Source organism: Osmerus mordax, chromosome 3 (assembly GCF_038355195.1).
Source record: "Osmerus mordax isolate fOsmMor3 chromosome 3, fOsmMor3.pri, whole genome shotgun sequence".
In the NCBI taxonomy this organism is placed as follows: Eukaryota; Metazoa; Chordata; class Actinopteri; order Osmeriformes; family Osmeridae; genus Osmerus; species Osmerus mordax.
Genome location: NC_090052.1, coordinates 3,432,570 through 3,495,069, shown reverse-complemented (window position 1 = coordinate 3,495,069; position 62,500 = coordinate 3,432,570). Strand labels below are relative to the sequence as shown.

The following is a 62,500-nucleotide window of genomic DNA, read 5'->3' as shown; positions in this document are numbered from 1 at the left end:
GGGTCAAAAAGACAGCACATGAAGGAAGAAATGAAATATAGACGTGCATGTATAAGCAGCTGCATGGAAAGGTGAACCCAGATAACTGGTCAAACTTAAAGGGACATTTCACTAAAAAAGAAAAATGGCAAAACAATTTCCATCAATGCACCATGCATATGATGGAAAGATATTTGTTGGTTTGAAATATTTTGTAGAATTGTGCCCTATAATATATACTAATGATTTACTGACCCTTTTATAACAGTTCCCTAACCATTTTTAATTAGTTCATAAATGGCTAATAAAGGATTTTCATCTTTAATTGTAAGTGTTACCAGACCATATTATTATTATAACTCCCTCTGTCCTATATAGAGAGGAATTCAGCTGTAAATTTCATGTTTAGAATCCTAAAAAAGAAGGAACTGGGGATAATGAGTGAGAACGAGAGGCTAAAAGCGAAGAGAACAGAAATGTCTTACTGGGGCGTGACACGGAAGGAAGGGAGAGAGAGAGAGAAAGAGAGAAAGATTGAGAGGGCATTATTTTTAGATGAGTAGACTGCTGCAGTTAGTGTGTGTGTGTGTGTGTGTGTGTGTGTGTGTGTGTGTGTGTGTGTGTGTGTGTGTGTGTGTGTGTGTGTGTGTGTGTGTGTGTGTGTGTGTGTGTGTGTGTGTGTGTGTTAGTGGCCACAACAATCCGTGTGGGGATTTGGGTTTGGATAAATGCCTCCACAACAGACGAGGTAGGGTACACAATTCCCTACATTGCTCTGCTTATATCAATGCACTCAGTGCCCCTTTCATGAAAGAAACGTGTGAGTCTGTATTTGGGTAGTTGTGTGTGTGTGTGTATGTGTGAGTGTGTGTTTGTACATGTCTGTGTACATGAAGACCACACTCAATTAAAAAAATTATGAAAGCAGTGTACGTGTGTTTGTTCGTTTGTGTACATTAAGACCATACTTTATTTCAGGTGTTTGCCCTCTCCCATGTGTGTGTGTGTGTGTGTGTGTGTGTGTGTGTGTGTGTGTGTGTGTCTGTCTGTCTGTCTGTGAAGCAGGGAGCACATAGACCTGGCTTTGAAGCCATGTGTTTTTGATAAGTGGGACTCTTTGTGCTGTGTGTGTTTGTGTGCGTGTGTGTGTATTTCTCAGTCTGCTGACAAGGTGGACTGCAGTGAGTGTTGGCAGTGTGGAGTAGACTGTGTTGTCCTTGGCACCAGGGAGGGGCAGGGGGGCACAGTGGCATGAGGAGCCAAGACGACTGAAGGGAAAAAACGTTGGAGATGGGAGAGACGGAGAAACGTAGACGGAGTCTGAAGTAGGAGCGTAGAACGGCCCAAGACACACACACACATTGATTGACCACACTGTAATGCAATAGACTGTTCAATTAACTCCAACCTTGAATGAACCCTTCTGCTAATGGCTTATAAATGCCTAGCATGGACACAAACACGAAGTATACACACTCTGGCAATCTCATCAAAGACCAGATGTTTGGCCAGGAAAGCCAAATTCCAGATGAGACATAAACATTGACACACAAATGTACACGAAGGCCGGCAATCAACCAAGCTTTCACAGATTTAAAACCCTATTTTTCTGAAGGAAATTTGGTAGTCAGAACCAAATTACTGTGTAATGAGCATGTTAAATAAAGAATTGATTCACATCTTAATGATTTCCTGGAAAAAGAAATGATCAGTTGATTTACATTTTTATTCACGTAGATTAGGTTTTTAGGCTTTGCAGAACCAGAAAGTAACAGACTATCAGACTACAGTGGAAACCAAACCCAGAAGTACATGGGGAATATTATATGCAAAATGCATACGGTTCAAATCAGTGTGTGATGCATCTCAGAGAGAATAGCTAACTCAAGATCTGTTTCCAAATCCGACATGATTCAGCAAAGGTCTGATAATTGGACTTTGAGAGAGGACTTGGGTGAACTTCAAAGAAAAGAAAAGCAGGGAGTAGGAAAAACATAGAGGGAATGGGAGAGAGAGGGAGAGAGACAGAGAGAGAAAGAGAGAGGGAGAGGGAGAGAGACAGAGAGAGAAAGAGAGAGGGAGAGGGAGAGAGAAAGAGAGAGGGAGAGAGACAGAGTGAGAAAGAGAGAGGGAGAGAGACAGAGAGAGAAAAAGAGAAACAGAGAGAAAGAAAGAGAGGAAGAGAGGGAAAAAGAGAGAGAGAGAGAGTGAGAGCAAGGAACAGAGGAGAGAGATGTTTGTATTTGTAGATGTTTGTCTTTCGCGATCTCCCCTCTCGTTGACAGTTGTGGGTGAGGTGTTGTTGCTAAGTTGTGGTGTGAGAACAGACACACTGTTCTGTCAGAGCCAGAGGTGAGGTGAAGGGCTAATACTGTGAAAGAATGTGAATTTGGTGAGAAACACTGCAATGTGGTTTAGCACAAGTACATATGAATAGAAGAGAAAATATAAGATTGTATTCATCCTGCTGTATCCACGTGTATGCTATCGTTAGATATGTACAGCTGTATTGTATTGTGTTTGAAGTATTAAAGAACATTCCACAAAATAGTCAACGTCACAATGCCTGGGATGCAAATATCTCCTCTCTCTTTTTGACGTTTTCACTGGTGCTCTACATGCTGTTGATTTTAAAGCTTTAAATGACTGAGACTTGAGGAAGGGCCTGATCTCTCATGCTCCATGGTAATTTTGAACTAGAGAGTCGAGGAGTTAAGGCCCAGAGCATGCAGCCCTTTAGTAGGATTGAATGTGGTTGAGTTGGGGTTTTGGAACCCAAGAACGGAAGAGGACGAGTCAACATATTGTCGTGTTGGGGTTTTGGTCAGCCATGGTCATAATTGGACAACTGGTGTGTTTTGGTGCTGTTCCAACGGTTCCCTCAGGAAGAGGAGCTTCACAAGAAGCAGAGGCAGGGACAGAGGCAGGGACCGAGTCAGAGACAAGGACAGGGACAGGGTCAGAGTCAGGGACAGAGGCAGGGACCGAGTCAGAGACAAGGACAGGGTCAGGGACAGGGTCAGAGTCAGGGACAGAGGCAGGGACCGAGTCAGAGACAAGGACAGGGTCAGAGTCAGGGACAGGGTCAGAGTCAGGGACAGAGGCAGGGACCGAGTCAGAGACAAGGACAGGGTCAGAGTCAGGGACAGGGTCAGAGTTAGGGACAGAGGCAGGGACCGAGTCAGAGACAAGGACAGGGTCAGAGTCAGGGACAGGGTCAGAGTCAGAGACAAGGACAGGGTCAGAGTCAGGGACAGGGTCAGAGTCAGGGACAGAGGCAGGGACCGAGTCAGAGACAAGGACAGGGTCAGAGTCAGGGACAGGGTCAGAGTCAGGGACAGAGACAGGGACGAGTCAGAGACAAGGACAGGGTCAGAGTCAGGGACAGGGACAGGGACAGGGTCAGAGTCAGGGACAGGGACAGAAACAGACAGAGACAGGGACAGACAGGGAAATATAGTGCAATATAGTGACGAACCAGGTATTGAGTAATGTCTGTTGCCATACAGTCTCGTCAGCCTCGTTAGGTCACCCGGTGGCAAACATATTGATGGGAGTGACAGAATTACATCATACCCATCACTTCAGTTTCACCTCAAAATAAAGTCAACGGCTAAATGTGACCACTGTCCTAATAGCCTCAACATAAGTGAATCATGGCAACTACTATTATGAAAATATTCCGTAAAAATAGCTGGGAAAAACACCAGTCCTGGCCAACATGGGACCAAGCACTGCTTCTGGCTGTCCTGAAGCTGCTGTTACCAAAGGTATGTCTGTGGCTTCTCTCCTCAACCCTCTGGGAGGCCCACAGTGTGCCCTGAAGTCAACCTGATACCTTTATAAACTGGATCTGAGGGAGGGCCCAACCATTCGGATGTTGTTGTGAGCGTTATTTGCACCAGCGACAAATGCGTGGTCAGCTGTAAAAGTTGGATGGCGATTTTTACAATCCCTTTCTCCACCGACTGCTTCTCTCTCTAGCTTTCTCTCTGTCTCTCTTACTCCAACATGAATCCACTTTTTATATCGTGCTCCTTTATTGCACTTTATTAGTCAGTTTTACCATTCTACCCCCTAAATTCTCCTCTGCATTCATCACTCTCTCTCTCTCTCTCTCTCTCTCTCTCTCTCTATGTCTCTCTCTCTCTCTCTCTCTATGTCTCTATGTCTCTCTCCTCTCTTCAGCATCCCACATTTACTTTCCCTCCTACTGTCTATAGACATGCAGGTTAAGTGTATTAGTCACAACCCATTCTTTCATGGCTTCTTTCCTCTCTTCCTGTTTTGAAATTCTGTTTTAATTTTTCATTGAACATTTGTATCTCAAAAATACAAACCAAAACCCCAAGCTATAATCAGAACATTTCTCTCATGAAAATATTTATAATGGGTACAAATGGATGAGAATGGAGCAAACAACTTTCACCAGAAATAGAAAGAGCGAGAGAGAGGGGGGGTGAGTGCAAGAAGGAGTTGTACATGACCTGAAAGATGAACGGAACATCGAGGAGAGAGAAAAAATACACAATAAAGAGAGAGGGAGAGAGAGAGAGGCTGAAAAGATGGACACTTTGGTCAACATTTCCATGCTCTCACTTTCTCCATGTTTAGTAGCCTGGTGTCTCCCTTCTCCTCTCTGCTTCTCTATCTCTGTATGTCCCAGTTTTGCGAACGGGGAAATCCTTAATTACACAAGACTCCATTTAGTCACCATAAACTACTTAAATACAGGCAGGCATATGTTAACATCTCCGTTGTTGCATTATAATTTCCCCTGTCTTTCTTTCAACCACTTCTTCCTGTTGATGTTTAGTCTAGAAAACAGAATAGTTAATATCTACTTTATAGACCCCACCTCGTTTGGAGAGACTTTGCGCGTGAGCGGGGGCGCTGGAACACTAACTGACCACATCACTAATCCAGTCTCCCCGTGCCAACCGCCAGAGTGGAGACAGTTTGACAACATGTGCGCCATTTCTTTTCCCACTTCGCTCTTTTCTCTTTTAAAGACATATTCCTTCTCTCCGTCAATGAACCCCTTTTTCTTTTCAGACGAGTTGCTTAGTCGAGCAAGGGGCTATCTACGTACAGACCCTTCAAGGTGTTTATCTGTCTGGCGCTTTGCGGCGCTTGACTTATTCCCGGTCTGTTTACCTTTGGCCAGCTCTGGTTTCACACAGTTAAGCCTATTCCACGACAAAATACAATTTGAACGAGGTCTGAGGCAGCGAACGTTCCTAAAACGAACCTCGTAACATAACGATAAATTAGAGCAGGTAGACTAGGTCTAATCAAACAGGTTATTGTTCGCAATTGGTCTGACCAAATGTAGACTACTGTTGAAAAAAGGCCTTCATAACAGTTGATTGCGCCGAATGGCCCTCCAGTCCCCTAAGATTTACAGTAGTAAGAGTGCTGGATATGTAGGCTACTAGCTATATTTTATTTGTTGAAACAAATAACTAGAAACAAATTACTATCATTTTCGGGGACAACGTAGCCTAATGTAGCTAATGCGTAACTCGTAGTCTGCGCTTCAGTTGTCTTCAAAATGCAAGGCTAGCAGTCTACAGGTACAGGATCCCAGCGGAAGGTTTCTGCGTGCACCACCTGTGGAGTCAGCTGGTCATGTGGAGTTTATATGTTACTCTCTCTCCCTCCATAACAGGCTGCCATGTTGGCAAAAAGCAGTGAATATTTTCATCTACCTGTCATCCATTAGGTAGACCTCCTGTCTCTCCCTCTACACCTCCATCCTTCCATCCACCTCATCCCTCTCTCTTTCTCTCTCACTCTCCTTCTTCTTCTCTGTTTACTAAGTCTGTTTTTCTGCATTCCTCCACACATCGCCTTCATCTGTTTCTCAGTGAGTGTGTTTATAGAAGAGAGAGGTAGAGAGTGAGCTAATAGTTTGGTCTGATTGGAAGGGTGGAAAGGGCTGATAGAGGAAGGGAGGAGAGAGAGAGAAAGAGAGAGAGAGTGGGGGGGGAACGGATGAGTGGGTGGGTGGGTGGGGGACGTAGGTATAAAAGCCTAAACAGAATTAAGACATGAGACACTGAGAGTAAAAGAGTGTCAGAGAGACTGAGATATTTACCAGGACACATATCACCTATTCTCCTCAGGTAAGTTCTACATGTCTGTGTGACTGATGCATATGTGTGGATTATGGATAATAATAATGTATGTGATACTGTTGACTGGGTTTAAAACAATACCCACACTAGACTAATACTGTATACATTGTAATAACATCTACTTGTAGGACAGAATATTCCGTTTATAAAACAATCTATAACCAACACATAATCGACAGTAGATAGCAGAAGTTGGTGGTAAAAATGCATGAGCAATGGGCGAAATCGACTCTGCAAGTTTCCTACTTCACATTCAGTGTGATTATTAGGAGTTATTTGTATGCTATGGGGCTGGGTGTTAGTGTGTGTGTGTGCATTGGTTGTGTGTGTGTTGCAGACATATTAACTAAGGTTTTTTTTTTCCAATGAGGTGGGTATATTCTGACAGGGGGGAGGGGTGGTAAAATCTGCAGCAGACAGCACCTCTGCAACACACACACAAAAAGACACACACACATGCAGAGACAGACAGATGCATACACACAGACAGACAAACATACACATCCCCCAATCCATGTACATACAAACATACACAGGCTCCTAGCTGTCTGGTCTTAAGAGTGGTACTGTCCCCTCTCCATACTGTGTGTGCTAGCTAGAGCCAACCATAGCTAGGGGCTGACATGTGTTGTTGACTGTTGTGCGAGTCCTAGCACGATACCAGAACCTTCCAAATCCTACAAACACCAGATGAGGGCGAAGTCTTTTGCCATGACGGATCGTGTGTGTGTGCTTTGGATGACGTGTGTTTGCAAACGTTTGGGGTCTTGAGTACATCTGGGTGGCTGGCTGTTTGTCTAGGTGTGAAACATCTGTTGAGAGGACTCAACGATGTGTGTGTGTGTGTGTGTGTGTGCGCGTTTCTTTGCATGCGTCCATGTGCCAGTCTGCGAATCTGTGCATGCATCTCTCTCCCTCCCTCTCTTTTTGCATCTCTCCTCCCTCTCACCTCTGCCCAGGAACCTCACACACACGGCCCATTCCACACTGTCCAGATATGTCAGTCTGAGGATATGTTTATCACATCAAACCGACCCCTTCAGCCCAGTTCTTCCAAAATACGTCTGGCTTTGTCATTTGGTTTGTTTGCCCTCGCCTCCACAGCCACAGCGCTGCCGGTGTAGATACGTATCTGGGTGTTGACACAGCGAAGTCGTGTGTGGACAGTAGATACTGTATGTGTCTGGGTTCACATGTTTGGCTTACGCCGGCCCACAGACTCATTTAGAAACCAGGCTAACAGTTCCCTCATTCTAACTGAAATCACAAGCCATTTCACCTTCCTTCTTTCCTGATTTCCTCTCTATCTCTCTCCCCTCTCTATCTCGCTCCCCTCTCTTCCTGTCTCGCTGTATTTTTACCTCTCTGCACTTTTCTATTTTCTGTGTTATCTGTCGTGCTCTTTCTGTTTCGTGAAGGTGTGGAGAGGGCACATAATGAGACCTGTCTTGTTGTTTTGTATCCTGACAGACAGACAGACAGACAGACAGACAGACAGACAGACGGGATGAGGACCCTTCTGGAGTGTGTGGCTCTCTGCGCCCTAGTATCCCTCTGTGTCTGCCATGGTTAGTCTCTACACTTCCCTCTCTCCTCTCTCTCTCTCTCTCTCTCTCTCTCTCTCTCTCTCTCTCTCTCTCTCTCTCTCTCTCTCTCTCTCTCTCTCTCTCTCTCTCTCTCTCTCTCTCTCACACACACACACACTGTCTCACTCTCTCTCTCTCTCTCTCTCTCACACACACACTCTGTCTCACTCTCGCTCTGTGTCTTACTCACTCTGTTCTGTCTCTCTCTCTAATCTGTTTAATTCATTCATTCATTTTAACATGTTGGCTGTTGGGTGGGAGGTTTCTTCCACTCCTGTACCTTAAAGTGACAGTGGCAGGCATTCTGATTAACTTTCCCCTCATGTTTTTCCAATAGATTCACAGGAAAGCACAGAATCCTTTGAAGGTGATTCAAACCCACTTTTTTATTTTAATCGGAAAAACATGCATGACTCCCTATAGCTAATCTAACCCCACTTTAGCCTTACTTTACTATAGCAATGAAATACTCTCACATAATAATACATAATCAATATGCTGTCATGAGAAGGTTTTGAACCAGTTGTGCTGGAGTATGTTCATGTTGTGGACAGTGGTCTAATAATGGCTGCTTCTATCTTGCACGCCGGTTCCAGATGTGTTTGTGAGTCCATCGCGGGCCAATACCTTCATCAATCAACAGAGACCACAGAGGGTGAACACGTACAACAGCCCTGCCCGAGGCACCTCCTACAACAACTACAACTACATGAGGTAACACACACACACTAGTATGCCACACACACACGAGTGTGCCACACACACACACTAGTATGCCACACACACACGAGTGTGCCACACACACACACACTAGTATGCCACACACACACGAGTGTGCCACACACACACTAGTGTGCCACACACACACCAACTAGTGTGCCACACACACACGAGTGTGCCACACACACACTAGTGTGCCACACACACACCAACTAGTGTGCCACACACACACGAGTGTGCCACACACACACTAGTGTGCCACACACACAAGCGTGCCATACACATACAAAGTGCACGCACACAGGATCATGAGCAAACACACACAGAAGGATAAGGATGGGCACAAACACTCACACTACATTGCAACATACCAGCTTGACCATTATACAGCTACCACCTTTGTCATTAAGGGCAATAAAAAGACTGCCTCTAGCTAGATGCACACCTGTTTCTGGTAAACACCACAGAGGAAGAAAATAGTAATGAAATGCAAGTTTAGAACCCAATGTGCCTTTCTCTTTCTGTCCACCACTGCCGTCTGGCCGACAATACCGAGGGATCCTGTCACGGACCTGCAGACTCGCTTACAGTTTTTCCCTCCAAAACCGTTGGGCTTCTGAGCCAACATAGTTGTTGCTTTCCATGTTACAGGTTGATGAAATAAGAATGTCTTTGTCCAGAATGAACTTGTGTTGTACTGAGCACACGACATTTGACTTTGACCTACCTCCACCAATGAAGGTTTAGCAAGAAGCCAGCGAAAAGACTTGACACTCTCTCTCCTTTCTCTTTGCTCTGTCTCTCTCGCTCTCTCCCTCTCTCTTTCTCTCCCTCCATCTCTCTCTCTCTCTGTCTCTCTCTCTCCTTTCTCTCCAGGACGGTCAAGTCCCCAGCAGAGAGGCGCTCTGAGATCTGTGAGGACTACGTACCTTGCAGATTCTTCGCCCATAGCTATGGTTACCAGCTGGCCTACCAGAGATACTTTGGAGGCCGGGACCCAGTCAGTCGTCGGTTCTAAGCCCCTGAGTCTGTTTACTGTCTGTGTTAGAACCGCTTTGACTTGAGGCTCATTTAACACACACTGATAGAGAATAGCACTAGCTATTCTCATATTCATATACAAGCATGACACAACACAGCACATCATATACGATAGCATAGATCATGTAACACACACATCATGTATACTGTATATAAGGATTCATGTACATTCAAATCTGTTGTATTAAAATGGTAGCGTTACAATTCATGTCACAATTCCACTTCTAGATACCGTAGATAGATAAAGATGGATATTATGATGGTTAGTAGATATTATAATGCACACATGGGAACCTGCTCTTTCTACAACGTTAAGATACAGACGTTTTCCACTGTCATTATCACTCCGTTGCACCATTAAGAAGCTGTAAGGGATTCGTATGAATGAAACCCTAGAATTGCACATGGTTTATGTCTCGATCCAAGTCTCTTTCTCCGTCTGTGTCTTATGTTTCTTTTTGTCTGAATAATTCAAATGTACTTTTGGTAGAATTCAAATGTAACTTTGGTAGAATCAACATGTTCTTTTCGAAGAATTAAACTGGTTTGTTTTTGGAACCGTTTATTTGCTTGATCTCTCTGTTCCACACATTGCGTCTGAGGTGCTAGGAGTCCAGCTCCTTCGGTTGCTCAGGTAACCAGTGTGGTCCCCTCAAGGAGAATATGGGGCTTACGTGAAATTGCCCATCATCGTATCGCCGTCACAAGCCATTGAAGTCCATTACCCAAAGTACAGTATGTTGGCAATGGAGAGATCCATGAGGTAGGATTTTCTGAGGACAAGGAGCTTGGCAAATGTGTTTAAAAAGTGAATCTGCCCAATCTAAATATGTGTCTATGTGGGTCCATGCATAAAATGACAGACTGACAGAGAGGACAGTGCAGTACAGTCTGGTTTGTATACACATGGCACCAACCCATCCAAGAGATCGTATGGATGGATGTTTTTCAAATGTTGCCACAAGACAAAGAATGTCTGTAATGAAGGCTGTCTGTACTGGGCTGTAACGCTGAGGCTTGCGCCTGGACAGGACATGACACGGGGGCCGACCCAGACGGGGAAATTACATCCCAGAGAGCCAAGGGCACGGTGGTGTCTGACGAACCCTGTACAGTCTTGGAAACTCATAGAGGGAAAGATGGAGAGACAGAGAGGAGAGAGAGAGAGAGTGTGGTAGAGAGAGTGTGTGACAGAGAGAGAGAGAGAGAGAGAGAGAGAGAGAGAGAGAGAGAGAGAGAGAGAGAGAGAGAGAGAGAGGAGAGAGTGTGGTAGAGAGAGTGTGTGACAGAGAGAGAGAGAGAGAGAGAGAGAGAGAGAGAGAGAGAGAGAGAGAGAGAGAGAGAGAGGAGAGAGTGTGTGAGAGAGAGAGAGAGAGAGAGAGAGAGAGAGAGAGAGAGAGAGAGAGAGAGAGAGAGAGAGAGAGAGAGAGAGAGAGAGAGAGAGGAGAGAGAGAGAGAGAGAGAGAGAGAGAGAGAGAGAGAGAGAGAGAATGGTGACCTCTTGAAATAACTTAACTAACAGTATCGATGACCCCTTGACAAGACTAGTTGAACTCTTACTCTTACATTGCCATACTCCTTAATGACCGAACAATATAGTAGGAATTATTAGTCCATTAGTTGATATGGGTTAGTGGAGACAATTGGGCTACACATTCCCTTATTATATTCATCCCGTAGTTAAGACGGGTCTGAACCATCTGGGTATACCAGACAAAACATGTATGTTAAACTAAAAATACGAACCACAGTGGCTTTAAGACTTTGTTTAGCTGGTCTTCTGTTTCTGCTCCTATAGGAAATCAATGCGGTCTATCATAAAAGAGAATAAACCTGTGATTAAAAGTGTGTGCCACTGCGAGGGACAGCGGTTTCTCTTATAAGTCAATTAGTATGCTCTGGTTCTCTCTCAACTCGTAATTTGAGGCTTCAGCAGGGGTGTTGCGTGGGAGTTCTGTGGACGTCTGACCTCTAGAGGTTGTGTGGCGGTACTGCACTTACAGAAAACCTCTATATCTCATTTCTAACAAATGCTAGACTTTTTCTTAGTCTCGCATTTATGTAGATAATATATATATATATATATATATATATATATATATATATTTTTTTTTTTTAAGAAATCTGATTTGGTTTCTAAATAATCAACAGATGTTTTGCTCAACACTATGTGAGGTGTGCACCAAAAGCTGACTGGAAAGAGGTGGTAGGTTATTTTAGCATTTTTTGGGGGGGGGATGTCCTCAATGATAGATGCACTGTACAGAAATGACAAACATATGTGCAGAGTAAAGCTTGTGTGTAACACTTGTTTGTTATGTGAGAGAATTCCCACGTGTGTGTCTCATTCTCTCTCCATCCATTCCCACTTTGTATGATTCTGTGTGAGTGAGTTTATGTGGGTGTGTGTGTGTGTGTGTATTCTGCATGTTTGTGTGTTCTGTTTATATGTGTGTACATTTATTGTTGCTCTGATGGGTGTATGACATATGATTCCCTGACCAATCAAATACTCAAACCAAAAAGAGGGCCAGAACTGCAATATAAACCCAGTGTTTATGTAGATGTGCGAGAGAGAATCAGAAGTCTCAGGCCATACTTGATCATCGTCCACGTCTTGAAGCAGAAGCAGGGAGAAAGATGAAGACTTTGTCCATCCTCGTCCTGTGTGTCTTGGCCTCTGTGTGTCTGTACGCAGGTAGGAGCACGGTCATGAAGGTTTTTATCTACAGCTGGAATGCATCTAGAGTCAATTTACAAAATGTGTTCAGAAGTTTCTTACAAAAACATTACAAATATTGCATCTAAAATGTACCATCAAGAGGACCCAGAATGTAAAAGGAAATGTAGGAGGCTGAATGTGAACTAAATGTTTAGAAAATAGGCATTAAATATACAATTATACAAGATAGGTAATAAATATCCAACACCAACGGAACTGGAATTCCAAATATATTTTAATGTAGCTAGAAGCTGAAATTAACCACAGTGAATGTATGTTTTCCTGTCTCTTTAGAAGCTTCAACCTCTGCTGCCTCAGATTCTGATTCTCCTGCAGGTGAGGACAAGTGCAGACTCTCTGTGTCTCGTACTTTTAGACATTGTTGCCGTGTCACCTGCGTTTACCTCCCAGACAGCTGTCACACCAGCGAGTCAATATAAGGATAAGGCTTCATGTAGTCATAATACCTAATGCGTGTGTTTAAATGCTGCAAGGATTTCATACGAATGATTTCATACGAGCTATTAGCATATGTTCATGTTCAAATCATGACTTGTCGCGTTTTAGGATCACATGGTTGCGTTGGTGGTGTTACTCGTATGTGTGCGTGTGTGTGTAGGTGTGTTTGTGGAGAAGGACCAGGCATCCACTGTGGTGAGGCAGAAGAGAGCTGGTACTGCCCCTGGAGACCTGACTTTGACTCAGCTGGAAAGGTAGCTGTGGTGCACTCCGGCATGCTAACTGGAGTTTAACAGATACATTTTAGATTGAAGATATATTTTGTGTATAGACATTTTTTACATGTTTTTTCGCTGTACCTTCGAAGATAGCCTCTAAGATTAACACCTGGTCTTCCTCCTCCTCTTGTCTTCTCCTTTTACACCATGCTCACATCTCCTCCCTCTCTACGCCTAATTTACTCCTTCCTTTTCTACTTTTCTCCCTGGTCTCCTCCACCTCTTTTTCTCTTGCTCCTTGCACTGTGTTACCCTGCCTCCTCTTCCTTTCCCCCTCTCGTCACCTCCTCTCCTCTTCTACCCTGCCTCCTCTTCCTTTCCCCCTCTCGTCACCTCCTCTTCTCTTCTACCCTGCCTCCTCTTCCTTTCCCCCTCTCGTCACCTCCTCTCCTCTTCTACCCTGCCTCCTCTTCCTTTCCCCCTCTCGTCACCTCCTCTCCTCTTCTACCCTGCCTCCTCTTCCTTTCCCCCTCTCGTCACCTCCTCTCCTCTTCTACCCTGCCTCCTCTTCCTTTCCCCCTCTCGTCACCTCCTCTCCTCTTCTACCCTGCCTCCTCTTCCTTTCCCCCTCTCGTCACCTCCTCTCCTCTTCTACCCTGCCTCCTCTTCCTTTCCCCCTCTCGTCACCTCCTCTCCTCTTCTACCCTGCCTCCTCTTCCTTTCCCCCTCTCGTCACCTCCTCTCCTCTTCTACCCTGCCTCCTCTTCCTTTCCCCCTCTCGACACCTCCTCTCCTCTTCTACCCTGCCTCCTCTTCCTTTCCCCCTCTCGTCACCTCCTCTCCTCTTCTACCCTGCCTCCTCTTCCTTTCCCCCTCTCGTCACCTCCTCTCCTCTTCTACCCTGCCTCCTCTTCCTTTCCCCCTCTCGTCACCTCCTCTCCTCTTCTACCCTGCCTCCTCTTCCTTTCCCCCTCTCGTCACCTCCTCTCCTCTTCTACCCTGCCTCCTCTTCCTTTCCCCCTCTCGACACCTCCTCTCCTCTTCTACCCTGCCTCCTCTTCCTTTCCCCCTCTCGTCACCTCCTCTCCTCTTCTACCCTGCCTCTTCTTCCTTTCCCCCTCTCGTCACCTCCTCTCCTCTTCTACCCTGCCTCCTCTTCCTTTCCCCCTCTCGTCACCTCCTCTCCTCTTCTACCCTGCCTCCTCTTCCTTTCCCCCTCTCGTCACCTCCTCTCCTCTTCTAACCTGCCTCCCAGCCTGAGAGAGGTGTGTGAGCTCAACGAGGCCTGTGACGACATGATGGACACCAATGGAATCATCGCTGCCTATACTGCCTACTATGGACCAATCCCCTACTAGACCACACACCATCATGTTTTAGTTGTACAATTTACCAATGCTTTCCCACCACCATTTATGGGAGATTTAGAGCCTGAGTAAATCAACATGAACAAAGTCATATTTGAGGTTAGGAAAGCAGAGAGAGAGAAAAGGTTAAGGAATGGGAGGGGGGGAGTATAATCAGATGGGTAGTTACTGCTTCTGCAAACATAGAAAAGTAGGTTGTTCAACTAAGCCTTGATCATCTTTTCTGTTTCTATTCAAATAAATAAAGATATCAAATACATATTAGTTATCTTCAATTGTCTGTGTTTCATTTAACACTGCTTCATTCTGTAGATAAGTTACAAGACCTAAGAGATGTAATTCATTCAAGATAATGGAGTCATGCTATAGGAGAAATATGATTGTGAGGTCCAGACTGCATGTTGAACAGGTAGCAAGCCAAGGTCCAATTTCACACAATTGAAAACATTAGAGGATACGTGGCAATGCGAAAATGTCACTGAAAATATGTGTAGCCTACCTTTTAGCTAAAAGACAAAAATAAAATACTAGGCCTAAGCGTGCAGTCACAACTGTGTGACCAACCTTTAATGAATAAACCCAAAGAACATCAATATATCACAGGGAACTGAACCCATGTATGGCTAAATTCAACACTTGAACATATAGCCCATATCTGCGTCCTGGGTTTCAATGGACACATTGAACAGCCTAATAAGGGTTGCCACCTCCAATGTGATTAAATAAGGGACACCTTAGCAGTGGCCCCCATGTAGGCGGAAAATAATTAAGCGGGGGTCTGGGGGTCGTCCCCCATGAGATTTTGAGTGTTAAATACTTAATTTCCTGCATTCTGGTGATTTTTTTTTTTTTTTTACCAATTTGTGCTTTTAATGCAAGCCAATCTCAACATAAGAGTAAAGCAGAGCTGTATCAATGATATTAAAGATGCCCCAAAGCAAAACCTTTTTTTTTTTTACATTTATGTGCCATAAAATGTTTGATCTTGGCTAAACATAACTAAACTGGCATCTGTACAACGTTTTTTCAATCCTATATTGAATTTGGAAGTCTGCTGTTAAACAAAATAAGAGTCACAGCAAAGTATTTTTTTAATTTAAAAACAATCACCGTAGGGACTTTAAGGATCAGATCCTGGACAAAATGTTTGGTCTGTCGAAATTAACTATTTGGTGTATTTGGAAGAAGCAAGAAACCATTGATAAACGCAAAAATAGCAAATTACCTGGTAGACCAACAAAGACCACTATGGTGCATATTTAAACAATAGGCCTACATTTATTGGTGAAATAAAATTTACATTTATTTAGTTTCGTGAAACTCTTGGTTTTATTATTTCTCATGTAGGCCTAATTCCAAGCATGTGAAAATGTAACGTAAGCATTAGAGTAGGGTGAGCACAAAAATACAGGACATATTGCGTCCTGTATTGACTCAGTAAGGGACGGTGAATTTTATTGTTCAATACGGGACAGTCCTAGCCTGATGTTGTCATACTCATAATTCTTGTCAGAATATGAGTCTGATACCGCTCCGTTGGGCTGTGAGTATGGGGCGTGTTTCAACCGAACCCGGAATAAAATGTCTCTTCACTTAATTGGATAGACCTACAACCAATCAGAGCAACGTAGTATGTTGTTTGTTGAAAACGAATTTCAACCCAAGCGCTCTTTGGTGATGTGGTTGATTACGTTACTGTTGATCATCTGTCCATCATCGTATAAAGCCCGCCCTGACAATTTGATTGGTCCAAACAGCTCTTGTTCGGACATAGTTTTTCCCCAACCGAGCGACCCCAGACCTAGCCTGGTCCTAACCAGACTCTCGTACATTTCATTTGTACAGAGAGTCTGGCCTCGCTCCATTGACAAGCGTGTAGGCGGGTACTCTGTTGAAGTTTAAAACAATTGGATTTGCCCAGAACCACTCTGATCTGCCATAACCAATCGCTAGCGTTCGCCTGAGCCAATTCCTTCACCACTACTGTAACAGAGCTAGCTGCCATAGCTGGAAAATCAAACTGTTCCCGAACCCCGTGGGGAGGAGGGCCACAACATCATGGCCACCAACAAAACTCAGCAAAACTTGTTCTTGCTCCGGCTTTATTTTATAGATATTCGGCAGTGTTGCCACAACAGACCGAATGGCTTCGCTCGCATCTTTCTCCGCTGCCATTACGGAACTACAACACAAACTAGCGCACGACATCAACGTCATCGTTGTCAGCCACTCCCTCTGTTCGCTGATTTGCCGGTAGAAAATCTACCGGAGACATCTGACTTACGTACCTCATGGCCAGACCTAGTACAGAAGCAAAATCTAAATTGAGCGGAAGTACGTAGGAGGGCAGAGGCAGGCTACCCCAGACCCAACTTCCCGACCAAATTTTTTTGTGGGCGGGTTAAGTTTGGCTGGCACCCAGGCTAGGACGGTCCCGTTATTTTACCAACAGGTGGCAGTGTTAGCTTACAAGGATGAGGCCTACTGACACTGTTTATAGGCTATACAGTATGTTGAGAGACTTCTTCAATAAAATATTGACAATATCCATTTGATGTCAAAGTTCTACATGAACCTAGGTTTTTGATTCCATAGTAATATTATGCAGGACCACGTATGCTCAATAGCAGTCCATTTATGGTGTTATTGGCTATGTGGATGAGCTTTATCTGCAAGCAAGTCATTCAGGTGTAAAGGGCCAAATGATTTGCATGCACTGACTGAGTTAGGGAGGTTAAATTGGTGGATTTAATCGAAGAAGCGGGAGGAAGGCGGTGGGAAATCAATTAACCAATTGGTGTAGCATCTCACCATAGTGGTGTTCTCTGCTACAAATAGACATATCCAGTGAGTTGTTAGGAATACCGGTCGGAAAAAAACATTTTCTGACCGATCTTTTTCTTCTTTGTATCTGTCCAACACGGACCGTACCGTCTTGGAACCAACAATGCTGTTCTTCGCTTTAGTAATGGCTTGTGCGCTTTTGCAAAATGCGACGTCGCGCATGTTCAATGAATCGTAAGTACACTTTGCCTACTGCCATAACAACATTTGAAATGTGTAATTCTGTGTCCTAGATAATGAGATGAGAAAACTACACTGTAATTTGTTGTGCACATATTGCCTACTTGACAACTCGGCTCCGTGCATGAGGCTAAAATGGGCGCACCTGCTTCATCCACCTGGTGCCTTGGTGTGTTAACACAATGCAGTCATGAAATCCATTAACTTGGGGACTCCTGCCGGAGTCGAGACAAGCCTAGATGAGTTGTATACTTTGGCAGCCAACTGATCCATGTGTTGTCCTCTGTAGCATCTACTTGGTGACGATGAGCTCCCAGGTGGTGGGTGGGAGCATGGAGACCCTGTGTGTCCATGTTCACAAGCCCACGGAGCCCATTTCACTCATGGTGACGCTACAGCTGGAGCAGGGACAGTTAGCCAGGCTACTGGAGACCATAGTCAACTGGGGCTTTCATTACTGTCTCCCATTCGAGGTATTTGTTAAGTTTTCCCCTTCTGTCTGTCCCCCTCCCTCTTGCTATATGGTTCAAGTGTAAAAACGTAGCTTGTTGACCTAAACTGTTCTGTAAATGTCAAGTTGTGTAGAACCACTGGCTCCAACAAGTCCTGTAGCTAAGGTATAACCTTTTTATGTGCTAAGCCAAGTCTCCACCATGCTTAACTAGATCTTCATGCATACATGGCTGTTTCTGGCTTTGGAGGTGTGAACTCCTTGGATTTGTTTTCATACCCAATGCTGAGATCTGTATTCCATGCCTTTTGCCTGCCAAGATGCCCATATCTAGATGTTTTTCAGGTACCCTCTGTGTTGCTTGACACTGTGGCCACCCTCGGTGTCTCTCTGACTGGATATAAGGACTCGATGAGCAAGGAGACAAAGATCCTCATTACACCCTCTAACTTCATCACCATCATCCAGACAGACAAGCCCATCTACAAACCTGGCCAGAAGGGTAGGTGGTATTCCTGTTGGAGACCCTTCTGATCGTCTCTCCCGCTTTGCTTGGCATGGAATACAACATTGAGTTGACTTGCGCATGGCTAGTCTGTGCCACGCTTGCAGGTCTACAAACAATCCAAGCCTACTGGCTGGATGGCATTGTTCCTGTATGTGACGTTTTCTGACCATTTTCCAGTTCAGTTCCGAGTCGTCTCTCTGACTTCCAGTTTTGGGACTTACAACCAGAAGGTGAGCTACCTCCTGAGACTGCTCCAAGTTTAATCCTTACCTTCCTCCAGTAGCTCCATGATCATTCAGTCGACTTTGCTTTACACTGTTTCTCTTCCCCCCCCCCCCAGTATCAAACTGTGGAGATTCAGGTACGACTACTTGGTATTTGATGGACTAACCCCAGACATGCAAGCCGTATTCTGGAGATGCCCCTCCCCTCTGACGCTAACCACACTTTCTGCATTTCTGATGGGTGCCCAGGATCCCAACTCCAACCGCATCGCTCAGTGGCTGGACCTTTCAACGGTCAGTGGCATGCTGGACCTCTCCCACGCCACCACAGCAGAGGCCCCTCTGGGCCGATACATTATCACCGTCTGGAACGAGGGGGGCAAGCAGACCTCCACTGGCTTCAACCTCAAAGAATATGGTCAGAATGGGCCCTACATGTGTGTTCAAGCCCCTGGTGATGGTTGGTTTTGCTCTAACACTGTCTCAATTCCAGTTCTGCCCAAGTTCGAGGTCACGGTGTCTCTGCCCAACATCACCATCCTGGACACTGAGGTCACACTGAGGGTGTGCGGAAAGTAAGTTCTACAGAAACCTTGGTCACGTGACTCCCTTAGACCAGTTTTCCATTGGTACTAAGCTGTGTGTGCTGGTCCTCAGGTACACATATGGGAAGCCTGTCCTGGGCTCGTTGAGGGCTGAGGTCTGCAGGAAAGACTATTATAATTGGGGTCACCCAGACGGAGACTCCAGAATCTGCGGGAAGTATAACCTGGGTGTGACTGACCCAAGTGGCTGTGCAACACAAGTGGTGGACGTGACTCTGTTCAGACTGGACCAATATGGGTATCAGGATCTCTTTGATGTGCAGGTGGAACTAGAGGAGAGTGGGACAGGTAAGGGGAGGAGACTGGGTCAGTGAAGTGGAAAAGGGAGATGCTGACAATGTTGGAGCCTATTCATGGTGTGCAAACGGATGTCATCTTCCCTTGTCTGTCTTTCCACCAGGGGTTGTCATGAAGGGCAGTGGCAGTGCCGTGTTCACCAGCATTATCAGAGATGTCACGTTTGAGGGTGTCCCCTCATACTTCAAACCTGGCATCCTTTTCCAGGGCAAGGTGACCACTCGACCGTCAGCCGTAGTAGAACTATGCGGCACACTATCAATTTCACAATTTGAAATGGTCACTGCTCCAAGCTATGTATATTGTTAGATATGCGGTATTGGTTTCTAATGAAGAACTTGAAGCCAACAGCTTTGGTGTTGTGCTGCAGTCATGTGTCCTGTGATTTCCAGATCAAGGTGGTGGGCCCAGACCTCTCCCCCGCTGCTAACGAGTTGGTCTACCTGATCCTGAATGCAGATGGGCAGTCAGAGAACTGGACCCTTACCACAGACAGCAGTGGCATGGTCCCTTTCTCTCTGGTCACCACCACCACCACCTGGAAGAATGGTGCATCTCTGGAGGTCTGCCTTCCATCCTCCATTAAAAGGGTGACCTTGTTTAGCATGTGAGGGGTGAGTTCCACCCCTGGTTTTCTTGTGTTGTCTTCAGGCTCGCTCAAAGTTGGAAGCGTTTTCGTTTTCTGGACCGCAACGCATGCCAGGATGCACCTCGGCCTACCGCTACATCACAGCCTTCTACTCCAAGAGCAGGAGCTCTGTATCTCTCCAGTATACCAGCCAGAGCTTATCCTGTGACACTGACGCCGTCTTACTCGCCTCCTACACTGTCAAGGGGCAGGAACTCGATAAGGGCCAGAAGACTCTGGACTTCTTTTTTATGGTGAGATGCTAGATGTGAACGTAGTCTTGACATGGCACCAAAAAGGGAATGGTCTCAAACTGAAATTTAAGATGGGGTAACATGCTTTATGTAAGCAAGCAGAGCTACACTAGGTTTACACTAAAGTCTGACCTGGATGGGGAGTGGTTGTTTGCACAGATTTCATTGGCAAAGCATAAACTTGGTCTGGTATTGTGTGTCCTGTAGGTGATGTCCAGAGGCAGTGTGGTGAGAAGTGGGCGTCTCCCCGTGTCTGTGAAGAAGTCAGGTACAGTCAAGGAGTGTTGTCTTGTCACATCTACTGTAACTTTTCCTGTAGGTTGATCATACTTTAAACTGTCGCTAGAAAACCGAGGGACTTTGCGTGTGCCACTTGAGCATGTTGATGAGCTTGCCCCAGTGGCACAAGTGGTTGTGTATACAATCATGCCCAATGGAGTGATTGTGGCCGACAGCATGGACTTCCCTGTCGAGCTCTGCCTCAAGAACAAGGTATGATTGTCTCCACAGCCTGTGTAGTACCCATCATGACTGTATGGTCCCCACTAGGGTTCAGTTTGACCAGTAAACTTTAGTTGTCAGATTGTACAGGATTCCACTTGGATGTCTGATCAGACCCCAGACAGTAAATACTACTCTTGAAGCCCTTTGAACAGGAATGTGTAGTGGGGGGGGGTTGAGGGTACGCAGATGTGGTCAGCACAGCCAGAATTGTACATTAAGAGGGCTTCCTAATCTCAATCCTAACACTTTCCATACATGTATATTTGATCCCTTTGTTCATATGCCATGTGTTCCTGTGAATTGTTTATGCTGTGTGTGCAGGTGTCTCTGCAGTTCGCCTCGCTCCAGGCACTACCTGGAGGGACTGTGTCCCTGATGCTGAAGGCTCAGCCAGGCTCCCTCTGTTCCGTCAGGTCCATCGACCAGTCAGTCCTGCTGCTACAGCCTGGAGAGGAGCTCAGCAGCCAATCGGTACCCTGCCGCTCTTATCTGACCACATGCTCTGGAACCATCTTGACAAGTTCCTGCTCACTGCTCATATACTGCTTGCGTTTGATCGTTGCAGTGACCCTTTGTGTCTGTGAATGCAGGTGTATAACCTACTACCGGTCTACAAGTTGTCAGACTACAATTACAATATCGAAGATCCTGAATCCAACCCATGCACACCTGTGGGACCATTGAACCTGCTTCCCTTGCCAGTGGACAGACCATCTATGCCATTAGGCCGCCACTGGATTTTTAACAACAGGATCGATGTTTACAAAGTCTTCAGAGTAAGTGCCATCAAGGGATGGTATTTGTTTTCAAGCAAACATTTGATACCAATGTTGTAATGACAGTACTATAATAGGTTAAAGTGGCTTTTTTTTTTTTTTTTTTTTTTTTTTTACAATTTCTTTTTTTCAGGATATAGGTATGAAGATCATGACCAACTCTGATGTGCAGATGCCTTTTGACTGTACATCATACCCTTACCCTGGTATGTTCATGCAGAATAATTTCAACCCTGCACATCACATTTAGGGATTCAGGTTTCATAAGTTAACCGTAAGCATTCTATGAACGGTGGGATTTTTCCCAGACATGTTGGGACTGACCATGAGCCCCAAACATTCTCTCCCAGTGTTAAATGCCCCCATCAGTGGTTCATCTGATGTCATCCGACAAGACACACTGCGAACATACTTCCCAGAGACCTGGATCTGGGACCTGGTGCCTGTTGGGTAAACCACCTGCCGATATAAGCATTCCATAGACGTGTTGTAGTTTTGGCATAAAGTACAGCGTCAATTACAATGCTTGGACCAACCTTGAATTGTGACATGTTGAACGTGTCAACTACTCTTGAGGCGCTGTTAGATTCTTCAGACTAACCCAGCATGTTCTCCCCCTCCAGAGACTCTGGCGCCATGACGGTTGAGAAGACCGTCCCTGACACCATTACCACATGGGCTTCTGGAGCTTTCTGCACGTCCCCTGGGGGTCTGGGTCTGGCGCCCAGTACGACCCTCACAGCCTTCCAGCCTTTCTTCGTCAGCCTCACCCTACCGTTTTCAGTCATCCGCGGCGAGGTGTTTGCCCTCCGGGCCACCGTCTTCAACTACCTCTCCACGTGCATCATGGTAAATGAGGAGCTCCTTGTCTTGCGGCAGCTTGAAGGAGGCAGGGCTCGATTATACTGGTGCCACAAACGACTGGTTCCATGTATTGAGGATGACGTGTTCTGTCTTTGCTCCTCAGGTGAAGGTGACCGTGTCACAATCAGACCAGTTCAGCATCACATCCTGTGTTGGCTGCCAGTACCTGCTGTGTCTGTGTGCCAATGAGAGCAGAACTTTCCAGTGGCTCATCACCCCCACCGCTCTAGGTGAGGAGGAGGGGGGGAATATGAGCTTTGTAGGCACTCAATCATGCAAGACTTGACCCTTGATGGTGTTTCTGACTGTAGGGGAGGTGAGTGTGAAGGTGAGTGCAGAGGCCATAAAGACCATTGTTCGCTGTGGCAAAGGCCTGCCTACTGTTCCCAAGATGGGCCGCATTGACACGGTGGTCCAGACATTCTTGGTGGAGGTGAGTTGGTGCATTAATGTTGTGGGTTCAAGCTCATATGACCTCGGATGTTAAGATTATGTCTACCTGTAGGCTGAGGGGATCCATGAGACCGTCAGCTACAACGCTCTCCTCTGCCCTGCAGGTGAGCCTGCTACTAACACTGGTATAATATCAACACTGGTGGCTTGCACATGTTGACGCTTCTAATGGGTAATGCTCTTGTCCACTTGCTGTCTCCAGCGGGTCCAGTAGAGGAGATGATCTCTCTGCAGCTGCCGGCTGAGTTTGTGATTGGATCAGCCAAGGCCTCGCTCTCTGTCCTGGGTAAGAACCTCAGTACTATACCCTTCAGCACTGCTGCCACTTGGCAGTATCGGTCACAATTTAATTGGCTCCAATAAAGACCACCTGGTGCCTCCTCCCAGGTGACCTGATGGGCAGAGCCTTGAGGAATGTGGGCAGCCTGCTGGCCATGCCCTCTGGTTGTGGAGAGCAGAACATGCTTCAGTTTGCCCCCAACGTCTACATCCTGGAGTACCTGCAGAGCACCTATCAACTGACCACTGAGATCGGGGACAAGGCTGTCGTCTTCCTGAAGGGTGGTGAGTCAGAGGCACAAGCCGGTGGGAAGGCTTGAATGACTGGCTTTCAGTGGTGACGTGTTTTCACCTGTTGGGTTTGAATTCTCTTTTCAGGTTATCAGAATGAGCTCAACTACAGACATACTGATGGATCGTACAGCGCCTTTGGCCAGAGTGATGAGTCTGGCAACACCTGGTGGGTCTGCTTGGTCAATATATGCTGTGAGCAAAATGAATCCCATTTCCCAACTGGCTGTACCACATGTTTGGCTGGCTGCCGCCATCTGAGTTTCATTTGTGGCCACAGGTTGACCACCTTCGTAATGAAGTCTTTCGGAGGGGCGCACCGTTTCATTTTTATTGACCCCGTCCACATCACCATGGCGAAGTCCTGGTTGGCCGGTCTGCAGCAGCCTAATGGCTGCATCACCTCTGTGGGGAAGCTCTTCCACAATGACATGCAGGTGAAGGCAGAAGGAGCAGGTTGATTATTCACTACCTAGCCCTGATTTGTACAGTTAATGTCATGACCTGACAAACATTGTCACCAAAAGCTTTAATCCTTCGACCAGATGAGGGTCATCTAGGACCCCTTTGGACCCTGAAGGTGGACACTGCATGCAATCAAACATTTAACCCCACATACCTGGCCACATTGGTGATTTTGCAGGGGGTGCATTTTCTGTAGGGATAAATGTTTACATTTTCTAATTTAAATCGATTTTAAGTAGTCAGTTGTATGTTCTATCATGGTTTGTTCTCTACTGATTGATGATTAAAAAAAAAAAGATCTACTTTTGGCATATTTTTTGGAAGCATAAATACATTTACTACCCTTTGCACCCCCAGTTTTAAAACCTAGAATCGCCTATGCCTGGCCATGTTTTGCCAGACCTGAGAACCAGTGGCTGCACTGAAACAAAGCAGTTCTGTCGTAGCCCTGTTGGCTAACTGTTTCCGTTTTGTCTTGTGACTTTCAGGGAGGCGTGAGTGACGACGTGTCCCTGACTGCCTATGTCACTGCAGCTCTGCTGGAGTTGGGCCATGACACCACTGTAGGTGGAAACGACTGTCCAGTATTGCTGTAGCCTGCCTGTAACCACACCCCTTAGCCTGACTGCCTGTCTGTGTCCCCAGGACCCCATGGTGGTGACCTGTCTGGGCTGCTTATGGACTGCGATGGCCAACCCAGTGGATAACCTCTACACTGTAGCCCTGCTCTCCTACACCTTCACCCTGGCAGGAGACCAGGACAAACGGAGCATGCTGATCACCCACCTGGACCAGGCTGCCCAGATCACAGGTACCTGGCTAGACTGGCCTGGCTGGTTGGTGCCCATGGGTTAGGACCATGGAACAACTAGTGACGATTCAGAGGGGCCCTGATGAGCAAAGGTTGGGTCGTGTGAACTGTTCCTGATGCTGAGAACGCGCCCTCCAGATGGTGCTCGTCACTGGGAGAGAACAGCCACTCCTGAGACTGGCCTGAACTCCATCGCCGTGGAGATGACCTCGTATGTGTTGCTCGCGCTTCTCTCCGGACCGGTAATGCAAGGTTTCGGGCTGGACTACGCATCCAGCATCGTCCGCTGGCTGGTCAGGCAACAGGACCTCAATGGAGGCTTCTCTTCTACACAAGTAGGGATGCCTACATTCCACTTAAACTAATTTAAGACAAACTTGTATACTGTAACATTGTCTATTGACCTTTTTCACCAGGACACAGTGGTGGCACTGCAGGCCCTGGCAAAATACGGTGCTGCCACCTACAGTCCAGGAGGTGCTACTACAGTGGTGGTGACCTCTGGTGGCTGGAGGCAGGACTTCAGGGTGGACCAGCAGAACCGCCTGCTGTACCAGGAACAGCCACTAGAGCAGGTTCCTGGAGAGTACCAGATCAGGGCTGAAGGGGAGAGCTGTGTGTTTGTCCAGGTCAGACTGTACCCCCCCCCCCCTAATTAACATCCCTGACCTTACTGCAGTTGTCTAACCTCCAACCTGCTCCAGATCGCTCTGCATTACAACACCCCCCCTCGTCCAGACGTCTCTGCCTTTGCTGTGACAGTTGAGGTGGTCGATAGGTGTGAACCCAAACCCTCACTCATCTTGGTGGTTAAAGTCAGGTACTGGCCCTCTTAGACCAAGCGAACTGGAATAACATCCTTAAAGTTAGAGTTAAAGCAGGACTGACATGTGACTTCTATTGTTTTTTGTAGGTACAGTGGTCACCGGGATGAGACCAACATGGTTATTATTGACGTCAAACTTCTTTCCGGCTTCATCCTAGACAAGACCTCAGTGAACCCTGTGAGTTCAGATGTTTTGTGTTCACTTGAAGTGGTTCGATACCGCTACACTACCATACTACTGTAACTTCATATTGTGTTCTTTCAGATGAAGACTTCAAAGCGTGTTGATGAAAAGGATGGACATGTGATCATCTATGTAGAACAGGTAGGTGACAAACCCTAGGCTGAACTGGAACTACTGGTCCAACCATCTACAAATACACAGCTGTAACCGTTCATTTCAAATGGGTGCATTGCCAGTATTGATTGAATTGCAGTCTAATGCAAGGCCTTGTTTTCCAGCTGAAGCAGATGGAGACCATGTCCTACACGCTCGTCATGGTGGAAGACTTTCCTGTCAAGAACCTCCAACCTGCTGTGGTCAAAGTCTACGACTATTACCAGAAAAGTATGAATGTGCACCACATGCACACAATGGGGGTATATAATGTGCTCTTTGCTCAATTTCCATGCATCTTTCCTCAGGTGACGAGGCGGTTAGTGAGTACAGCTCTACCTGTGCAGAGTAAGTTGATCATCTCTGCTTCACAGCAGTTCCTGCCCCCCACTGTGTACATAACTTTGCCTTTTGATTACTTTTTACTGGAGAATGTTATTGAAATGGGACAGGATGTCTCACTGTAGCAACAAGCATTTTGAGGTGTCCATGTGCAACTACTGACCCAGTTATTTCCACAGGCGATATGTAAAATGACGGACATCTGCATTACATTTCCTGTATCTGACCAATAAAAGCTTTTACAAAATCTGCTCTACTGTGTTGTGTCTAGCTACACCCACTTATTTCTATTGGTTGAAAACTTGTTTCAATATAATTTGTCTCTCGGTTATCTTTTTTGCTTCAGTTTGACGCTGCTGGGCTGGCAGCTTAATTCAAAGAACTCTCACTTTAGAAAAAGGAATTGAAGAGGGACTCGATGGGTGAAACCGTGACATCTTTCTGCCACTCGCATGAGGGTGTGCTGTACTATTTCGTTTGGGCTCATGGTCACTCACTGAAGTTTCAAGCTATATATCGCAGTGGGCAGACAAACTGGTGGACGGTAGAGTACATGAGGGCTTTCAGCTACCACACTTGCAGAGGGCATGGATTACATAAAGCCAGTGGGTCCATTGTTAAATTAAAGTTATGACATGAATCTACACCCGCTGAGCATTTCTATATGGCTCATTTTCCTCAACAGCATGAACTTGGAATCATAAGAGCAGATGGCCATCACTGAGTATCGCTTTGACATTTACTTTTAGTCATTTAGCAGACGCTCTTCTCCAGAGCGACTTACAGCAAGTACAGGAACATTCCCCTAGCGGCAAGTAGGGTGAAGTGCCTTGCCCAAGGACGCAACGTCATTTGCATGGCCGGGAATTGAACCAGCAACCTTAACATTAATACCCAATTTCCTAACCGCTCAGCCCTCTGACCCCTCCCATAAGGGATTGTTCATTGAGCATTTATCATTACGCACAAAGTTGACATTTATGAAAGCGTAAACTACATATTTTTCAGGTGTCGGCTTGTGACAGAGGTCGTTGACGGTGCTCGGCAAGGAATTTAAGTCACCAGTATTCAATCACCAAAATTAACACATTGTAGTTGCAAAATTTAGCCAGGCAGGACCTTACTCGACCGTACTGTTCTGTTCTCCGTCTGCCACTTATTTCTGTATTTTGACAGACTCGCTTTACAGGACTTGAGCCAAAGGTAGTTGTTATTGGCCGGCATTTTTAAAAGCCGCGCGCCTTATAAGTCTACGTAACCAGGGTAACAATGACGTTGAGTGATGGTGACAGACAGCTTGCCTGGTATTCTGATACGTCTATGTCTCGTGAAACTATTGGTTTTATTATTTCTCATGTAATTCCAAGCATGTGAACGTAATGTAAGCAGAGTAGGGTGAGCACGAAAATACGGGACATATTGCGTCCTGTATTGACTCAGCAAGGGACGGTGAATGTTATTGTTCAATACAGGACGGGTGGCAACCCTAAGCCTTAATGTATATTTTTAGGAACATCTGAACTTGACTTTAGAGCTGGGAGAGCTATAAAACACAGTGTACTGGCAATTGACGCTATTTGCTCTGCCTAGTTCAGCAAATGGTCGACCCCTGGTCACAGTTTTCGAGAGTCAAAAGAAGTTTTTGAGAGGTCACCGATTTCGGTACAACACCTGGGTGGTGCGAGGAGCTAGAGCCTGTTGCGCCCTCAGCCAGCCACATGGCTGTGCGAGTCTGCTTGACTTTGGTTTTCTTTCGTCGCGTTTCCGCTTGATTCACCACCATTTCCGCCCTGGCCCGCGGGAGTGTAAACATGGCCGACTGCTACATCAACTAGTATTGTAATGTGTTGTGCTCGTTTAGACTCATCGATGCACACAGTTTTCACATTTGTGATTTGAATTCAAATTCATATATCACCTCTTAGGAAGAGGTACGATCACACCGTTTTCTCGTGGGCTGAAGGTCAGTTATGTTTATTTTCCAAGCGTTCAATAAGCTATGTAGCTAGTTTAGACTCTAGGCAGCTAGCGCCGTTACAGTAACGTCGTCGTTAGCTAGCTTAACCTGCTGCTGCTTCGTGTACTACTGTATTAGTGCTATTGATCTGAACTTCACAATTCGACAATACCCTTTAACTAACTTATCTTCTGAATAAGGTATGTATATAAATGTGCGAATATGGGTCCCAGTTGCTTGCTACCACCTGTCTTATTGACAGTCTCACTGACAAACAAGTGCATGTAGCCTACAGTCACCGGTTGGTAGCTACCTTAACGCTGCACTAGCTAACACCACTAGTTAGCTAGAGCTAGTTAGCTCAGCTGTGTAGTGTAGACTGACCGTTGATACTAATCATGGAGACACTTGTATTCAAGTATAATACAATATTCACCGGGATTTAGATATTGATAATGATTGAGTATATTGACTACTCGCATATGTCTTAGTCATTGGTAGTGATAAGTTCGATGAGTACAGTGTTTTTCACGTGTCTTTTGTGCCAGGTGAAGAAGTATCGTCACCATGGGGCGACGTTCGACCTCCTCCACCAAGAGTGGAAAGTTCATGAACCCCACGGACCAAGCCAGTAAGTAACTTATGCACACCATAACACGCAAAAAAAAGAAAATACACTACACCATGGACCCTATATTAAAACGTCTAGGGATGGCCTTCCATGTTTATGTCACCAGACAGATGCAATCATAGTCCCTGTGATGAAAGCAACATCATGCTATTAGTGATTTTTCTTTGACTTGACTGGTTCTTTTTGAGTTCATATGTTGTGGTGCTCCTCTGATCACGGTGTCTGTCCTCACTCCCCTATAGGGAAGGAGGCCAGGAAGAGGGAGCTGAAAAAGGTATGGTGCTGACTGACTCATGTCTGTGCCAGTATTCAAAATAGTTCAACCTATTTGAACGTGCATGATGGTCTTGAAACCCCACAGTAGAGATGTCTGGTCACTGTTCCATTGTAACCGTGGCTCCTGTCTGGTTCCCAGAACAAGAAGCAGAGGATGATGGTAAGGGCTGCTGTTCTGAAGATGAAGGACCCCAGACAGATCATCAAGGACATGGAGAAGCTGGATGAAATGGGTGAGGAGTGAGCATGTCTCTCTCCCCCTCTCTCTCTCTCCCTCTCTTTCCCCTCTCTTTCCCCCTCCCTCTTTCTCTCTCTTCCCCTCTCTCTCTCTCTCTCTCTCTCTCTCTCTCTCTCTCTCTCTCTCTCTCTCTCACCCCTCCACATTTCTCTCTCTCACTCCCACCCACTCTTACTCTCTCTCCCCCCCCTCTCTCTCTCACTCCCACCCACACACTCTTACTCTCTCTCCCCCCCCTCTCTCTCTCACTCCCACCCACACACTCTTACTCTCTCCCCCCCTCTCTCTCTCACTCCCACTCCCCCCCTCTTACTCACTCTCTCCCCCCATGCTTGTCCTCCTCCCAGAGTTCAACCCGGTGCAGCAGCAGCCCCTGCTGAACGAGAAGGTCCTGAGGGACAAGAGGAAGAAGCTGCGGGAGACCTTCGAGCGCATCGTCCGCCTGTACGAGCGGGAGAACCCCGAGACCTACAAGGAGCTCCGCAAGCTGGAGCTGGACTATGAGACCAAGCGCGGCCAGCTGTCGCTCTACTTCGACTCTGTCAAGGTGTGTGTGTGTGTCGCAGTGCTGCGAGCACACCTTTTCCAGAGACATTCTCCCTCACATGTCCTTTCATTCTCAGTATTCCGTCCAGTTTTTTCTCCCGTCGGTCTATTGGCCTGAGGTAGAGGGTGTACTGTGAGCGGTGTCCCCCTCTACATCTCCGTCCCTCTCCTCCCTTGACATTTCATTGCTTCCTTTTCCACCGTGTGCGTGGCAGAACGCAGAGCTGGTGGAGGTGGACAGTATCCCACTGCCGGAGATGCCCCACGCCCCCTCCAGCATCCTGATCCAGGACATCCCCCTGCCTGGCGCTCAGCCGCCCTCCATCCTGAAGAAGGGTACCCCTTTCAGGTGGGCACCAACCAGCCCCCGCTGCCCTCTTAGAGGCAGGACTGTTGTAAAAAGGGGACAACACAGATTCTTTTTTCGTTGCACCCTGCTAATACTTACTTCTCTCCTTCTTCTCCCGGTCTTTCCTTTCTCAATGGCTTCTCCTTTTGGACAACCCCCACTTCTCTCTCTCTCTCTCTCTCTCTCTCTCTCTCTCCCTTTCTGTCCATCAGTAAGGGCCCCTTCTCGTCGTCCTCGGCCCCCATGTCCGCGGCAGTGGCTGGGGTGCCCCGTCTGCCTCCCGGGAGGAAGCCCCCGGGGCCCCCTCCCGGCCCCCCACCCCCGCAGGTCCTGGCCCTGTACGGCTCCCGCAGGCCCCAGCACTACGCCACGGACACGGGTAACACATGCATGAAGCACACATGCATACAGTACACGCATATACACACACACAAACAGTACTTGCACACATACAAACACACAGTAGATTGTAATAGTGCCATACCAGCCTGCTGACAGTTCTCCCTCTCTCTCTCCAATCCCCCCCTCTCTGTCTCCCGCTCACTTTCAACAGACATGCCCGGCCCGGACGGCGGTATCGCCATGGACTCCCTGATGGGCGGCGGGGAGAGGGACAGCGGGAGCGAGAGCGACGGAGACGACGGGGAGGACGACGACAGCGAGTCGGACGACGACAGCGACGGCGAGCGGGACGAGGGGACCGACGGCGACAGGAGGATGATGGTGGACCGGAAGGATGAGGACAGGGGGAGAGAGGACGACAGGGGCGATCGGCATGCGGGTCAGAGCTAGGGCTTTGGGAAGGTGGCGTCGTACGACGTCGACTAGACATTGGCGGAGATGGGTGAGGTGGTTTGTGCGTTGTTGACCTGTGCTCCTGGTCTTTGGCAGGTCGCAGCGTGCGGTTTGCGGACATGCCGCCTGCGGCGCCCAGCAGAGAGAGGAAGAAGAAGAGGGTGGTGAAGAAGACCAAGGCCATCACCCCACTGCAGGCCATGATGTTACGGATGGCAGGTACTGGAGCTCTTCTTCTATGGTTTCACTTGAAGGTGTTTTGCATGCGGCAGATTATGTTTACCTCATTTGTCTTCCATTTTCTCACTCACCCCTTCCTTGCGTGTCTTCAGGGCAGTCCATCCCTGAAGAAGAGGGCGAGGAAGAGGAGGTGGAGGAAGAGTACACCGACGAATCGGACAACTCCGACATCGAGGACCGGGGGCCGCCGGGAGACAACCAATCTCATCTTATGCCCAATCAGCGCATGCCACCACCCCCTGGACCAATGGGGGCGCAGCAAGGGCCCCCACACATGCAGGGTCCTCTACTCACAGGCCCTCCGCCCCTGGGACCTCCCCCGGCTCCTCCAATGAGGCCCCCGGGTCCACCCTCTGGTCCCCCTCCAGGCCCTCCCCCAGGTGATTGAGCTTCTGTCATGTTCGGTAGAACTGGACTGAATTTAGTAGATAGGGGCTTGTATTATACCTGGTTACATGAGTGACATCTGTCTGACAGCATATGCCTGGGTGTAGTTCAAATCTAAATGTAGTTCCTCCCTCATCGTCAGGTGCCCCCCCTTTCCTGAGGCCCCCCGGTATGCCTGGAGGTCTGAGAGGGCCCATGCCACGCCTCCTGCCTCCCGGACCCCCACCAGGCCGGCCCCCCGGCCCTCCCCCAGGCCCCCCTCCTGGTCTCCCTCCGGGCCCCCCACCCAGGGGCCCCCCACCCAGACTACCACCTCCAGCACCTCCAGGTTTGTGTGTGTGGACACGCGTTTTACTGTTCGTATTTTCACCCCTGGACATCCTATGCGGAAGACTTGCAGATGTGTATGCTATGCTAACACAGACCTAGCAGCAGCCTTGCAGATGTGTATGCTATGCTAACACAGACCTAGCAGCAGCCTTGCAGATGTGTATGCTATGCTAACACAGACCTAGCAGCAGCCTTGCAGATGTGTATGCTATGCTAACACAGACCTAGCAGCAGCCAGACACCCCCCGGAGCAAACGGTATTAACATAGTTTCAGACATCCACGCATCACACATCATGACATGCAGCTTATGTGAAACCCCTGCTGTCGATAAACATGGGTCTTCTTGGCATCAAAATACAGACAGAGCAAAGCAAGATGTGTGATTTTCCATTCCAGGTATTTTTTTTTACATTTCAACGCACCCACCCAAGACGTTTTGATATTTGAGTTAGACCTGACCTACTGTCTCTCTCTCCGTTTGCTCTGTCACTCTTTTCTTGTGGCTCATTGTTTTTCTAACTCTGATTTCCTCTCCTTGCTGTAGGTATGCCCCCTCCTCCTCCACGGTCCGGCCCCCTCCGGCCCATGGCCCCACCCCTCTCCCTCTTCCCCCCGCCGCTTAACGCCAACGTCCTCAGTGCCCCTCCAAGCATAGTCCAGCGACAGAAAGGCTCTGCCTCCAACCCAGAGGGCTCCCAGACTTCCATGCTGCCCCCGCCACCCATGTCCATGCGCCCCGGGGGGGTCATGCAGATGCCCCCCCCCCCAGGAACCACAGGGCCTCCTGGGGGGGGCAACCCTGGTGGGCCAAACCCACCGGGACACCACCACCAGCCCACCATCGAGAAGCGGGCCAACATCACCTCGGTCTCGGCCGGAGGTGGGGGCCTGGCTCCGGGTACGGGGCCCGGCAGCGCCACCATCTCCGCCAAGCCGCAGATCATCAACCCCAAGACGGAGGTCACCCGCTTCGTGCCCACGGCGCTGCGCGTGCGTAGGGATAAGGGCGGCATGGCGCACGGGGCGGCCCAGGGGCCGGTGGAGAAGGGAGGGAGGAGGGGAGAGGATAGCCATGCTGGCGGAGGAGGGCAGGGCCAGAAACAGCAAGCCATGGCTGCTCCTCTGGGCCTGGTGCATCATGGCCAGATGGGGGCTGTGGTTCAGTCCAATATGAAGACCAAGGACCAGGTGTACGAGGCCTTCATGAGGGAGATGGAGGGCCTGCTCTGACACTGAGGAGGAAAGGAGTGCCTGCTCTGACACTGAGGAGGAAAAGGGGGTGAGAGGAGGAGGGCAAGAAAAGAAACTTCCAGTGTCTCGTCAGTAATACATCTGATTGCTAGTGATTTTAATCGGGCAGGTACTGAATGATACTCTGAAGCTGAAAGAAAAGCAGGAGGAGTCCAGAACAGTTTTGTTTAATTATTTGCAGCAGATGTGAAATTGTCAACCAAATGTACATGATTTGGCCCTATCTTTGTGAAAAAGCATGTTTTTTTATATGACTGTCTATAGGTTTATTTTATTGTGACCTGAGGAACCATGGTAATTGAAGTGGAAACGTTGGTCAGGTGTTTGTAGTACAACTAAATAAATACTTGAAAACTCCATGATAACACTCCTCCTGTCTTATTTGTTTTGGTGTTGGCATGAGTATAAGTGAAATAGAGGATGGATGGATCAGTCAGCAACAACAAATCAAGAATCTGACTTTAGTAGGCAGCGAATAAACAATACAAGGACATAAGTGTTGTGCTGAAACTAGCCATTTCTATTTGCAATGTAGACTATTTAATAATTTTGGGTTATGAAAGGCGGTATCATGTTAGATATTTCACATTCTATTACCTTAAAGATGCTGTAAAGCAGAACTGAAAATTAGTTCTAAGTTCATCACACCACAGAAGATGTTGTTAACTACCCATCCAAATGAAGAAAAAAAACACTGACAAGTATGTTAGATTAGGCTTTGAAATCGTGAAAAAATCAGCAGTCTTCTCTGCTTGATACTGGGGGGGCGTGTCGCCTGAAGGAGATGAAGCTCCGCCCCCTCGAATTTATTGAATTTAGCAACAGCAGCAACAACTGGCTAACTCAATTGCAGATATCAGAACTGACCGCTTAATTAGTTTGTCTTTGCATCGTACTAGGTGAGTCACAGAATGCAGGTTATATAAACAGTCTGTGATCTGGTGGCTGTGACGTAGATAGGTTGGGTTTTGCCCCGCCTATACAAAACCTGAGCTGAAAACGGGTGAGAAACTGTTCAACGGTCTAACTCCACATTTCAGTGCCAACGTTTTCGCGCTTTGCACATGCTTTCAGCAACTCATTTCACACGTATATAATGTACTGAGAAGTAAATCATGGAATTTGCTTTACAGCATCTTTAAGATTTAAATTTCCATGTTGGCATGTATGTTGGTGGGATTGTAGAGGGTTTTAAAATTTGACAAACCAAAAATATTCCACTAGGTTTAAAGAGGGGTAAACTGAACAGTGTATTAAATATTGTGCACATATGATGGAATTGTAGTTTTGTGACTATGGGTTAAATCAGAGCACGGATGGTCAAAGTTAATGAAATTAAATTGATATTTAATAACATTGCAGGATGTTGCAAGGAATTGAATCAATGCCAAATTAAACATGTTACAAAGTGAAGGCTTTAAATCGTACCCCATGACACCCAGCCTTACAGGATCCTGCATGTCTGCACAATGCGGTTTGAGCCAAGAACTGACAACACATGACCCTGACTAAAATAACTAAAGAGGAAATCAATGAATATATCGAAAGAACTACAAAAACTGTAGAAAACTTTATTAACAACAAATTCGCTAATGACTTCTGGCGGAAGTCAGACTCAAAAGAACTAATCGTTTTTGAAGGGAGGATTCAGTTCATTTCGTTCAAACATTCGTTGAAAAAGAACGAATCGTTCGCAAACCACCCATCAACATCAGGTCATGTCCTCCACCTGCTTCTTCAGTTTTAGGATTTCTTCCTCAATTTCACCCCGCGTACTCAAAGACGAGTCATCTGCAGCAGTCTTAGGGACTTTACAGTAGTCGTGGTCAGAGAGCACTTCCATCCCACCCTCGTCCCTCACCTCCTTGTCCATCTGATTTGTGCAATTCTGGAGTACTGGTCTTTCTTTTCTTTCCGAAACATCCGCACGTTGACGGACTTGATAGCCATTCCACTCGAACAACACAGGCAAGGCTCCCTTTCTGAGACGACGACGAAGTCCCTTCGGAGATTCGGACTTGTCTTCCGGTAGAAAATGCTTGCTGCACACCCTGGACCGATTGGTGACGGTGAAGTTATCTCTTCGAATGTTTACCTCCCACTGTGCCCTAAGCTCAACATCAGCTGGAAAGCAGTGAAAGCTCACGGTGAAGTACTTAGCCGATGTAGAGCAAAAAGGAACAGCGCAAATCTCCGCAGATCTGACCGCCCTCTTCAATAATTTAAAGGTGCCTTTTTTCATTATAAACTTGTAGCCAGTTAGGCTAGCTCTCTACAGTAGCTGGCTGGCTAACCTTGCTAAAAGACACCGAGGAGGTAATCAAAAACACTATATACAAAAACGAACGGTAAATAATATTAACTACATGTACTAGTTGTGAAAATCAAATGAGCTATTTTAAGGATCAAAGCACTGTACGGTGCGCACCAAGGCAAGACAACTTTAGAGCAATTGTAGCGCTGCATGTGCCTGGAAGTAAACAGACGGGCGTTTCATAAAACGGATATACGTCACACTACATTGCGGAAGTATAGATTTATTTTTTACTTTTTAATTTTGTATTCAATAGCTAAAAAAGTACAGAACATTGTCATGGCAAAATAAGTATTACAAAAAATATACGTATTTAAAAAAAGCAAAGTAGCAGCAAATAACTTATATTGATGTGATATGGGTGTGGCTCCAGAGGGTGTGACGGTGAGGCCACACCTAAGGCTTGTGCCAATATAACGGGGTGTGAGCTTGTAGGGTGACATCCCTACTTGAGGTGCACGCCGGCAGCAGTGTTTGTCATCCGGGGCTGATTGCAGCGAGTGTCGGGAAGCTGATTGTGTCGTCTTATCGGCTTTCTGTGTCTTGGATGTGGTCTATGTCACTGTTTCCTAGGGCGGTCAAACGCTGTTGTTAAATACCCGATCTACTACTGAGCCTTATAATAAAATCAATATTTTTATAGTAATTCTCAGTGCCTCTTTAGTGAGGGAAACCTGGGTGTACTGGGCATTACATTGACTCTTTGGTAGCAGTAGCAAGTAAAGAAGTTGTGGCGGAGACGTGACGTCAAACATGGACGTCTGTTCCGAGTGCAGATTAGACAACAAGTTTGGACCAACCAGCATGACTGAAGAGGCAGAAAGAAATGACTCGAAGGTTCGAGTAATAATAATTATAACGATCATATCAATGTCGCGTGGATAAGGGCAATATGTAGGAAGGAATTAAATCAATGCTGCTAAATCTATGCTGCTATTTCTTATGTTCTATGTCTCTGTTGAATAAAAAGACAATCAATACTTAAGATATACCAAAATGTGAAATGACAATGCTGAACATATATTCCAGGTATAATCATTGCTTCAGATAAAATAAGTAATGATGATGTTGAACATATATTACAAATGTATGATTATGCACCAATATGTGACTGTGTGAAAGAGAGGAAAAAGACCATGCTCAGGAGAATGTGTCGTTTTGGAAGAAGAAGAATGCAATGAGTCAGGAGACTGACAAGGGGGGTGCACAGGGCGATGTGATTTGCTGCAGAGAATGTGGAGGTCCGGGCGGTGAGAGCTACTGTAGGGGGGGGGGGGGGAGGGGGGGGGAGGGGGGGGGGGGCGAGGGGGAGGGGCGAGGCGAGATGACCACACCATGACCGCACTAGCGGTTACTGGGCCTCACAACTCTTGAGAATTAACACCAGGTGATAAGGAGATACATTTGGCCACATAACTCTGTGGGTCTAGAGAAATGACTAAATGTAATGTAGAGGAGGAGACAGAACCGGTTTCCGGCAGTGGAGGATGTATTCTTTTGCCCCTCGGACATCACCTGACCTCTGGGTCTGCCCCCTGAGACATCACCAGACCCTTGGACTACCCACCTTAACTGCCCAAACACTCCTTCAAAATCTAATAGGAAGAGGACATCCTTGCCCCATCATCTGGTGGCCAATCACCTGACAAACACCTCCCTTCCAGGAGGGGTACAAGGCCTGTGAGCCCTGCAAAGACTTCTGTCAAGACTGTTCTCACTCCAGGCCTTTGTCTTCTCTGCTGTACGAAGTGAGACTGGTAACATTGACTGGTATCACCGATCTAGATTGAGACACCATGGTGTATTGTATTCATTGTTTGATTTTCATAATTTCTTATTAAACTATAAAGAACTTGGTCTGGCAAGCTCTTCTTTTCAGCTCACATTTCTACAAGCTCTTTTCCTGTCTGGCCCCCCAGTGGTGGAACCAATTCCCCACCTCCATCAGAGACACTGACTGTCTCCCCACCTTCAAGGAAAAGGCTCAAGACACACTTGTTCCGGGAGTAAAACGGTACTTAGGAATGGTTGTATGGACCCAATGTTAGTTTCCACAAGGATCACAATGACTCTTGCTTAGAATCTTGTTGCTCTTGTTGGTTAGTGGTAACTGATTTAAATTGTTGTACTTGCTGTGAAATATGTTTTACTGTGGCTTGCTTTTCTACAGGTACACTTGCACTTATAGCGATTCATGTTGTTTAATTGTAACTTGTTTAACTACATGCTTTTATGGTTCTTCCCTTTGGCACTTATTTTGGTTGTTCACAATATGTGCTTCATGTTTTGGCAACCCGCAATGTTTTTGGGGCTATCTTGTTGTTATTATCAGTGACCTATGTTCTTTGTAAAGCTCTGTCTTGGAAGTAGCTTTGGATAAAAGCATCTGCTAAATGAATACATGTAAATGAGGAGAAGCCCTCAGGAGATCAAGCATCTAGACAACAGTGCTTCACAATTCCTTATATACACAACTGTAGAACAACCCATCCGATCATCTTGACCTTTATCAACATATGACCAATGCAACAGTTAGTTACACAATGAGGAGTGAGGCCCATCAAGTAGAGACTCGACTCGAGAAACTCCATATTTTTGCATATGAGAGGTGGGGGGCAGGAGGACACCCACCCTGACAGGATCGTGCATGCACAATGTGCACACTACGGTTCGAGGATTGATCCGTGCTAATTTTGTTCACTTTAAAGATTCGTTCAAAAATAACAAATCCTACCCATCCAAATTCAAATGGAAAAAAACTGACAAGTATGTTAAATTAGGCTTTGAAATTGTGAGAAAATCAGCAGTCTTCTCTGCTTGATACTGGGGGGGCATGTCACCTGAAGGAGCTCCGCCCTCACTGAACAGCTCCGCCCTCTCAAATTAATTGAATTGAGCAACAACTAGCTAAATCAATTGCAGATATCAGAACAGACATAGCTGCAGTCTCTGAGTTATGTATTAGTTATATGTTAATTTATGAGTTAATTACTTTTTCTTTGCATCGTACCAGCTGAGTAACAGAATGCAGAAGAAATAGTACAGAAAATTCTCAGAGTGCAAAATAAGTAAGACAAAAAAACAAAACAAACAAAAAAAAGCTAAGTAGCACTAGCAACCATATATATATATATATATATATATATATATATATATATATATATGTCTATGGTAGCAACTAGCAAGTAAAGTTGTAGCGGAGACGTGACGTCAAACCTAGCTCGTGTGTTGACCTCCGAGCGCATGCGCCCTACGGACTAGACAACACGTTTGTGCTAACCAGCATGGCTGACGAAGCAGAAAGAGATACAGAGATAAATAGAGATGATGCACTCGAACCTTCGAGTACTAATGATAATAACGATCATATTAATGTGGGCGAACATGATGTCCCAGTGAAGACCTTCAAGGATTTAGTAAGTTGTCCGATTCAGAAGTCACACACTAGAATGAACGAAAAACACTACCTGCCAAAAAGTGTTGCTAGCTAGCTACTGTAGTTCTTTAAACCTAGCTACCGTATGTATCTTGGGTATGGTTTGGAACCAGGAATTTGGTTTTAATTGTGGATTTGGAGAAACCACCGTCCTTTTGTCATTAAATACTATTTACATTTTAACTAGCAAACGTCTTCCCCGATCTAAGGAACTACATTGTTTACATGCATGGCTACAGAGGCATCGCAGTACAACATCTGCATAGACTGTTTCTTGGGCTCAGTACCATGCGTGTCCGAGCCTGCATTTTGGGTACAACTTGTTATATTCACAGGGTGTGACGGAAGTGCTGTGTGAAGCCTGTGACCAGCTGGGATGGAAGACTCCTACGAAGATCCAGGTGGAGGCCATTCCGGTAGCACTGCAGGGTGAGAACGATAGCTAAAGAAGTAGTTTATAACTGCCATTTAAAGGCGGGTCTGTGGAGTATCGTTGACGATAAAGTTCTACCGCCGTTTTATGTTTTATTTATTTATAAACATGCAGTATTCTCTCACCACTCTCTCTTTTCCTTACATCTCTAATTTATACTTTGGTTTGTTCGCCCCTCGCCACAGGGCGCGATGTGATAGGTCTGGCAGAGACGGGTTCAGGGAAGACGGGAGCTTTCGCCCTGCCCATCCTGCAGTCCCTCCTGTCGTCTGCCCAGCGGCTGCACACACTGGTCCTCACCCCCACCAGAGAGCTGGCTTTCCAGATTGCAGAGCAGTTTGAAGCCCTGGGCTCCAGCATTGGGGTCAAGTGTGGTATGTCAAATAGACACACAAACACACACACATCACTGTGGACCTGGATAAGACCCCCCAACATACACACACATTCATGTTTGAGGTCCAGGACCACTGCATCAATGTAACAGACATGGATCACATTTGTAGAACAGTTAAATACCTTAACCTGCGACCAATAATGGCTTGTACATATAAATGTGCCTTATATTGTGAATGTATATTTAAGGAAATGCTGTTGACCCTCTGTCATTCTTCTTTTACAGCTGTCATCGTAGGAGGAATCGACATGATGTCTCAGTCCCTGGTATTGGCCAAGAAACCGCACATCGTCATTGGTGAGTAACAGCACCCAATCCCAATTGACTTTACAACACAGTGATTGATGGCATCACCGTGAAATCCAAAACATGCATTTGTGAGCTGTTGAGGTTGTAGGAATTAATGAATGTCAAGGGGTAAACACTCACTGTTTGCATTTCTAGTATCCGTGACTCATGTAGCTTTCTGGTGCTTAAGTAGCGTTGATTTTGCATTTGCAGCCACACCAGGAAGACTGATTGACCACATGGAGAACACCAAGGGCTTCTCCCTCCGAGCACTGAAGTTTCTGGTCATGGACGAAGCCGACCGCATCCTCAACATGGACTTTGAGACTGAGGTAAGGGTTCGGGGGTCAAAAACCAGCATAACTCCATTAAACAACGCCACATTCTGACTTTGGGTTTGTAAATACCGTCTTTGAGTTGGCCGTAGCTGTGGAGAAACGGCGGTGTTAGCTGAACAGTCTCTTCCTCTCCCACTCCCAGGTTGATAAGATCCTGAAAGTTATTCCCAGAGACAGACGCACGTACCTTTTCTCCGCTACCATGACCAAAAAGGTATCGCGATCGGATCAGACATGGCACAAACGCAATAAATCACTTTCTGACAAATATGACAACACATAGAAATACTTTTTCTGAGAGCTACACCATTTGCCCTGTCTCCTTCCCAGTGTGGTATAATCTGATGGTCTGGCAGAATATAACAAGTTTAGTATTCTGGAAACTGACCGGCTCCCGCTCGGTGTTCTCAGGTTCAGAAGCTGGAGCGCGCCGCTCTGAAGGATCCAGTGAAGTGTGCCGTGTCCACCAAGTATTCCACCGTGGAGAAGCTGCAGCAGTATTACGTATTCATCCCCTCCAAGTACAAGGTAAGCATAGCGATGCGGTGGTTTACTGTGTATATTCAGTGAGTGAGTATTCAGCACACATTTAAATGCCTTTTAATAATGTGAGCGGTCTAATGTGTACAAAAGTGTTATATATAAAGTACCCCCCCAAAAAAAGAAAGAAAAGGGCTACGAGGCTCCACAAGTCAGTTTACATTACATTTAGCAGACGCTCTTATCCAGAGCGACTTACAGTAAGTACAGGGACATTCCCCCCGAGGCAAGTAGGTTAAGGTGCCTTGCCCAAGGACACAACGTCATTTTGCATGGCCGGGAATCGAACTGGCAACCTTCAGATTACTAGCCCGATTCCCTAACCGCTCAGCCACCTGACTCCCATGACCTTCATTTTTCCCAGTTAGTTCTGTTCTGAAAACGTTTTGTTTAGTGAATCTGAGTTTATCTCTGGACAGAGATGAGGTTCCACTCTGTGTACATCAGTTTGAGATCCTGTTCGTTGAACCCTCTGTTCTCCGGCAGGACTGCTATCTGGTGTCCATCCTGAACGAGCTGGCTGGCAACTCCTTCATGATCTTCTGCAGCACGTGCAACAACGCCCAGAGGGTGGCGCTGTTGCTCAGGAACCTGGGGATCACCGCCATCCCTCTGCACGGGCAGATGAGCCAGGTGGGGTTGCCCCCGCATCCGAATGAAACACGCCCCACACAGGATAAACCTCCAGCGGGGCCGTGCCGATGCGCACCTAAAGGCTGGGGTCAGTTTGGTTCCCATACTTTTGGATTAATTGTTTACTTGCGTCCCTCGCCAATCAGAATAAACGCCTCGGAGCGCTGAACAAGTTCAAGTCCAAGTCGCGCTCGGTGCTACTGGCGACCGACGTGGCGTCCAGAGGACTGGACATCCCACACGTGGACTGTGTCATCAACTATGACATCCCTACTCATTCCAAGGTAAACCCCTACCCCCTCCTTACCACTAATAACAATAATGATATAGTAGTAATAGTACATTTTATTTGTAATGTGCCTCTATTGCACTCGAAGAGCTACAGTACAATTTGACTTACAGTAATAAAACATATTATTACACGGCTGTTCTTAATGCTGTAGAATGCCCCATTCACTTAAATGGGGCTCCCCAACGTTCTGCGGTCAATTATTTTTCAATAACAGACCGTTGCTATGTATAACTGACCGCTGTCAATTATCGGGAAAATAAGCCCCTTCAGAGCGAAACAAAACCTGTGCTGTTCGTCCTGTCGGGGCTTATTTTCCCGATAATGACCGGCGTTCTACACATTATCCCTTACATAACATATACAATAACAAGATGGTCTTTCAAGCCCCATCCTCTCGCACCTGAAGCCCACTCACTGTTACCATGTTAAATGTTGTCATGTTGACTGTTGCCATGTTGACTGTTTGGGTTTCAGGACTACATCCACAGAGTGGGCAGGACAGCCAGAGCTGGACGGTCTGGAAAATCCATCACGTTTGTCACACAGTAAGAGACCGGAACAATCCCTCAAACCTGCTTTCATTCTTCAGATCCTATTCACCTCACCTTTTTGAAGTATTATTCTCGTTTCCAAAAAAAACGAAATAAAAGGTATTGCGACTACTTGTGGTAGACTGACACGTCATTGGCTTCTTCCAGGTACGACGTGGAGTTGTACCAGCGAATCGAGACGCTGATCGGGAAGAAGCTGCCCGCCTTCCCCACACAGGAAGAGGAAGTGATGATGCTGGTGGAGAGAGTCAGCGAGGCCCAGCGATACGCCAGAATAGTGAGTAGCCAAACGTTGTCGTCCTGGTTCAGGAGATGCCCACCTGCTCCAGGCCTCTTCCAAATGAAGCCCCGTCCTCATTGACTGTGCTTGGAGTGAGCTGTAAGCGGCCCTAGCTTGAATCTGACTCCATGTTGCCCTCATCTGTCGGTTAAATATAATTTGAATACATGTGTATCACTCTTAAGAAAATGTGTTAACATGTCTTACAATAATATTTTACATGCACAGTTGTTACGGATAAATGGTGAACCGTGTAACTTTTCGTTCCGATTAGGATTCAGTAATACCCTATTTTGTAACATTAGTGCTGACAGACCTTAAACAGAGTCTTACTTGATTTACATTTAGTCATTTTTAGCAGACGCTCTTATCCAGATTTACCTGAGAGTAACCTCACACACTCTACTTCCCTTTCCTGTCACTTCACCTCCCAGGAAATGAAAGAACAGGGGGAGAAAAGGAAAAGACCCCGAGGAGACGGAGAGGGGGATGACACCGAGCAGTCCAGCGGCGTGAGGAAGAAAGTGAGAGGAGGTGCTGGTGGAGGAGGAGGCGGAGGAGGAAGGGGAGGCGGCGGAGGAAGAGGAGGCAGAGGAAGAGGAGGAGGAGGAGGAGGAAAAAGTCAGGGGGGAGGAGCATGGAGGGGCGGTCATTGATTGGAGGATTGATCTAGACTGTACATAATCCCATGATGTAATGCTTTCCATGACGCACCTAATAGACAAGCTATTTAATTCCTAAATACCTTCTGTTACCTTAATGTCTGATTCTCATTTGTAATAAAATGTTAGTGTTGTCTCAAGATTGTGTTGTGTATAGTGTTGTTATAGGTGGTTATGTAATACTGGGGGGAAGGCATGGAGACAGGTTATTGAATCAAGAGGGGGGAGGGGGGGGGAGCTCAACAGTGGAATTTGAGAGGCAACATTAAAATTGGGAAACATAGGCAGCACCAGTAAAAGATGAGCGAGAACTCTTGAATTCCATTCTTACAACAGTTTAAAGATTGAAATGAGTTAAGTACCTTCAACTACCACGTTAGGAACACTGCCTATAGGCAGATTTCTTGATGTCTCATATATGGTATATATGATAAATCTTGGTTGTCAGTTGTCAAAGGAATATCCTTTAGATTCAGCATGTCGTAGTTGGTTGCATTAGCATCGCCACAAATGGTACTGGGGCTGAAGAGGTCTGTCCTTAAACCATTAATCAGTTAACAATTAAAGATAGTGATTACTTTATATACTGTTTGAAATGTTCTGCATATAATAAACACATTGATTACAATATTAAGCTCATGAGCACATAACCAAGGGTTATGTGCTCTATGCCTATGTTAATTGTTTATTGTATCATTGATAAACTGTCATTATACTGTTTTAATATGCCTGCATACCCATAAGTTGGGTCTTTGTAAGGTATGACTAGGAAAAGCCTGTGTCACTGATGTAAGTCAGAGGTCACAATTTTGACAGCATATAATACCATGCAACTTTGAATAAGGAAAATAGGAGTGACAAGGCCATTTCTAGGAGCCCTAAGCTATCTAGCATAGTGTCCTTTTTCAGTGCCGGCAAAAGGCTGTTAATCATTTTGTATCCTCCCATATAATCATGATTGCCTGTATTCATTGTCCAGTCTGATACTCAACTTGAGTATAAGACACCTGCACCTCACATGTGTAATAAACACATCAGTCTTGAACTCAACTATTCCCTTCATTGACTTGGCACCTTCAGAGCAATTGGGTACTAATACATCTTCAGGGCAGTACCAGATTTGAAGCTCAAAGCTCTTGTGGCCTCTTATTTAGAACAGAACCCACAAATACATTCCAGCTATGCTACCGTTTGGCTGCTGGGTAGAATGTCAACTCCTTTGGATGCCTTGTATATGTCACTAAATGTTTGCCTTATTCTAACCCCAATGCACGCAAGTGTTTAATTTCTGTGTCAGTGAAATTGCTCACATAGGGCCCGTATTGTCAGTCATGTACAATTACAACAAGCATTCCCATTCAGACAGCAACACTCAAGCTGAAAGACTCATTCCAAAAATATTACTTTATTAGTTTCACTTTTAAATATGACATCAGGGCATGAAAAGGGTAGTGTGAAGTATTAAAACTCAAAGGTCTTCTGGACTTCTGGGGTGTGGAACACAAAGCCAGACTCTGTGGCTTCAGTCTTCAGACAGTCCTTCTCATCCTGGAGAGATGGGGATGAAACCAAGAGGGGTCCATTCACATACATGAGAAATCAGTGATCTACAATAACCTTGAGCCTAAAGTTGAGTCGGCACAGCACGAAACTCACATTGAAGTACTTTTCAATGAGGCTCTGGGCGGCTCGGTACACAGTGTCATTCTCGTGGTTCTGCAACATCTCAATGCGGTCCAGCCCTCCAAGTTCCTCCACCAAGAGACACAGCTTCTCAACCTCCCCAAGCTTTTCAGCTGCCTAGTAACATAAGACCAAGGACACCATCTTAAAATATTTTGATTTCCTAGTCCATTTTCTGATGAGAACAAACCAATTGGTCATTGAAAACATTTGGCACCCAAGGTCACAACAGCCCAAGGTAGCAGGTCCTGGTTAGTTCCCTACACCTCACCATGAACATGTTGTTGATGGAGTCCAGGATGACCAGGATGGTCTTGGCATCTTTGACCTGCAGCATGGTGAGAACGCCTTCCAGTGCACCACTCTGCACCAGATGGACCACCTGCTCCACAGTGCCTCCGCTGGTGAAGTTAGTGACGGCCCACACCACCTCCCTCTGGGTCTTAAAGTCCCCCTTAAAAAACACAAAAAAAACACAAAACATGACAACGTTGAACCGATGAGGTGAAGCAGTCCCCGACATCCTCCCGGTGCACGGTTTACGTTTCGAAGCAGGTCTACGAGCGGCGGTATCAGGCCGCAGGTGATCAGCTGCTGGATCTGCTGACAGGGACCCGCCGCGATGTTGGACACGGCCCAGGCAGCCTCCTTCTGGACGCTGGCCTTGGGGTGCTTCATCAGCAGGGGCAGCGCCGCCAGCACGCCGGCGTCGATGGCCGCCTGGGTCTGCACGTCTGAGCCGCTTACGATGTTTCCTATGGACCGCAGGGCTGGTGTCTGGAGGGGGGAAGCACACATCCAACCTAGAAAACCTGACCCTCTGCAAGCCCGTTTCAGAGCAACAAAAAAAGAAAGGGCCTGACGAGTTTCCGGCCGCCTCCCTACCACCACGGTCAGCTCCTCGAAGCCCATGAGCGCCACCAGGCGGGGTACGATGCCCGTCGTCACCACGACGTCGATGCGGTCGTTGGCGCCGTCCGTTAGGTAGGAGACGGCCCAGCACGCGTCCGACAGGATGTCCTTATCGCTCAGGTGGAGCAGCTGGATCAGGGAGGGCAGCAACTGCCAATGACAAAAAGCTCTGGTTACAACCGCGGCGCCAGCTGTCGGATTAGCAGGAACTCATGACATTTTAAGACTCTTCACAAAGAGTACACATACGGGTGATGTGAACCAAGCACACTGGCAAAACAGATTCCGGGTACCTGCTTCACGGCCGACATGGGCGGGAAGGGGTTCTTGTTGCGGCAGAGGTTGGACAGGGTCCACGTCAGGTTCCGCAGGTAGCCCACCTGGATAGGGACCAACGAGATGGCATCGACGGTTTTAAGGTACACTCCCCCTTCCATCAGTATTACAAAGCCCAACCCTAACCCTTTTTTGACCTCGTCTTAGCCTATATGAGGAAACACGAGGGTTGCATGTTAGCCTACAGGAGTGTACTAGTAAAGTATGTGTACATCTGGAGTGAGGACATTTACATTTAGTCCTTTAGCAGACGCTCTTATCCAGAGCGACTTACAGTAAGTACAGGGACATTCCCGAGGCAAGTAGGGTGAAGTGCCTTGCCCAAGGACACAACGTCAGTTGGCATGACCGGGAAACGAACTGGCAACCTTCGGATTACTAGCCCGACTCCCTCATCGCTCAGCCAACTGACTCCCAAGGAGGACACATGCAGGTTTTAGGGATCGTGCCAAGGACTAGGTACTCACAGGAGTGTCGGGGGTGATGCGAGTCAGCAGCGCAGGAATGACATTGCATTCGATCAGAGCATCTCGATACGCCGCCCCGTCGCCTGAGAAGACACTACAAACTGGTACCCATCTCACGACACATCTGAACGTGAGCGCAGGGTCTGGTTGAGTGCATACCTGCGATATTACCCAGAGCCCAGACAGCCTGCTCACTGATGTGCAGCATGGGAGACGCCAGCAGTGATATGAAGGCCGGTATTGCGCCATGTTCAACCACCTGGAATACAGAAAGTGGTTCCCTTCAAGATTGGAATTGCACTTGAAATGGTGGTAAGCGTTAGATTGACAGCCATCTTAAGAGCAATAGGAACAGTCCCGACTCTGGCAAAACGTTTAGTCAAAAGTTACACATAGCCGTTGGGACATTTTATCAGGGGGGTGCGGTGCTGGATTTTCAAGCCATAACATTTTACATTCTCGTGCCGTCAGCAGGGGGTGCAGCACCCTCAGCACCCCTAGTTCCTGCTGCCATGGTTACACACCTGCTGTGTGTGCCACGAGGTGCCAGACGCGATGTTGGTGAGTGCCCACGCCGCTTCAAACTGCAAGGTATGATCGTCATCTCTGCCGAGGAACTCCACAAAGCGGGACAGCAGCCCCGCGTCCACGATCTCCTTCAGTGGAGGGTTTCGCTCGCGAGACAGCAGCTTTCTGAACACAGGGAATTGTCCTCTTGAACACATTTCCTGCTTGATTTAACATGGCTAACTAACACTTGTAAGAGCACTCCCCAAGCCTATTATAGGCCTTCACAGGCCACTTCCCAAGATGTCAAATGGAAAAAAAAAGACAGGGTGTGAAATTTGGTGACCTTTGTAAATAAATTGCTCGCTGGTTTGACTACGTCAAGAAGTGTGTCATCAGGCCTGATTTCCAATTTGTGTAGTTGACTCACCGGGCAGCTTGGCAACCTCGAGCCTGCCTGTCCTTGCAGTCACTGTTCACGTGGCCAATTATGTCCTCGATTGCTGTACTAATGGCCTAAAAATAATATTTGATTACTTTAAGCAGGCTAGACAAAACGAACACTACTTCAGTCCATCTACCTCGTGATTATCGGTGATGTACTCCGGTGACAAAGCCTTGTCGTCCGGTAGAGTAGAAATGTTTCTCCTTTTCAAGAAGTTCTCATTCTTATGCGCTTTCCGTAACTCAACGCACTCAGCGATTCGACGCTCACGAAGTTTCTACAAGTGAAAATTACTTTAGAAAGAAGACTACAATTATGTGCATCCCACAAATCGTGTCATGAATAAATTACATGTTGGCTCACCGCAGGTTCTTTCCCCTTGTTTTTGAACTTGGTCATGCGTTCATCCACAACATTCTTCGTCGGCATGGTGAACGTTAAAGCACAAGTATATGGATGGTTCTTCTAGTCGGGAAACAAAGCTGAAGTGTGAACGATCTTATTGACATGCAGTTAAGTATGAAAACCGTGCGCTACAACAGGTGCAGCTTGTTGTCAATGATTTGTCAGGTATGCCATTTTCGGCAGCCTATAATATAGGCTATACTCATATTTATATCTGATTACATGAATGCTATGTATTCTTTCTAGTATTTTTGGGAAAGAAATAAAGAAACAAAAAAACATTTCTCTTGTGACTTTATTTTGAAAATAAGACATCAACCGGAAAATTAGATTCCGGACCACACAGACGACAACAATTGATTCATCATTGTATTAACAAAGAGTGTTTCGATAGTCTTTGTTATTAGTCCTCAATAGCAATTCGGCTTTTAAGTGAAAGATATAAGTTATGATACTTAAAAATATCATATAAAAATATTTGTACTAAACTTTCAAATCAGTAACCTAATGTCCAAAAGCATGTGCATTAAATGTAAAACCCCTAATGTATAAAAAACAACAACAAAAAAACGTTATTTGTTCAAATTATTAATACCTTTGTATAAAACTGATTATAATACTCGTGCATGCATCTGGATGTCAACGATTTAGCTTTGACTGCTTGAATCTGACAGCCACGGTCAAAATGCTTTCCACGCGATACTTCGATCTGAGCAACCATTGGTCGGCTGAAATGCACGCAAGAGCGTCTTGATACTTCAGCCAATAGACGACACAATAACTTTTTATTTTATTTGAAAGATTCCTGTATAATCAGTAAACAAGTAATTCAAAGACTTTGTCCAGTAATCTTTACATTCTTGGAGATGGACAATGCACAGAAAACGGACGGCAGAGATATGGTCCAGAAACAACGGAGAAAAAGAGAAGATGATTCTAGCGCGGCCAAGGTGGCCAAAACTGACACAAGCGGCGGGTAACACAATAACAACATTTTGTTTACAGCGAGATCTGTTTGAAGTTGGATTTGGGTGTATTTCTAGACATAATGTCTATTGCTTTATCTACTGCATGATTATGTTGTAAAATTGTTGTGTATATATAGCTACATTATACCGTCATTGCAAGCCAAGTTTTAGCCTAGCCCCTTTTCCGGTATTTCTAAGACACAAGTCATTCATATTTCTCTGAAGAAATCGTTTTTGAAATAATGTTTGAAATCAGGTAAGTGTCTGCGTATTGTCCTCGAACAATAGGCTATGTATTGTGTTACAAGACAATCCGTAGTGTGTTCAGTGTCCTGCAAAATCCATGACATCCGTTTGACATCTTCCACCAGCTTGATATCTTGTTTTGATAAAGCAATGGAATCTGTAACTGTCCATGAAATCATCAAGTATGGCGCTTCATCACTGCCAGGTGAGCTGTCTGTTTATTAAACACTGCATGACACCTAACTACACTTGTACGCTACATAAAGGTTGCTACGTTTATCATGTCAAACAGGAGGGAGAAACATTGTCTTTCTGATGTTGTATTATTCTCAAGGAGGACATTTATTATTTATTTCAACTGAATGATCTAGTAGTGCATGATGTTGTTAAATGAGATGCAGAGTGAGGAAGTCCAAACAGAGGGCATGAACCAGTCATTGTCTGTTTGGTACAGCTAAACACTATGACCCTGACACTACTGAGCCAATCAGCTCCGGTCTTCAGACCCTGGATCAGCTGTTGTCGTGGAGACTGAGCGAGGCCAGCCCTTTTAACGTGGCAACAGTCCCCCTGGCCAAACGGGAGCCACCGCTGGCGAGCTGTCCACGCAGGACGCTGGTGTCACATGATATGATGGGCGGTTACCTTGACGACAGGTATGTTGTCACATGTGGGTTTGTACATAGGTGTGCCTTATGAGTGCATGCTGGGTATTATTTAGATACGTTTGTCGACTTGTTGCGGTTTTCCTGTGTGTGTGAGTGTGTGTCTTAGACCAGTGTTTCTCAAATGGGGGTACGAGAGAGAAAGTGGAAACTGTAAAAATACGAAAGTAAATCATGATTTTTTTTAAATAAATACTTACTTATACAACATAAATATAGGTATGGGGGGTACTTGGATTCAGAAATCAGGAGAAGGGGGTACTGTCTTAGACAGTTCTAGTTTTAGAGTGTGTCTTAGACAGTTCTAGTTCTAGTGTGTCTTAGACAGTTCTAGTTCTAGTGTGTCTTAGACAGTTCTAGTTCTAGTGTGTCTTAGACAGTTCTAGTTCTAGTGTGTCTTAGACAGTTCTAGTTCTAGTGTGTCTGAGACAGTTCTAGTTCTAGTGTGTCTGAGACAGTTCTAGTTCTAGTGTGTCTGAGACCAGACCCCAGGCCGATCACCTCCATGTTTACCCTCTCTCCTTCCTGTCTGAGGTTCGTTCAGGGGGCCTCTTCGGACGCTCCCTACGTCTTCTACCACTGGCAGTACATCGACATCTTCAACTACTTCAGCCACAACATGGTCACCATCCCCCCTGCCGTGTGGACCAACTCAGCCCACAGACACGGAGTGCTGGTGCTGGGTGAGGCTGAAACAGACCCTGTTCACTGACGATGTGCTGAGTGTACGTCAGTTAAGACGTGTGGATGTCACACAGTTACGAGCCTCAAGCACAAGACCCATGACTAGCTATCTGCTGATTCTGGCAACAGTCTCTCTGAACGTCTGCTGGGCCTTTTTCAGTCACCGAGCAGCTTATCGTAGAATCTGATTGGCTGGCTTTCCAGGCACCTTCATCACCGAGTGGACGGATGGGAAAAAGACCTGCGAGGACTTCCTGAAAGACGAGGAGTCTTACCGCGCTGTAGCTGATAGGCTGGTCCAGATCACATATTACTACGGCTTCGATGGTTGGCTCATAAACATCGAAAACACTCTTAATGTGAGCACTGGGATATATTTCTTTTTGCATCATGATGTAAAACATTATATGGTGGAGGATAACTATCTGAAAGATACAAAAATAAATTGTTTGTTCTGGCATTGATCTAAAAGTCTGCATATTCTGACATTATATTGTTCACATTTTCTTCAGGGTTGAGGGTCACACTACCAAGCACACAAAGTCGTCCTAGCAAGCTAAGCATACGTTGATTTCTATCTCTCTGTCGCCCCCCGGTGGTAGGAGGTGGCAGTGAAGAACACCCCTCTGTTCCTGCGCTACCTGACGGACCAGGTCCACGAGCGGGTCCCTGGCAGCCTGGTGCTATGGTATGACAGCGTGCTGGTGGACGGCCAGCTCAAGTGGCAGAACGAACTCAACCAGTCCAACCGGTAGGTCGAAGGAACAAAGTCCTAAATAAGTCAGTTATTTAGAGGCTCTTGACACTTTCTGACAGAAAAATACTCTTCCCTGTCTCACTCCCTGTTTTTTCTCCTCGCTCTCTCTCTCTTCTCAGAGTGTTTTTCGATGCGTGCGATGGCATCTTCACCAACTACAACTGGACCGAGCAGAGTCTGGTTGGGATGGGGGCCTACTCTGCGGCCCAAGGCAGGCTGGCGGACATCTACGTGGGCGTGGATGTGTTCGCTAGGGGGGAGGTGGTAGGGGGGAAGTTTGAGACCAACAAGGTACGGGTCACCCGGGTGGCCAGCTGTGCGCTTGAGTGTTCATAAGAAGTGATTTTCTGAGAGGGTGTGTGTGCGCTAAAACTGCAATTTTTCCAGAGCTCAAACCTCTCTCTCTCTTCAGGCCCTGGAGTTGATTCGTAAACACAATCTGTCCACGGCCATCTTTGCTCCTGGATGGGTGTACGAGACCCTCTCCAACAAGACGGAGTTCCGCAATAACCAAGACAAGTGAGCTCACCGTTGTTGTAGCATGCAGCTCCCCAAATCAACTTTCATTGTTTCTAACCTACTGGATAGGACTGCAACAGACTGTTCATTGAAATCAATTATTCTTATTAATAAATGATTCCCTTTTTTTATTTTTTTACTGGGCATTCATGCTGTGGCATCACATCCTGTTTTCAGGTTCTGGGGTCTCCTGTCTGACTTCCTGTACATCCACCAACCGGCCTCTCCGCTTCCCTTCTTCTCGTCCTTCTGCCAGGGGTTTGGGATGAAACTTTACCGGAGGGGACAGGTACTGTGCATGAGGAAGGAAGGAGAAGCAACACACAAATACTGACGTCGCTTGAACGTGACAAAATGGCTGCCGATGTACACCAACAAGTGCCTGTTGTCATGCTCTTCCCTGTGCAGCCAGAGATGGAAGAGAGCTGGTTCAATCTGAACGGCCAGGAGCTGCAGCCCCTCTACTACAGGGAGGAGCTGGAGGGGGGGGGCTGGATGAGGACACGAGGCTGCCCCGAGGATGCCTGGAATGGGGGCTGCTCCCTGCTGGTGGAGGGCCTCCTCCCCTCCAGCCTCTCCAAAGTCTCTGCCAGGTAGGGAGGAGGCGATGTGTGTGTGTGTGTGTTTAAACAGTACAGGTACTTTATTGATGAATGCAAATTCTCTCCATTGTATCCTTTATTCTCCATACCATTTTATCCCTTCTCTTTACTGTTGTTGTGTCAAAATTGTGTTTTGCTGTGTGCCATACAATACTTCCTGTGTGAACTTTGTGGACTCTGGTGTGACCAGCTTCTCCCTCCTCCCCCCCCCCCCCCCCCCCCATCAGGATCTTCTCCCTCCACGTGCCACTGGCCTCCACCACGTTTGTTTCCCTCATCTACAAACCGTCTGCAGGGGTCACCGTGTCACTGGAGCTCAAGACCAGCGACGCGCCGCTCTGCACACAGGAGGGGGCCCAGGACATACTGAGTGAGTCGCGCACTCGATCTCCCGCTGGCTGGAGAGACTCTTAGTTCCAGCACGTACAAAACAGACAGCGTGTGTGTGTGTGTGTAGCCAGCAGCGTCCATCCAGAGGCTCTGCAGGAGGAGCACCAGTTGGTGAGGCAGTTCTCCCAGAGTTGTGGCCAGTGGAACCCAGAGGGCTGGACTGTGAGGTACTGTCCCTCCCTCACCTGCTAGCCTGCTAATCACGGCCTGCCTCACACCCTCCTGTGGTCTGCAGCAACATCATCTTGTCAGACTTCTACCTCAGTCCCCTATCCCATTCTCACCTGTACACAGCCTAATGTCACTCACGTGTGACTTATGTGTGAATTATCTTGATTTATTGTACTCGATCAATTTAGATTTGATCTGAAGCTCATCGTATATTTCCGGTATACGCCTTACTACTCCTGTCCCCTGGGGGGCGCTGTCTGCAGGTGTTCCCAGCTGCAGCTGAAGGGCTGCGCTCTGAAGGACGTGTGTGTGAGTGTGCGCCGGGAAGGGGAGGCTCAGGACACGCCTTTTTCCTGCAGGATTGGGGAGTTCATGGTGAGGCTCTCTCCACGTCCTCCGACACACACACACAGACACTTGTTCAAGTTTTTATCAAGGGGAAGGCGGCTCACTAGGTAAGGGCCCTGACCTAATGGAGGTGCCTGGGTTCGAATCCGATTCAGGCCAGTTCCTGCATGTCTTCCCCTTTCTCTCTCTTCCCGTTAATAAGTTGTGCCAACAAAAGGCCCCAAAAAAAGACAATGGAGTCAACTATTTTTTTTAGATCAAGATGACTCATCTGTGTCTCCTTGTCCTCTCTCCTCTTCCCAGGTCCTAGATGCCAACAGCTTCTCTGTTCCTCCCGACCCTGTCAAAGACCTGGGCCTGCACGACCTTGTCTGGCTGGCCAGCACCAACCCTGACGACTCCCCCCGCCTCGTCCTCAACGCCACCCTGCGCTGGTGCTACCCGGCCCAGCTGGTGCGCCACTTCCGGATTCACTGGCGCCGACTGAGGGGGCCTGACCCCCGGATCCCCCCCGGCCGGCTGGCTCTCGTGGGCCGGGCTCACGCGCCCCTGTTCCGCATGTCGGAGCTGGAGGTCCCCAGGCCCCCGGGTCTGCTGGAGCTGGTGGTGGAGCCGGTGACCAGGGAGGGCTTCCTGGTTCCGGAGACCCAGTGGGGCCGAATCAGTCTTAGCTACACAGCAGAGCAGGAGGCCGCGTCTCAATAGTCCAGAGTCGCTTCCTGCCCTGGTCAGCTGTGTTTGTCGTCAGTTTAAAGGTTGTGGTCCTGGTGGGTGCTTCAGTCAGGCAGATCGCTGTGTCTACTTGGGTGCTCTGATTTGCAGCTCAGTGCAACAGGAAGGAGTTGGGGCTTTGGATAGGGAAATACAATCAATGGATTGATTGAATGAGAGACATTTCCTCGTTCCTTGCCTTTATACAAGCCATGCAACACATCTTAAATATCGGTTTTAGTAATATGCATAAATGCACCAGAAATAGTGTGACAGTAAAGAGGAAAATTCCCAGTAAATTTCATCTGGTTATTTAATTAGGACATTTTCAATAGCAAAAGTGGTTTTAAATTTCTTTCATGAACTGGAAAAGCAGGAACATAAACATTAAACATGAATATAAAACATTTTTTTAATAAATGTTCCTAATGGAAACTGCATGATAATGACTAGCCTTATCACACAACAGAGTTTATACCCTTTACTTCAAGGATCAGAAAAAGTCTTGTGATTGTATTCCCATCAACTCTGGGACAAGTTGCAGCACTTCAAACACAAAAATGCATGAATGGATGTAATAATTAAAAAAAATGAAATATTCAGTGTTATTGTTTAACTATTTAGATTTGTCTTTTGGTTTTAGTATGAAACAGCCATTATTTAAAAAAAAAAAGTATTGTTTTTTAAGTTGACAAAAAACAATCACTTATGAGGAAAGTCCATGAGCATCCATCTTAAGAAACTACCTTCTGAGATTTGGTATTGATCAGTATAGTGAATACAGTCTGCTGTATAGAACAGAATGCTGTTGGTGGTGATTTGTCTTGATTGTCTAAAAACTGATGGAGAGCCATTCCAGCTGGCATCAGTGTTCGTGTGTGTGTGTGTGAGGGAGAGAGAGAGGATCAGTCCTGCTGGGTCACCATCTTCAGCATCTGTAAGGCCATGGGTCCCTGGTCTGATGGGATCTGTCATAAATATTACAAAAGGAGAACATCTGTCAAAAAATGCCACTCGACAATATATATATATATATATAGATTTATATATCTTCTTGTAATAAAAACAATTCAAACTGCCAACGGTCCTTAACCCTGAGAATACTGTCTGTTAAAAGTTGCATCCAGGCCGGCCCCCTTTACCATGTGTCCTGCCTTCAGGATCCAGTAGAAGGAGAAGTTCTTGTAGGTCTTACAGAAGGCTCCAGTCACCCCCGGGGACTCAGGGTCATCCAAAGGCGTCCATTTCAGCTTGTTGAACCCTTGTAGACCCGCCCACTTCAGCTTCTTCACCCATTCCTCCTGACCTGCGCCAATCAACGCACACAACCAATCAGGGATTAGTCGGTGAGCGGTCATGTCAACTTTGTGCTTTCCTCATATCAAATCATTTATTGATGCATTAGTCAATAGACTGAACTGGACATCTCATCATGTCTATGTCACAATCTATTTGAAGGAAGTATTTTTGATAACATGAACAACGAAATATTGTCTAACTGGACCAGCAGCTGTAAGGTGAATGAGAGTGCTTCTGGCAGACAGTCCCATACCCATGGTGTCCACAATAAGGTCCAGTTGACCGTTGTAGACGGTGACGTTCACCCCAGCGTCCAGCAGCTGGTCAACAATGTCCACCACGGGCCTCATGAAGTCTCCGGCCATGCTGCTGAACACATCCTCTGCCTGGCCTGGGAGGACGAAGACAGAGGAGGAAATAATCGGATAAATTAGAAAACGACTGGCACACCACGAAGTGAACCCGAGATGTTCTTATACCGTGTTTGTGTTTCATTCTTCAACTATGATGGTAGAACCTAAACATGATCCACTTCTTTGCGGAGCAGTACGGTACCTCCCCAGGTGACGTTCTGAGGGACGATCCCCAGCTTCTTCCGGATTGGTCCATTCATCAGCTGATCAAGTGATTGGCGGTGGAGGGGGCGAATATGGCGGCGCATCAGCATGGCTGAAGGAATAAACACAAGTAAAATGAATATAAAAGAATGTTATGTTATGATGATAAACAGAAAATATGGGAAATTTCCCTGCTTGGAGAAGATGTGGGATACAAGATTCACACCAATAGACTTAGAATAATCTAACGACAACATTTGGGAAACTCACTGATGAATCCTTCTCCTGCAACAGAGGTCATTTTCTCATCAGGGTCCTGGGTGAGGATGTTGTAGAAGTTGACTCCATTTGTGTTCTGAAATCAGCGGAGACAATACAAGGACAGAAATTACACTTTGAATCTTTATGATGGCTGAAACGACAGATCCCGGCATGCATAATCACAACATACATTACCAGTCAAAAGTTTTCCCACATTTTCCCATTTTGACTGGTGCTGTACACCTATATGCATCGTATGCCTCACTATACAAGATGGGTGGACTTGACTTGTATCGAACTAGACTCTCTCTGGACTAGTCAAAATGGCGTACGGTTGTGTTAGTGTGACTGACCTGCTCCACCACCGTCTCTGTGACCGACCACAGCTCTGTGGCCTTCTGGTAGAGGCCCTGCTCCACCGCCTGCTTCACCGCCTCCGCCGCACCCGTCACCTCTTTCAGGCCGAAGTCATCCAGCAGGGACTGGGCAGGGGACACATTACAGTCAGTCATGTAAAGCACTTTGAGCTGCAGTTCTTGTATGCAATGTGCTATATCAATAAAGACTTATTAGTAGGGACACAACTACGTTACCCAGAATGCACTGCCTATTCTAGCTACATCACTTCATTGTTTACCGTCCCCAGGCTGTAGTCATTTAGCAGAGATTGGAGTTGGATGTGTTGCTAGTTCTACTAAGCTATGCTTAAAAGGTCAGTTCTGTGGGTAACACTACAGTGTCAGCTTGACCAGATTAACCAGCCACTTGGCAGAAGAACTATAGTAAACAGAAGGATTTCACATCACATGATAGTCTTTAAAATAAACATGTAGCACTAGCAATCTTACTAGTGTGTGTCTGTGTGTGTGTGTGTGTGAGAGAGAGAGCTGTACTCACCGTGGTGTAGAGATAAGGCCCCCAGGTCATCACAGAATCTGCAAATAAGAGAAGTTGCATCACTATGCCATCACATCACATGACAGCTTGAGTAGCCCAGTGAGGACTACTGTGGTAGGAACACATTAGCCAGACTGACTTTGGCCGGGGTGCTATAACTGTCTATCCATGCAGAAAAACGGCTGTGCCAGGCTGAAGTTTTGAACGTGGACGTAAACGGCACTGTTAAGTTTATATGGTCATATGATACTCAGTAGTCAAAAGTAAGCACTTCATCTGATGTTATGAAGACAGTCTCGTATGGACATTAAAAAGTCAATGGGGCAATTAGAGTATGATGATCCAGGTTTTGGCGATTCTTCTAAGTAATGTGCATTCTCTTCTTCTGTCACTGTCTCTGTCTGTGGTGCGAAAGGGATATAGTCAGATGTTCCACGAAGGCATTACTAGATGTTCTAGGTAGGGGTTGTTTCCATACTGGGGAGTCAGGTGGCTGAGCGGTGAGAGAATCGGGCTAGTAATCCGAAGGTTGCCAGTTCGATTCCCGGTCATGCCAACTGACGCTGTGTCCTTGGGCAAGACACTTCACCCTACTTGCCTCGGGGGAATGTCCCTGTCCTTACTGTAAGTCGCTCTGGATAAGAGCGTCTGCTAAATGACTAAATGTAAATGTATACTGACCCAGCGGTGATATCCAGGAGTCACCAAGGGCAACGCCAGCAAAATTACATTTCAACGTCCCTTTTTGGATGGCCTGAAAATACAAATGTGACACACATATCACACACACAGCTGATTGGTGTGGGTGTATATTTCGGGTGTATATTTCAGGAAGTCAGAACTCATTTCGGCACCATAACATCAAAGTTTCCCTCCGTGTAAAGCTCAGTCTGTCACATGACAGTGAATATCTAGTCTTGACACTCAGACAAAACATGTCCAAACATGTGACTCACACCTGTAAAATCTCCAGGACTTTACTGCCAGTTGGCAACAGCTCAGCATTACCTTGGTGAGTTCCAACGAGATGGCAGCAGCCATTTTCCCTCCGTAGGACTCAGAGAAGATGTAGAAGGGAATTGCCTGCAGAAGAGAATCAAGTCAGACTAAGAAGGATTGACACAACACCAGTCGGGGCACAGCATCCATATTTACTATTAACATTTAGTCATTTAGCAGACGCTCTTATCCAGAGCGACTTACAGTAAGTACAGGGACATTCCCCCCGAGGCAAGTAGGGTGAAGTGTCTTGCCCAAGGACAAGTCTTTTTTTTTTTGCACGGCCGGGAATCGAACCAGCGACCTTCTGATTACTAGCCCGATTCTCTAACCGCTCAGCCACGTGACTATTTACGTCAATCCATGTTCCTGGAGACTTACCACCCCACCTATGGATGGTGGTTCTGTAAGAATAGTCAGGCCCTGCTCTACCAAAGACCAGATATCCATAGTGGCTTGTGCTGCTGTATCCATTATCAATCTGGCAAAAAATACAGTTTACAATGTACTGCTCCTAACCTACCTGGAAGTCTTTGTTCTTAGCAAAGAATTGCTTGAGCAGGACCAGCATATCTGAGGCGACTGTGGCCACGTCGGTGGCGTACGAGTCAGGCTGGTCAGTGTAGCTGAAGCCGGTCCCTACCGGGTTATCCACAAACAGCACACTGGAGGTTTGGACCTGTAGGACAACACAGTGTTGTAACGACCAGGAAGTGATGTCAAAAATGTACTGTGATGACAGCTATGTCCAGATGGTTGAGCATTACCCAGCTGGTTTTCCTGGGCTGCAGGTCCCTGTCAAGGGGTCCAATCTCCTCGAAGTTCCCAAAGCCACTGCCAGAACCTCCTGGACCGCCCTGGGGACGAGACAGGGGAAACCCAAACCAACGTTTGCAATAAATGAATACCAAATCATCTATCTATTCAGAGAAGCAAGGTAACATGCTGGGCTTCGTTCTGTGACCCACCTGCAGCCACATCACAAGAGGGAGTTCAGTGTAACTTGCGGAAGGGCTGTCAGCGTAGTACAGCCACCAGAACATGTGGGCTCCCTCGCGGACATCCACATAGCCCCAAGTCTCTTTGGCTTGTACGGGATTCGACAGCCCTGTGTGGAAGATCACGTGATCATCTTTAATCAGTACAGTTGGCTATTCGGGTAGACGTCCGTCAGGTATACTGGATGTTCACTATCGGTCATGTTCCCCCCAAAAATATGCGAAAACTAATGAGAAGAACTGGGACCCTTTTCATTAGATCATAGCTACAGTACAACCCTAACAAAAAGTTAACCTCAGAAGTTAACCTCTAATTTCTAGCTATGTAAATTAGCCTCAAATGTCCCTAAACATCGTATTTAATGGATACATCAAATTACTTCTTACCAGCATCAATGACCAAGATGATCGCCACAACAATGCCCCACAAGCTTGCTTTTGACGACCCCATTGTCTCAGCCAAGATGACAACAACGTCGATTGCTACCGGGCGTGAAACTGATGGTACTGAGGAATGGGAACTCTAGTCATATGATCAGACGAACAGCTGACCGAAACAGTAGGTGCGCACGTTTTATATCTCAGTGTACTCCGAATAGGCGGAGATTTAACTTTTGAATTTCATCAGTGTAAAAAAGCAAAATACCGCCCTCCCAGGCAGCAATGTATAGATCCACATGAGATTGTCTGGATGTATTTCAAAATAAAAGTTCCCCATGTGGTACAGGGGGGTCACAAGAGCGAGATATAGATATTTTAAGAGTGGTTTGAGAGAGTTTTTATTGTCTAATGTAGATCTCGTATTTATGTAAATTCTGAAATTATGTAGGTTTAGGCTTAGTATGCCCTAGTAAATATGTGATTTAATTCCACTCCGAGCCAACAGGGGACAGTAAGCTTGAACACCCTACATGAGACTGGCAAAGTTTTGTTAGCGCGAGCTCCTCAAACTCAACACCGGGTCGCACGTTTCGTGCAGTGTGAGACAGCAATGGCATCCTCAAGTGTTAATTCAATACGAGTTCGACTGTACTTTGATTATCCGCCACCTGCTGTACCCGACTGTCGTATGTGTTGGGTGCTTGTAGACCTAAATAAATGCCGGGTGGTTGCGGATCTTGCCAGCATAATACGAGAGAAGTTTGACTTCAGCCGTAAAAACGTCTTGAACTTGTACATTGAGGACTGTTACCTGCCTCATACAGAGAGCATTTACGTGGTCCGCGATAACGACAGCATCAGGTACGTTCAGGTTTCCATATTGAGATCTAGCTTGATCCATGTCCTGCGAAACGTAATAAAGATGGTGGGTAGCTTGTCCAACAATAACTATATATTGGAACGAAGACCAAGGCCTACCTAAAATAATGCGTATATCTTCATGACATGATCTGCTAACTCATCTCATATCGTTTCCCACAGTATTGTATGAACCTTTCTGTCCTGTGTTTGGTGACAGGGTGAGAGTGGACAGGCTGACTCCGGTGAGTGGTCTGGAAGCCAGCTGTCCCTCCACTGCTGGTGGAAACGCCAAGAAGAGAGGGAGAGAAGCAGAAGAGGAAGAACCGACCGAGAATGGAGTTAGTGTGCCGTGGAAGACAAAGAAGAAAAAGAAGAAACACGACAAGAGCCAAGAGAGGGAGTCCACCCAGACTGCAGACAATGACAGGAATAAAGAAAAGAAGAAAAAGAAGAAAGAAAAGAAGGGAAAGGAGGGAGGGGAGAATCTGGTCTCTACCCCCACCAAAGCTCCCTCAACCACCGTTTCCCAGCCTGGCAAAAGTACCAAGAAGGCCCAAGCAGCTCCCATACCAGCTCCCGTCAACAGAAAAGTGTCCACAACCAGACAAAATGTCTCCACAGATTCAAGTGACAGTAGCACGGAGGAGGAAGAGGCTCCCAAAAAGACACCCACGCAAAAACCGCCCTCCAAAACACCCTCCACTTTAACCCCTACTGCCACGAAAGACATTCCAAAAGCGAAAACACCTGCTACCAAACCCCCTCCGCCTCCCCCATCATCTTCATCTGAGACAGATTCCTCCTCGGATGAAGCAGCCTCCAGCAAGGCACCAGCCAAACCCCCACCTAAAAAAACTCCTTTACCCAAACCCACTTCCTCCCCTGCTAACACCATACCCTCAAGCCCTATAGCGGGCACCAAGAACAAACTCACTCCTTCAGGGCCGCAGTCGCTTGGTCCACCTCCTCAAACGACAAACTCTTCCCATTTAGCCAACGGGTCCACTCAGCAGTCCAAGAAGGTTCCAGAAAAGCCTGGTTGTTCTGACTCGGACAGCAGCAGTGAGGATGAGATCAGACTGGTTATCAAACGTCCAACCCAGGGTGGGATGGGTCTGGCTGTCGCACCTGCCGTGGGTGACCCCTCCTCAGCCTCCAGGGGTAGGGGTAGGGGGAGCCCGAGTGGTGGGGAGAGGGGACGGTGGAACCCTAGGGGTGGGGGTAGACCGGGCAGGGGTGCCCTGGGACAGGGTAGAGGTGGTGGAGAGCAAAATGGAGGGCGAGGCTTCTCTTTTAACTACGAGGATTCACAGCAGCAACAGAAGCCATCTTATCACAGTGATTTACTGACAAACAGATCTGTGGTTTCCCAGGTATGCCATTTTTCCTGACTGAGATTCTTCCTATTATATGAATAGTGTAATGTGAAGAAACGTCCATCAGGATGACATATTATTGCTAATGAGGTCTGGTCATTAGGGAAAATGATTTGACTTTGCTCCAACTTGTTTAAATGAACATATCTATCCATGTTGACGTACATTTTTTTGTTTTTGCTCGTAGAACCCTGTCGCTAGCGACCCCAAGCGGGACTACAGTACCTTGCCTCTCCTAGCTGCTCCTCCCCCGGTGGGACAGAAGATCGCCTTCAAGGTACGACAGCCAGGGGGCGCTAGACCAACAGTCACCGCACACTCACACACCTCATTAGGTGCATGCTCCAGTTCCCCTGCGTGTCCACTACAGCGGAGCGGGCGGCACCTCGGCTTCCAATTCATTTTCAATGAAACACCTCCCACAATGCCCTAAGCGAGAGTCAACGCCCGGTTTCATTGAAAATGAATTGGACGCCGAGGTGCCAACCGCTCCGCTGTAGTGGACACGCAGCCTTAGAGCAGTGGGACCTCTCAGGGACCTCTGTCCTGCATGTTTTAGATGTTTCACACACCTGATTCAAATGATTGAGTCGTTATCTAGCTCAGCAGAAGCCTGATAACAACCATTCATTTGAATCAGGTGTGTTGGAGCAGGGAAACATCTAAAACATGCAGGGCAGAGGTTCTAAGAACCAGGGTTGGGAACCACTGAGTTAGA

General features: G+C 46.7%; 9 protein-coding genes across 13 annotated transcripts; 7 read left to right on the top strand and 2 right to left on the bottom strand.

The window, feature by feature from the left end:
• The first annotated feature begins 6,040 nt into the window (after positions 1-6,040).
• On the top strand, positions 6,041-10,029 carry mgp (matrix Gla protein). Of its 3 annotated transcripts, none has more exons than XM_067233186.1 (5): positions 6,041-6,107; positions 7,590-7,687; positions 8,043-8,072; positions 8,302-8,419; positions 9,302-10,029. In XM_067233186.1, exons 2-5 carry the CDS (start codon positions 7,627-7,629, stop codon positions 9,441-9,443), a joined length of 351 nt encoding a protein of 116 aa, XP_067089287.1. In that variant the 5' UTR covers positions 6,041-6,107; positions 7,590-7,626; the 3' UTR covers positions 9,444-10,029. The 3 variants fall into 3 exon arrangements, with proteins under 3 accessions (XP_067089287.1, XP_067089288.1, XP_067089286.1); XM_067233187.1 differs by having other exon boundaries at positions 6,049-6,107; positions 7,610-7,687; XM_067233185.1 differs by having other exon boundaries at positions 6,055-6,107; positions 7,606-7,687.
• A 2,021-nt stretch (positions 10,030-12,050) lies between these two features.
• bglap (bone gamma-carboxyglutamate (gla) protein) lies at positions 12,051-14,491 on the top strand. Its single transcript, XM_067233287.1, has 4 exons — positions 12,051-12,164; positions 12,483-12,524; positions 12,808-12,901; positions 14,121-14,491. Exons 1-4 carry the CDS (start codon positions 12,107-12,109, stop codon positions 14,221-14,223), a joined length of 297 nt encoding a protein of 98 aa, XP_067089388.1. The 5' UTR covers positions 12,051-12,106; the 3' UTR covers positions 14,224-14,491.
• A 2,691-nt stretch (positions 14,492-17,182) lies between these two features.
• On the top strand, positions 17,183-26,181 carry LOC136938387 (alpha-2-macroglobulin-like protein 1). Its single transcript, XM_067231681.1, has 34 exons — positions 17,183-17,250; positions 17,546-17,729; positions 18,053-18,209; positions 18,393-18,445; positions 18,556-18,576; positions 18,689-18,857; positions 18,933-19,014; positions 19,097-19,332; positions 19,445-19,554; positions 19,734-19,904; positions 19,993-20,223; positions 20,431-20,491; positions 20,570-20,715; positions 21,049-21,198; positions 21,318-21,503; positions 21,637-21,709; positions 21,854-21,953; positions 22,127-22,352; positions 22,471-22,597; positions 22,679-22,800; positions 22,873-22,924; positions 23,023-23,106; positions 23,208-23,384; positions 23,478-23,559; positions 23,671-23,827; positions 24,344-24,418; positions 24,501-24,666; positions 24,805-25,001; positions 25,083-25,295; positions 25,371-25,486; positions 25,580-25,670; positions 25,758-25,817; positions 25,955-26,060; positions 26,138-26,181. The coding sequence occupies exons 1-34, from the start codon at positions 17,201-17,203 to the stop codon at positions 26,179-26,181; spliced, it is 4,275 nt and encodes a 1,424-aa protein (XP_067087782.1). The 5' UTR covers positions 17,183-17,200.
• A 1,794-nt stretch (positions 26,182-27,975) lies between these two features.
• On the top strand, positions 27,976-33,538 carry LOC136941284 (WW domain-binding protein 11). Of its 2 annotated transcripts, none has more exons than XM_067233751.1 (12): positions 27,976-28,134; positions 28,677-28,759; positions 29,002-29,033; positions 29,175-29,268; positions 29,621-29,820; positions 30,035-30,168; positions 30,381-30,547; positions 30,722-30,949; positions 31,060-31,182; positions 31,296-31,583; positions 31,733-31,918; positions 32,467-33,538. In XM_067233751.1, exons 2-12 carry the CDS (start codon positions 28,696-28,698, stop codon positions 33,150-33,152), a joined length of 2,202 nt encoding a protein of 733 aa, XP_067089852.1. In that variant the 5' UTR covers positions 27,976-28,134; positions 28,677-28,695; the 3' UTR covers positions 33,153-33,538. The 2 variants fall into 2 exon arrangements, with proteins under 2 accessions (XP_067089852.1, XP_067089854.1); XM_067233753.1 differs by lacking the exon at positions 27,976-28,134 and adding an exon at positions 28,244-28,328.
• A 5,219-nt stretch (positions 33,539-38,757) lies between these two features.
• On the top strand, positions 38,758-43,477 carry ddx47 (DEAD (Asp-Glu-Ala-Asp) box polypeptide 47). Its single transcript, XM_067233829.1, has 12 exons — positions 38,758-38,903; positions 39,259-39,352; positions 39,542-39,730; positions 39,979-40,050; positions 40,255-40,373; positions 40,522-40,593; positions 40,791-40,907; positions 41,406-41,552; positions 41,699-41,836; positions 42,319-42,389; positions 42,543-42,672; positions 43,110-43,477. The coding sequence occupies exons 1-12, from the start codon at positions 38,772-38,774 to the stop codon at positions 43,329-43,331; spliced, it is 1,503 nt and encodes a 500-aa protein (XP_067089930.1). The 5' UTR covers positions 38,758-38,771; the 3' UTR covers positions 43,332-43,477.
• Positions 43,478-44,726: 1,249 nt separating this feature from the next.
• kpna7 (karyopherin alpha 7 (importin alpha 8)) lies at positions 44,727-48,178 on the bottom strand. The gene is made up of 12 exons (XM_067233828.1): positions 48,051-48,178; positions 47,824-47,964; positions 47,673-47,758; positions 47,260-47,428; positions 46,895-46,994; positions 46,736-46,818; positions 46,226-46,312; positions 45,906-46,082; positions 45,564-45,797; positions 45,292-45,474; positions 44,994-45,137; positions 44,727-44,885 (listed from the first exon to the last, which is right to left on the bottom strand). The coding sequence occupies exons 1-12, from the start codon at positions 48,114-48,116 to the stop codon at positions 44,799-44,801; spliced, it is 1,557 nt and encodes a 518-aa protein (XP_067089929.1). The 5' UTR covers positions 48,117-48,178; the 3' UTR covers positions 44,727-44,798.
• A 688-nt stretch (positions 48,179-48,866) lies between these two features.
• Positions 48,867-54,484, top strand: engase (endo-beta-N-acetylglucosaminidase). Of its 2 annotated transcripts, none has more exons than XM_067233826.1 (14): positions 48,867-49,068; positions 49,432-49,511; positions 49,761-49,962; positions 50,506-50,654; positions 50,860-51,014; positions 51,258-51,406; positions 51,532-51,703; positions 51,825-51,931; positions 52,109-52,220; positions 52,340-52,524; positions 52,761-52,903; positions 52,991-53,090; positions 53,358-53,469; positions 53,746-54,484. In XM_067233826.1, exons 1-14 carry the CDS (start codon positions 48,959-48,961, stop codon positions 54,145-54,147), a joined length of 2,178 nt encoding a protein of 725 aa, XP_067089927.1. In that variant the 5' UTR covers positions 48,867-48,958; the 3' UTR covers positions 54,148-54,484. The 2 variants fall into 2 exon arrangements, with proteins under 2 accessions (XP_067089927.1, XP_067089928.1); XM_067233827.1 differs by lacking the exon at positions 48,867-49,068 and adding an exon at positions 49,072-49,316.
• Positions 54,449-59,706, bottom strand: scpep1 (serine carboxypeptidase 1). The gene is made up of 13 exons (XM_067233830.1): positions 59,552-59,706; positions 59,135-59,274; positions 58,934-59,023; positions 58,690-58,845; positions 58,176-58,250; positions 57,849-57,921; positions 57,168-57,205; positions 56,624-56,752; positions 56,280-56,364; positions 56,008-56,121; positions 55,706-55,843; positions 55,296-55,459; positions 54,449-55,121 (listed from the first exon to the last, which is right to left on the bottom strand). The coding sequence occupies exons 1-13, from the start codon at positions 59,613-59,615 to the stop codon at positions 55,059-55,061; spliced, it is 1,329 nt and encodes a 442-aa protein (XP_067089931.1). The 5' UTR covers positions 59,616-59,706; the 3' UTR covers positions 54,449-55,058.
• A 427-nt stretch (positions 59,707-60,133) lies between these two features.
• On the top strand, positions 60,134-62,215 carry coil (coilin p80). The gene is made up of 4 exons (XM_067231669.1): positions 60,134-60,406; positions 60,624-61,779; positions 61,970-62,059; positions 62,153-62,215. The coding sequence occupies exons 1-4, from the start codon at positions 60,156-60,158 to the stop codon at positions 62,213-62,215; spliced, it is 1,560 nt and encodes a 519-aa protein (XP_067087770.1). The 5' UTR covers positions 60,134-60,155.
• The last annotated feature ends 285 nt before the right edge of the window (positions 62,216-62,500 follow it).

Coding starts and splice junctions, on each gene's coding strand:
- mgp (XM_067233186.1), top strand. CDS start 7,627: ATGAGGACCCTTCTGGAGTGTGTGGCTCTCTGCGCCCTAGTATCCCTC. Junction 7,688..8,042: donor ATCCCTCTGTGTCTGCCATG/GTTAGTCTCTAC, acceptor TTTTTCCAATAG/ATTCACAGGAAAGCACAGAA. Junction 8,073..8,301: donor AAGCACAGAATCCTTTGAAG/GTGATTCAAACC, acceptor CGCCGGTTCCAG/ATGTGTTTGTGAGTCCATCG.
- bglap (XM_067233287.1), top strand. CDS start 12,107: ATGAAGACTTTGTCCATCCTCGTCCTGTGTGTCTTGGCCTCTGTGTGT. Junction 12,525..12,807: donor AGATTCTGATTCTCCTGCAG/GTGAGGACAAGT, acceptor GTGTGTGTGTAG/GTGTGTTTGTGGAGAAGGAC. Junction 12,902..14,120: donor ACTTTGACTCAGCTGGAAAG/GTAGCTGTGGTG, acceptor CCTGCCTCCCAG/CCTGAGAGAGGTGTGTGAGC.
- LOC136938387 (XM_067231681.1), top strand. CDS start 17,201: ATGGCTTGTGCGCTTTTGCAAAATGCGACGTCGCGCATGTTCAATGAA. Junction 20,492..20,569: donor CGTGTCTGTGAAGAAGTCAG/GTACAGTCAAGG, acceptor AACTGTCGCTAG/AAAACCGAGGGACTTTGCGT. Junction 25,671..25,757: donor ACAAGACCTCAGTGAACCCT/GTGAGTTCAGAT, acceptor GTGTTCTTTCAG/ATGAAGACTTCAAAGCGTGT.
- LOC136941284 (XM_067233751.1), top strand. CDS start 28,696: ATGGGGCGACGTTCGACCTCCTCCACCAAGAGTGGAAAGTTCATGAAC. Junction 28,760..29,001: donor GAACCCCACGGACCAAGCCA/GTAAGTAACTTA, acceptor ACTCCCCTATAG/GGAAGGAGGCCAGGAAGAGG. Junction 29,821..30,034: donor TCTACTTCGACTCTGTCAAG/GTGTGTGTGTGT, acceptor TGTGCGTGGCAG/AACGCAGAGCTGGTGGAGGT.
- ddx47 (XM_067233829.1), top strand. CDS start 38,772: ATGGCTGACGAAGCAGAAAGAGATACAGAGATAAATAGAGATGATGCA. Junction 40,594..40,790: donor CCGCTACCATGACCAAAAAG/GTATCGCGATCG, acceptor CGGTGTTCTCAG/GTTCAGAAGCTGGAGCGCGC. Junction 42,390..42,542: donor TCCATCACGTTTGTCACACA/GTAAGAGACCGG, acceptor GGCTTCTTCCAG/GTACGACGTGGAGTTGTACC.
- kpna7 (XM_067233828.1), bottom strand. CDS start 48,116: ATGCCGACGAAGAATGTTGTGGATGAACGCATGACCAAGTTCAAAAAC. Junction 47,965..48,050: donor ACAAGGGGAAAGAACCTGCG/GTGAGCCAACAT, acceptor TTTCACTTGTAG/AAACTTCGTGAGCGTCGAAT. Junction 47,759..47,823: donor ACATCACCGATAATCACGAG/GTAGATGGACTG, acceptor TATTATTTTTAG/GCCATTAGTACAGCAATCGA.
- engase (XM_067233826.1), top strand. CDS start 48,959: ATGGACAATGCACAGAAAACGGACGGCAGAGATATGGTCCAGAAACAA. Junction 49,963..50,505: donor GGCGGTTACCTTGACGACAG/GTATGTTGTCAC, acceptor TTCCTGTCTGAG/GTTCGTTCAGGGGGCCTCTT. Junction 51,407..51,531: donor GAACTCAACCAGTCCAACCG/GTAGGTCGAAGG, acceptor CTCTCTTCTCAG/AGTGTTTTTCGATGCGTGCG.
- scpep1 (XM_067233830.1), bottom strand. CDS start 59,615: ATGGGGTCGTCAAAAGCAAGCTTGTGGGGCATTGTTGTGGCGATCATC. Junction 59,275..59,551: donor CATCTTGGTCATTGATGCTG/GTAAGAAGTAAT, acceptor TCTTCCACACAG/GGCTGTCGAATCCCGTACAA. Junction 56,122..56,279: donor TGCAGGAGAAGGATTCATCA/GTGAGTTTCCCA, acceptor TTATTCCTTCAG/CCATGCTGATGCGCCGCCAT.
- coil (XM_067231669.1), top strand. CDS start 60,156: ATGGCATCCTCAAGTGTTAATTCAATACGAGTTCGACTGTACTTTGAT. Junction 61,780..61,969: donor ACAGATCTGTGGTTTCCCAG/GTATGCCATTTT, acceptor TTTTGCTCGTAG/AACCCTGTCGCTAGCGACCC. Junction 62,060..62,152: donor GACAGAAGATCGCCTTCAAG/GTACGACAGCCA, acceptor TGTCCACTACAG/CGGAGCGGGCGGCACCTCGG.